This window comes from Xenopus laevis, chromosome 3S, assembly GCF_017654675.1.
Source record: "Xenopus laevis strain J_2021 chromosome 3S, Xenopus_laevis_v10.1, whole genome shotgun sequence".
Lineage (NCBI taxonomy): Eukaryota > Metazoa > Chordata > Amphibia > Anura > Pipidae > Xenopus > Xenopus laevis.
In genome coordinates this window covers 16,520,344-16,592,432 of record NC_054376.1, presented here as the reverse complement: position 1 = coordinate 16,592,432, position 72,089 = coordinate 16,520,344, and the positions used below count along the sequence as shown (strand labels likewise).

Genomic DNA, 72,089 nt, shown 5'->3' with positions numbered 1-72,089 from the left:
AGTACCAAGTAAATGCTGCACCTCAAAACCACCCTCAAACTCGCCCCCAGCCCCCCACAAACCTGCGTTAACCCGACCCACTAACACTGCTAAATGATAATTACGAAAGAAAACAGGAATTCAGCCTATAGAAGGATCGATCCGCCCCAGCCCAGCGTCACTGAAGCAACGTGGAAGTTCCATTAGTAGTGTCAGCAGGTCGGCTGCACACAGGTTTGCAGTGCTGGGACGGCTTTGCTTAATCTTGTAGCAGCTTTAAAGGGCATGTAAAGTCTAAAATAGAATAAGGCTAGAAATGCTGTATTTTGTATACTAAACATAAGCATGAATTTACTGCACCACAAAGCCTAATCAAACAAATGATTTATGCTTTCAAAGTTGGCCACAGGGGGCTGTCATCTTGTAACTTTGTTAAACATCTTTGCCTGACCCTGCACATGCTCAGTGTGGTCTGGGCTGCTTAGGGATCGTCATAAACAAAGCTGCTTGAATTCTGCATGGCTAGTAAGTAAGGCGGGGGCTCCCTCTGCTGTTCATAAGTATGATTGTTTCCCTGCTCAGCAGTTAGGAACCACCTGACTATTCCTATCCACAGCAGTAAATAAAGGGAGAAATTCACTGCATACAGTAAGGTTTCTTATAAAAACGGTACACATTTTTTAATTTAAGTATATTGGAGATAGGTTTCTTTTTCATTAAAGAAAGTAAAAATTGGATTTTATTTTTTTGCCTTTCCTTGTCCTTTAACATGACAAGTAAGAAAAGAAATGTGAACAGCTCTCTGAACGGATTGCCCCAGTAAAAAAAAAACAGTATCTAGTAGAATTAAGTCAAAGGCAACTGGACATTGAGTTTTTCTTGAAATAGTTTCACCACACATCTGGGTGGCTCCTTCAGTTCAACTGAGGTGTGCATGGGTGTCCACAAATAGGGGCAAGGGGGGCACTATTGAATCATAACAATTGAAACAGTGAGGGAACGACTGACAGCAGAACAAAGCTGAGCCCAGAACAAGTTTGTTCCTTACTTGACCTAAGCCATACCACTTATTTCAAGCACAAGGAAGTCTTTTATAGACAAAAACTTGGCTGTGCCATGGGTTCACCTGTATCTCCAACAGCTGCGAACCTTTAATCGGACGGGTTCCGCCCGCAACCTTACAAATGGCTGCTTTCAACTTCCCGGTTGAACTTTTATAGACGTGCACATTCTATAAAAGGAGCCCGGAAGTCAGGCGCGGGTGCGGGTGGAGGGAGGGTGGGCGGTAGCCGGAAAAACCCGACCCATACATCACTCATCTACACTAAGGATGCTATGTATATTTTTTTATATATATATTGCAGAATTTGCATGCAACAAACATATTTATTCTACATTTTTTTTGAAAAAAAAACTCACATTTTACCCCGAGGATGGAAAAAGTCATAATCTGAAAATCCTTCATTTCAGACCTGCTGAGACTGTATATATAAGTCAATGGGAGATGTTCCTATCCTATTTGGAAGTTTCTGTGGTCTGCGCTAGATTTAGCCTGAAAATCCAACTATTTCTAGCTTTTTTAGCAAGAATACAAAAAAATTGGATTTTTCGAGTGAAAGCCCGAAAAAAATCATCCGATTCTAATTTTGCTCAATTGTATCAAGTTTGTCCCTGATCCAACTAGATAGTGCTTTTTTGATAATATATAAGGTCCAAATCGTGGATTCTAGTTTTTTGTTTAAAATTTGGATTTTGATAAATAAAGCCAAAAATTGCAAATGGTATTGTGCAAAACATTTTTCAGTATTTCAATTTGCTTACTGCTAACAAACACAAATAAAAAACATTCCATATGCATACTAGAAGTGGTTATGGTTATATGTTGATCAAGTTAGAATCTGGCCATAACTAAATATGCCCAGGATAGGTGCAAACACTCTGTCTAACAAGTACTTTTCAAATGTTGGTAGGTTTGCTAATATATAACTTAAGATTAAATATAAAATTGTCCTTATAGTAATCATCCGTGTGTTCAGTGCTTCTCAACTAGCCGCAGTCCCCATGCCAGATGGCAAGGATTCCAAGTAAATCAAAAATAGCCGGAGAGCACACCTTTATGTTTAAAAGGTTTTCATTTTTATTTCGCAGACTCTCCTGCACAACATGTTTCGGCTACAACAGCCTTCATCAGGTGCATAAAATACAGTGAAAAAAAACAAGCTATTTACCCTTTCACCCCACCAACAATTCTTGCACCAGCTCCATAGTCTGGCCAGGTGCAAGTAAACATCTGGATTAAATCAGTACTGCCATCTTGTGGCCTACTTAAAGTAAGCACCATTAAAGGAGTAGCAGTGTAAATCAATACAAAATGTAGCATAATAGTAACATATAACAATGTATCCAATAGTAATAAAGTAGTTTACTACCAGTTTATTAACATTTCGTTCAATGCAGAATAAAGTAAAAATTAGTCGGTATGTAATCCATGTATTGTCTGTGATATCAGAGAAACCTCATACAAAGTTTTTTCTAATTACTTTTATAATGATTATCTTTATAGGAAGCATTTGTAGCTCATAGCCTCATTCATTCCCCGAGGTTCAACAGTATCCATCCTGTGTATCCATCGTGCTTCAGTTTGTAAGAGAAGACGTTTACGGTCTGGGGTGCGTGTACCTTCTCTAAAACCAGCCATCTCAGTGTTGCTGCGTTATGCTTATTGGAATAAAAGTGTTCCCCTACTAGTGTATGTGTCTTTTTGTTTTGTGGATCATAATTAGAAATGGAGTATTTATGTTCCCTGATTCTAATTTTTACCTGTCTTGTGGTCTGTCCAATATACATTTTACCACAAGGACATTTAAGGGCATATATAACAAAATCTGAGTTGCAAGTATGATAGTCCTTAATGGGAATCTTATGTCCTTTGTGAGGGTGCGTGATGTTGTCACCTTTGATTATAGAACTACAACTCCCACATTTTAGACAGGGGAAAGTTCCACATTTGGGGGTGCTCAGGAACCTAGTATTGGACTTCATTTCTTGGATATCAGTTTTTACTAGTTTATCGGCAAGATTTTTTCCCCTCTTATAGGAAAATAGTGGCGCAGATCTGCAATATCTCCCTACAATAGAGTCCTTTTGGAGAATGGACAAATGTTGTAGAACAATTTTTTCCAATCTTTTGCTCAACGGTCCAAATTGGCTCACAAATATATAACTTAAACCAATAAAAGATCTGCTTTGTAAAGAATTGAATAAAATTAGGAAACTTACAGGCCAATGGTAAGGGCTCTTAATGATACAAGGGTTCAGCTAGATGCTGCTTCTGGAACTAACATGGACAACTAAGCACCTGGAACATATTCACATTATAACATAATTTGTAAACAGATGAAACATACAAAGGTTAGAGAAAACACACAGGCAGGATTGATTACACATACAATGAGCTAGTGCACTAATATAGGTGCTATATTTGCAAAAGAATTCTTGTTTATGCTTAAATAATTGTTTAGTCACGAGCAGAAATTAGTTCTGCCTATATACTGCCTGGGGAAAATGTGCTTTGCACATCTTTCTTGTTATTCAGCAGCAAAACTTTTGCTGTCTGCAGATTGTGGCTGGGAGTATTGATGTGAGTAACAGCAATTTGATCTGAAAATCAATAGAGGGCAGATTGCCTTCTTTGTCCAAATTAGCAGATGCGGGACTTGATTGGAAGCTAAGAAATCTTGTTGAAACCCAGAGCTTTCTTTATAGACTGGCATTTAATTGATACAGAATAAGACTTGTTCCCATCATGATGGCTTCTTATTCCCTTCTATTTCTGTATCACTGCAACAAAAGGAACAGATGATAACTCATGTGTTACAGGCTTGGCAAGATAAAATTAGCCAGCGTCACTGCACTTAATTGCTCTGTGTGAGTAAATAATTTATTAATGACCCATTATTAGGAAAAGCAAACCAAATGAGTTACTCAAGGTTGTAGAAATGTTATACATGTATGAGACCTGTTATCCAGAATTCTCGGGTCCTGGGGTTTTATGGATAACAGATCCTTCGGTAATTTGGATCTTTATACCTTAAATCCACTAGAAAATCATGTAAATGCTAAATAAACACAATAGACTGGTTTTCTTCCAATAAGGATTAATTATATCTTAGTTTGGATCAAGTACAAGGTAGTGTTTTATTATTACAGAGAAAAAGGAAGTAATTTTTAAGATTTTAATTATAATAGAGTCATGAGAGGTACTCTATCTATTCTGTAATTTGGAGATTTCTGGATAATGGGTTTCTGCATAATGGATACCTGTAGTATAATTCTGTCTTCTCTACTATTTTATAATGAAACCTGCTTATACTGTCTCGGATTCATTTATAAACACTGGGCAAATTTGCTCCTGGGCAGTAACCCATGGCATTCAGTGTTCATCCTGCAGCTGACTGAAAAAAGCTAATCACTGATTGGTTGCTATGGGTTACTGCCCAGGTGCAAATTTGCTCCGTGTTTATAAATGAGCCCAAGTACTGAGATATTAGGGCTCTTACAGACGAGCGTTTTTACCTGCGCTGCGTTCAGCCGCAGGGGAGCGCAGGAATAGACGCATTACATTTTTTCCAATGGGGCTGTACTCACACAGGCACGTGTAGGCGCCGAACGCAGGAAAAATGCAGCATGTTGTGTCTCAACCTGCGTTCGGCGTCTACACGCGCCTGTGTGAGTACAGCCTCATTGGAAAAAATGTAATGCGTCTATTTCTGCGCTCCCCTGCGGCTGAACGCAGAAAAAACAGAACGCAGGGGAGCGCAGGTAAAAACGCTCGTCTGTAAGAGCCCTTAATAAGCCCAAATTAAAATAAGTATATATAACATGTAGGAGAAACACTTGAAGACTCATTAAAAGTGTAAATGCTCTGTTCAGATTCCTGTCCTATGTCACCTAGTTTTTATTTCAGTACTATAGAAAACTTAACAAGGCAAAGGAAAACACCTCTTTAAAAAGCTGGAATGTTCAGAAAACCTGGATATATTTAGAAATGCATAAAAATAAAACTTGCAGCACCCAAAAGTCAGTTTGGGTTGAAAAAATATGGCATCTTCGTGGGTTAGGGTGGGTCGCAGGTCTATGTACAGGCACAAAAAAAAAACTTTTGCCTAATGCAAATATGAGCTTGTAGCAGTGGAACCCATGTTGTTTGCTTTTGGACAGCCCATATAGATGTGCACCAGAAGCTGAGAGTAAGAGATATTTCAAAAATGCATATGATAAAGAGAGCTAGTCCTATAGAGCCAACAGAACAGAACAGTGGGGAAAATAAAAAACAATGGCATAACCATTTAAAGCATCACAGGACACTAACTGCTACTAAAAACATTTGGGACATTTAATAATCTGTCTTTGATGTGTTTGCATGGCAGATGCCCTCTTTCTGATATTGTCAATGTGTGGAGCATATGAACATAAAATGACCCTAAGAATGTCCTCTTATACCGTGTTCCTAAAAATTGAGAAACATTATGATTCAGGGTAGTGAGGAAGGTTTTAACTCTGGGGCTTCAATATGAAATGCATTTTTCTCCATATGTACTGAAATAAAATGTACTCAATGTGAACCGTTAAAATAGACCTCTGATCTATCAGTGCATAACTGAAATCCCAAACATGCACATTGGCTGCCAGAGTGCTGACAGAAGACATAATTGAAAGACATTTTTGGACTGTTTTAGCCCGACTGCTGAAAATTGATGTAGTACAGTCATATCAGTTCAGTACCTGAGATTTAGCTGCTGTGGATAAAGGATTGGCTCTTATATCAATGAAGACATATAAACGTCTGACTCTTGCTGCTTCCTCTTCAGCCTGTTCTCCTATGTCTTATAACGGAAAAGGGAGCAGTAATCTCACAAGAGTTGGCTACTTAGAATTTTAACCATAGGTTTGCACTCCACGCTTAACAGAAAATGTGACTTGAGGAGGCCTATTTATTAAAGGCCGAATTTTAGTGGTTTTAGTGGTTTTTGAAACCACGATTAAACTCTATGGGGGAAATGTAATAAAATTCACGTCACAATGTAATATTCTTCATTAGGTTTTTATATCGCATTGTGAAACTTAATTTCGCATTGCAAACCTTTAACACCTGCTTGAAGGTGGCGTAAACTTTTGGTGCAAACTTGACAGATTTTTTTGCATACGCTGCACACTATTGCAAACTGTAAAATTCAGAATCGATATCCTACTGTCGTGAGGGGCAAAGTGTTCACAAATAATGATGGGCGAATTTGTGCCTTTTCTTTTTCCTGAAAAATTAGCGAATTTGCGTCGTTTCACTTCACGGGAAAATTCTAGAATTTTGCGTGAAATACGCGAAACGGCGAATAATGTACGAAACAGCGCCGGCGTCTCGTTTTTAACGCAGACGCTCGTTTTTGAAAATTTGCCGCCAAAAATTCGCCGGCGTCAAAAAACATTTTTACGCAAATTATTTTTTGCTTTAGTGACCAATATAACATTCCCTCATATTTCTCTAAAACCAAGAATGTCATGAAAACTATTAAATGATCTGAATATAAAAAAGTATGATTGGAAAAAAAACGCTGAATGATGCGCTAAGAATGTTTGAGTTTTTTGGACATTTACTAGTGAAAAAAACCCCCACAAAAGTCTTAATGGTTAAAAAAAAGTATCCAATAGGATCAGCTTAGCTCCCATTAATTTCTATAGGATCTCAACTACTTTTACTTTGTGAAGTTTTGTATTAGAGGTATTTATGGTTTTTACACTTTTTTACACTAAATAAATCATGCTTTTTACAGTTTTAAAGGAGACATAGGATAAATGGGAAAAAAAACATTATGAGTAATATATGCTGTTGGTTTTACATGGTGCTAAAAATGTATATTATCTTTTAAAATAGCCCCTTAATTGGAGCTCCCTGTAGATGTACACTGGTCCCTGTCCCTAGTTCAAATGTGGGGTAGACATGTCCCAAAATCCCTGCCAGAAGCTAGGAGGGGGGACAGTCAATCACAGCCCTGCAGTCACACAAACAAAGACAGGTTTCAGTTCCCTATTAGGTCCTGTTAGCTGCTGAATTTTTACAAAGGTGTGAAAAAAATAGAAATTCAATTTCTAGTAAATAAGCCCCTTGGTGTTACTGGTTTAAGATTAGACAATAATATGTTTAACCCATGAAGATGTATAGGCTTTGTTGATAATGGTTGTGCAAAAGAGTGTGAACGTGATGACACAGCAAAGAAAAGACAAACTCATAAAAGTGACATAACCTCAGTACTGAATAACCCAAGAAACACATGAATGCACTTACTTAATTTACATTGTGTCTAATAAAATGGCAGCTGCCTTGTTCTGAGATTGATGTGTTTTTCTGTGCTGTCAGATTCGTTGATCTAATCCTTAGTATCTATTTGGAAATATTCAACTGGAAGCCTACAATACACTATTACACTTGCAAATAATCTCTTACTTATGGCAATAGTGCATGGAGTACACAGATAGGAGAACACAGAAGTGATATTAGACATGGGAGAATGACGAAACCAGTGGCAAAGCAGTTTCTGACTGAAAGACATCAAGAAAGACAGTTAAGATTTATGGGTATAAAGCAGTGATCCCCAACCAGTGGCTCATGAGCAACATGTTGCTCACCAGCCCCTTGGATGTTGCTCCAAGCAGATGCTTATTTTTGAATTCCTGGTTGGAGGCATGTTTTGGTTGCGTAAAAAAACAGGTGTACTGCCAAACAAAGCCTCCTGTAGGCTGCCTCTGCACAAAAGGGCTACCAAATAGCCAATCACAGCCCATATTTGGCACCCTAAGAACTTTTTTTCATGCTTGTGTTGCTCCCAACTTTTTTGACATATGAATGTGGCTCATGGGTAAAAAAGGTTGGGAACCCCTGGTATAGAGAGAGTCAGAACTCCATGAACAGGGGGTAACTATTACTGAAACAACATGAAATTAAATTGATTTATATCTTAGACACTGGTGTACTTAGGGGATTAAAAATTACTTATTTTAAAGGAAAACTATACCCCCCAAAATGAACACTTAAGCAACAGATAGTTCATATCATATTAAGTGGCATATTAAAGAATCTTACCAAACTGGAATATTTATTTAATATTTAATATTGCCCTTTTACATCTCTTGCCTTGAGCCACCACTTCGTGATGGTCTGTGTGCTGCCTCAGAGATCACCTGACCAGAAATACTACAACTCTAACTGTAACAGGAAGAAGTGTGGAAGCAAAAGACACAACTCTGTCTGTTAATTGGCTCATGTGACCTAACATACAGTACAGTGAATCCTACGATCCCAGGGGGCGGCCCTTATTTTTTAAAATGGCAATTTTCTATTTATGATTACCCAATGGCAAATACTACTAGAAAAGTATATTATTATGAAAATGGTTTATTTACATGAAGCAGGATTTTACATATGAGCTGTTTTATGAAATATCTTTTTATAGAGACCTAGATTGTTTGGGGGGTATAGTTTTCCTTTAAGTAATTGAGAAATATAGAGTTATGGAAGTGTATTATAAGTTATAAAACAGGTTATCCAGAATGCTTGGGACCTAAGGTTTCCTGATAATGAATTCTGTAATTTGGATCTCCATACCTAAAGTCAACTTAAATATCATATTAACATGAATTAAACTCAATAAGATTGTTTTGCCTCCAATAAGGATTAATTACAGTATATCTTGGTTGGGTTTAGGTACAAGACACTATTTTATCACTACAGAGAAAAAGGAAAAACTTATTAAAAATCTGTATTATTTTATTAAAATGGAGTCTATGGGAGCTTTCTGGATAACAGGTTTCTGGAAAAGGGATCCTATCCCTGTACCACATTTATTACACCTCTAATGGTCCATAGATTGCCTGCTATTATGGGGTTCCCACTTCTGTTTTTCTTGTTTTGAACTGAGCAAAGGTACTTTATAAAAAATTAGCCTCAGCCTATCTGTATACTGTATATGATTGAGAAATGTTTTTAGTGTTTGACACAAAGAAATACAAAAGAGAATAAATTCTAGTGCTCAATTAATTCTTTTTTCTGTCTAAGTTGAGAGCAAAAGTGGTTTTAGAATAAGGGGGCTCACCATTCGGTGGATGTTTTCTCTACAAAAGGGTTACAATTTCAATATTTTCTGACATAACTAATATTTGAAAAACATATTAATGTACATGTGCCAACAATAAAAGCCGAACCTTGTCTACATCAGATAAGGTATTTTTCCTATTGTCCCTTGTTTCACACGATTTCTTTTGCAGAGGCGACTGATCTGCATTTAAATCAACCTGGAGGATTCTGTTGAGTTCCTTCTGCTAACAAAAGATCTAACTGCAAACAAAAGCACCATCCACTGAGAACAATGCATGGCTGAAAAATGGCAGCGTTTAACTGAAATCAAAATCTAAATTATGTGCAGTGTATTGGCTATTTTGAGTGCTTCTAGATAATGTGCTGAATACAATTTTTTTTTCCAAGGAGATAGATAAGAAATGGTTTCTAAACTTGCTATGGTATCAGGACACATACTGTACCTAAAACTTTTATTATGTTTGCCCTTTTTATATCTTTTATAATATGTAAGATCTGTAGAAATGATATACGCTGCAAAAGCTTTCTATACGGATAAGTAACCCTTATGGGACTGTCTTTTCACCATGGTCTTCCTATCATTATCTGACTCACTCATATGTTCATTGCCATTATGTACAGAATAACAATGCACAACATGTCAGCTTTCTACAAGATAAACACTATAATAAAAATTAGTGGCCAATACAGAATGGTACAGCCCAATCAACACATTTGTATCCTGATATGGGAACCTCCAAGGTGATTGTGCCCCTCTGTCTGAGAACTGAAGCTTAACTAAAGAAGTAGGATAAAATTGTTGTGCATTATGTTTTGGGAAGTAAAGGTCTGTGTCTTCAAAGATGTCCCAACCCTCCCCATCTTCATTTCTGCTCATTCACTGCAAATGTTCAGTGCTGTTGTCAGTTCCCGAGCTTAGGGACTGACACACAATTTACTGAATATGTAGTATATAAATGTCACAATATAAGGCTGATTAGTAAACAATTATTACTACATGGCAGCTCAGAAAGCAACACAGTCAGCCTCAGAATAGTAACCAGCTTGTAGTTACAGCTTATATGACAGAGAAACCTCATTTTCTGCTTGATAATTTGTGATGGCACCTAAGCTTAGCTTCTCAACAGCTGCTCAGCGCACACTGAGCATGTGCGTGTCGCAGACACTCCTAACAAAAACAACTCCTGAGACAAATTTCAAGGTAATAACCAATTTAGAAGCCTGGGATTGGAGCACATACATATCAGATTCTGCTGGTTGTGAAACTCCAATTAGATATTATAGAAATTGAAGCCTCAGTACATTGTGGGTACACACAGGAAGGTGCATTAGAAATGAGGAAAAACATAGATACCTATTACACATCAAGAGCTGGGGGTCCCCCACGCAAATGATGCATACTGTAATATTGTTAAGATACACATGTGGAAAGAATTAAAAGGACTCTTTTATACATAGAACAGATACCTATTAGCGGTAATGCGCAATGTAATATTTGCCAGTAGATGAAAAAATGAAATTTTAAGTAATGCTTGTGATTTCATTCTCCCATAGAGACTTAAATAAGCAACACAGCAGTACAAGCTGTATATGTTTATAAAAAAAATAACTTAATAGCCATGGGGATGCATGCCAATCAGTTATGTACAACAATAGGCGTGCAAACAGCTTGGGTTATATACATTAAGTTCCCCAAATCTCTCTGTCACTGATTCTGTAGGAGTGATTCTCCCAGAAAACTATGCCTATGAGCCTACATACTGACATACATATCAGATTCTGCTGGTTGCTTAACTCCAATTAGATATTATAGAAATTGAAGCCTCAGTATCTTGTGGGTACACACAGGAAGGTGCATTAGAAATGAGGAAAAACGTAGATACCTATTACACATCAAGAGCTGGGGGTCCCCCACGCAAATGATGCATACTGTAAGATACACATGTGGAAAGAATTAAAAGGACTCTTTTATACTCTTTGTGGAACCTTTGGTGTTTTCCAGGTACTTAGTCTCACCCTATACAAGGACACCAAGGCTAGTTCAATGCCAAGATATTGCACCAGTGTAGAAATGGCCAAAGGCTGTGTAATGCAGAAACGGGCTAAAGAATTTGAAGGTACCCCTGTTAGCCATAGCGTCACATGTTTATAACTATGCAAAGCTGTGTCCTCGTTGCTTTTATCCAGTTCTGTGCAATGTTCTTCCATGCACTTCATTCATGACTACAGATACCATTCTGCCAGACAGGGACGTTTTATATAATCCCTTGCACTGCTGCCTCACTTATTTTGTGGGCCCACATTTAATTAAAATAACATCATACATGAATAAAGTTTTAATCTTGTATTTGCCTTTGCCGAGCTATGACACAATAGTGAAGAACTATTACAAAGACAGCGAATAATAATACACAGTGAAGCGGAATTATTTTCCATACAGTGGACAGGCTAATAATTTTAGAAGTACCGGCTGGAATGTTTAATCAGCTATGCAGCTATTTCGTAAATCCATGAAAGAGAATGGGGGGACTAAATATAAGAATGAAGTCCTCCACTGTGATATCAGCTGCAGTTGATACAGCGGTGTGGCATTCTGCCTATCCATAATTAGTTCAGTTGCCTAACTACGTCCTTGCAGATTTAAACTGCCATTATTATATTTTACACGTTTGCTGGATCTCTGCTTCCATCTAGTGTCTGTATTATTTATTTGTTCACAGCAGGCTAATCTGCTACCGCATTGCTCCCCATACATCAAAAACTTACACATGCCAGTTTATTGAAAAATGAAATCGGAAACATTTTTCTTTCCCCTTTAGAAAAAAAAATGTCCAGTTGATGGCAGCTGCTGAATAAATGACAGATGCTACCAAATATATCCTACAGTGTTTCCCTTGCTAGGAGAGGCAGCTCTTTCTGTTTAATGTCCCAGCGTTATGGGACTTGCCAGTTTTATGTTTTTTTTTTTTTTCCTATTTAAACTACCAGCAGGGTATCCATTATTTCAATAGAAAAGATTCAATATAATAAATAAATTGCTAAATTATGTATATACATATAAAAAAGAATTATTACTAATAGTAATATTATTAACTAAATTAGTATTAGTAACTAGTTTAAACCTCACTTTTGGGACAAGACACCCCTTCTTTGCCAACCAATAGCTCCCAACAATAAATTCATCCACCGCATTTACACAGCCAGAATTGCTTAAGTACGAGACTCAATACTTACAGGAAACGGGTTAAGTATACCTATAAAATATATGACAAACAGACCTATGTACACAAAATGGCCTTTTCCCCCACTTATACCACAGGAGTTAAATATGTTTCATGCAAACCAAAATTGTTTCCCTGTGTGCCAAATTCTATTCTGCAAAACAAACAATTTTTCCAGTGTTTTTATACATCTTCAATGGAAGCACTGCGGTTAAATCAGAAATCACCATGGTTACAGCTGAGTGTGAAACTGCTGATCAAAACTGCAAGTCTCTGGGTAAAAATGAAGAGAGAGATTCTCTTCTACAGGGTTAAATATCATTTTGCTCAGAAGGTTTCTCTTGCAACCTGTTAGCTGACATTTATCTTCATGCAATTGACTGGACAAACACAGCTATTACAAGCATGGAAAGGAAAATGCATCAGAGGAAAGATGCATCAAGAATTACAGTCAGATTTGTATAATCCATACCACAGGAAAGCAATGTTGTTTCTTTTAGAGGATAGGAATTATTTAAAACTCCACAATCGTGGGCATGTCATTATAAATAATGTGTATGTGTAGCTGGAGCCTGCTGCACTAGCCTGCATTCAATTATAAATGAGTCTGTTGTCCTTAAGTTTCCAGTATCACTTTATTCTCTAATAAGAGCCAAGCAACCTCAATGGATTTCATTAGCTTAGCGAATGTAAGTGTTGGAGATCCTTATATGGAAATTATACAAACCACTTCTGTGCGGAGATACTTGGATGGCTTCTGCATTCTTTAAGTATATATTAAATACTTGTATATATTGTATACAGAAAAATAAATACATTTTACAGGTTGTGCAGTTGTGTAACTGTAGCAGTAACCTTCTGCTATTCCAATTTATAGCATGCTTGGCATTTCCATTCAGAACAATATGGAGCTGCCCATAACATGTGGGGTCCCTTGTGGGTTCTCTGTCCGTTCAACCAGTGAGCCAGATATTGGATCACTATATATGTATATACAATCCTGTGGTTGTTTCCACTCCTGTATATATATATATATATATATATATATATATATATATATATATATATATATATATTTTTTTTTTTTTTAAGTGTAATCAAGGATAGTTAGTTAAGAAAATAGGCAGGAGCGGGGCCAGCATTAGGCACAGGGAGAGAATAAGCAGAACCCACGCAGCATGGGACAAGTACTGCTGCAGATAATTTAGCTCAAAAGGGAAGAAATTCTAAGATTTTTTTTTGAAAGTAAACTGAGTTGTTCTCCCAGCTATGTTACATTCAGCAACATTAGCAAGATGAAATCAGAAAGTACCATGGTTAGGGAGAGCGTGTATACATCTGTATGTACCTGTACTGAAATATATGTAATATGGGTTGCTTGATAAACAGCATACATGAATGGTAATACAAAAGAAAGACAAATGGGGGAATTTAATATGTGTAGTTAGCTCAAAAACATTTGCAGACACCTTTGCGAACATTAGCATCATGTTTGCGTCCTTATTGACCAATTACACACCTGAACAACTTCCTCGCAAAGTTTGCGGCCAAATGCCTGTTGCAAACAATTGAAGTCTATGTCATAAAATTGTGCAATCAAAAAGGGTTTTTTACACAAAATATTTATTGAAACTCCAGAGCTGGTGTTAACGCTAACCTTTGCTTAGCGGTAATGTGCAATATAATATTTGCAAGAAGATGTTTTGTCATTGCAAACAGCACTAAACATTTGCAGAAATGCCATTTTAAGTAACGCTTGTGATTTCATTCTCCCACATGAAAGCAACACAGCAGTACAAGCTTTTGTAGACAATAGGGGTGCAAACAGCTGGGGTTGTAAACATTAAGTCCCACAAATCTCTCTGTCACTAATTCCGTAGGAGTGATTCTCCCAGAAACTATACCTATGAGCATCCTAATTTTTCTTCCTACTATTTTGCATCCACTATTCTGTAAACCTGTGTTTCATAAGATTCAGTTGTCCCATCTATGTTGTTAATGGAACTGAGAAGTAAACATATACTTTATTTGTACTGTATATAAAATACAACAAGTCTGACAATGCCATTAAACCACTGGACAAACAAATGAGTCGGCATTTGTAACCATCTCAGACTAGAGTGAGGAGCAAGCTTCAAAGCTACCTATCCTCAAACTGTGGAAGTAAGCAAAATATAAAATTATTTCATGATTCACAGAGCCAGTAAAATGCATCATGGCAGAAGAAAATGTGGCGGAACCTGTTCACTGTGCTGTAAAAGAAATGCAGGAATATTCTTGTGCCTTTGTCATTACCACAGATGCTAGTAACAAGGGCAACTGAAAGTTATTTTACCTTGTATTTCAGTCCAACTGTGAAATTATAGAAAGAAACTGACAAGCCTACTGAATCTGAATCAGTAAGCCAATGCCTAATTTATGTATTAAATAGTCAACAACTACAGGGTTAAATATCATGAATCTTCCTGTGTATGTTCTTGGCATTTATTCAAAAAGTTCCTGCTGTAAATGGTCTAATGTATCCCATGTTCTATTCAATCTAGCTGGACATAGCCTGTTTAATGCAAAATAGGGTTGTTCGCTTGTTCTGATTTTGCTCACAGGACTTAAGGTTCTATGATTTGTTCTAAAGTATTGAACATATTGAACAAATCTGGTAGTGTTAGCATTTAGTAGAGTGCAAAATTTACTTTGTCTACTACTACTGTTTACTACTGGTGGGTAAATGTGCCCCCTGCATTTATAATCACTGCTGATTAACCCAGGAGACAAGGGAGGATCCATTGTAATAGTAAATAAAAATGATTATGTTAGTTTTCAACCCATTATAAGGGTAGTGATTAGCATCTCTACAAGGTTCAGAAGATATTATTTATTATGGAAGGATGAAAGGGAAACGTGGGTGTTCAGGTCAGGAAAACAGAATGAGAGACATAACTGTAAATGTATTATACTGAGTATGAAGTGACCAATGGGCACATACCAGAAGAAGAGACTGGGGGGCAGCCATAATCAAACTGCCACTGTGGCTTTACCAACTCCCAGTACTATACAGACACCAAATATCTGCAAGGCACATGGTAGCAAATGTAAACTCATCACTAAGCAAAATGTTGGGGTGTCTCACTCCATTAAGTCCTCATGAAAACAACTAGATTGTCCTAAACATTTATATATCAGAAATTACCTTTTTATATGGTTGGGGTCACCAATAACCAACAACAACAAACAATCAGTGTTTGCTGTTTCAGGATGATTTAAATTTGCAGATTAATGGCTGACATGGGCTCAGTAAGGCTCTGGCTAATGCTAATATCTTCATGCATGCATTTGCAACATTTGTGATTAAAGTAGAACACCCTACACCAAGCTAGTTTAAAAACACAGGGCAATGTTGCTTAATAAGTGTAATAATGTGTAGATATGGCCTTTATTTAGAATCAGGGAGCTGATTAAAACTTATGAGTGTGAAAAAGACTTGGGGTCAATGTTAGTAAATTGGATGTGGGTCCTGGACAACAATGTGCTGTATACAAGAGTTATGCCCATTAAGTCCATAGAATCTACACAACACCCAGTTTGATAAATGTCCACACACATATGCTTTTTAAAACTGGATTTTGTTTTTTTTTACCCAGCATGACTGGCTGTTTGAGCATTAATTACACTCAGTAATTACTTTTTATTTTATTTCAGTGATTTTATTGCATTTCCAGTTCCGCACTAATTTTCGTGGTCAGAAGATTTCCACTTGTCTGGATCCATTGTAATCATATTACCCATGCAGGCCATGGGAAGACTAAATTTCAAGGTGGTTACATTTTTAGTTCCAAAAGTCTAGCTGTGCATAACATTTTATATTGGACCACTCAATGGCAGTATGAAACAAGCTATAAACAGTGACAGCTAAAGCATATTGAAAAGCTTGATAACGTTTATGAAAGGACCTAAACTATTGCTTAATGTCATGATGGTCTGCACAAATAATTTTTTTAAAAAGTCTTTTAAGCTTCTTTTAAACTTGGAAGATCGTAAGGACTGTCCACATTTTAGACATGCTGGAAGTCAGCGTACCATCATGTTGTATGGGGTCACCACATAGTGTTTTATTATGGGTAGGGGTGACAGCATATGATAGGTGTAACAATGCTGGTAGTCGTACTATGTACTATGTGATAGGGTCACTGTGTTATGACATTCTTGGGGTAATTTATCCTGGTATTCTCCAATCCAGAAAAACCTTTTAAACCCTAATCTGCTAGTTTCTCACCCACATACAACCCAGCCTAACTCGCCAATGTTGACTTGTCATAGATGGGTGGGGTCAGTCATAATAGAGGAGGAGTCAACACTGTTACATCACCAAAATGGAGGGCCACTACCTGAAGTTTTTACCTGCCACCGACCCACATGGTCACCTAGGGGGTTCATCTTCTTAACCAAAGCCCTCAAATCAACCTTCTCATCAATACACCTTACATCTAGTGCTTCCAGCATATGCAGTTAACTACCAAACACTTTTTTGTTTTTAACGCCTGATTCAAACATAATTACTCCCTGTGAGCCTCTATCTTACTGTGTTTTCAAACCTTAAAAATATGAGGTCGCAAAGCAAAACCCTTATGGAGTATTAGAAGCGTTGGTGTTGAGGTTGATAAGAAGAAAATGTGCATTTAAGACATTCGAGTTAGCAAGGACAGCTAAACCTTTTTTTATCACATCAGTGGTAGGAAAGCTTTGGGAAAGGGTAATAGCCGTTCCTTGTCCCTGGGTGTGAATAAGCGGTGAAGTGGGTCTGATATGCTGATGGCTGCGAGACATAAAGCACTGGTGGGTAAATGTGCCCCCTGCATTTATAGTATAATCACTGGTGATTTTAACTTTAGTTTTCCTTTAATTTCTTCTAGGCCTTGCACAAAAAAAGGTATTTAAAGATAAATATGTAACCCATTGTGCAGTGTGTAAATCCAACTCACCACTGCTCTATATGTACATACATAAAAATATTTTGTGTGCATGACAATTCCTTGTGTATGGAGGTTTCACATCTTGAATGGGCACCTTTCTGAAACTGGCTTAAGACCCCCATTGAATTAGATTTCCTGTTTTTAATTTGGTCAGAGCCTCTCTTAATTAAGGCACCTCTAGAATACCTACTTATTTGGACTGGCCGAACAGGGGACTGGCATAAATGCCAATGGACCCCACTCATAGTGGACCGCATGCAACTGGGGCTGAGGTTGGAGAATGAGGGGTGGAGCAATGGAAGGTCCTTGGATGGGGACCCTAACACTGCTGGAAACTCTCCCTAAATTTCATCCTGAATGGCCCCAGCATTTCATGACAGGTGCATTATGTCCTTGAGCACAGAAGATTATATTTTAGTGGATACTTCATATTTAAAGCACCAAGAACACACATAAAGATAAATACACTGCTGGCTTTATATTTAATATGGCAGGATAAATACACTACTGGCTTTATGTTTAATGATATAGATTCTACTAAACTAAATACTAAAGGCGCTAGCAATTATGAAGCCCTCTAAACTACAACACCCTGAATGCTCACAACCACAACCCACTAATATGAATTTGGTTTGAAGGAAAATGATGCTATGGGAATAAAGATGGGCTGAACAAGACAAAGGGACATAAATGGCCCTGCTTTTAGAAGATAAAAGAGCACTGCAAACTTGGGGAAAGCAACATATTTGTGATTGTGTTAAGGAAGGGAAGCAAAAGCTCAACACTCATAACTATTCTTATTGTACTGTGCTGAGATTGTTATATGGTAATGTGCAGGGCAGCCATCAGGGGGGGGACAGGGGGGAGAGTTGTAGGGGGCCAGAGGGTAAGGGGGGCCCCGCCACTCTGCACTTTCTTGATTAGCCGGGCCCCCTGCTTTCTGAGAGCTGCTGACTTCGGGAAGGCAGGGTGGAAGCACAAGGGGAGGTATCTTCTGTCCATTACTTCCCCTTATTGGTCACTGAGTTTAAGTCCCGGTTGAGCTGCTCAGCGATTGGATAGCTGAGGTTTGAACTTCTCCTCCAGCTCATTCAATCACCATGCAGCTTTCCCAGAACTTGAAATTCTGTTACCAATAAGGGAAGAAAATGCTGTTACTGGAAGAAGATGCAGCCACCTGTGCTCCCCTCCTCCCTTCTGTAGTTGGCATCTCACTGACAGCAGGTGGACCCCACTAATGAAGTAAGTGTAACATGGCAGGGCCCCCCTAAAGGTAACCCTTTGTGCTCCCTGTTGTGGTGGGGCCCTGGGCACCAATTTTTTTTAAACTTCTGGGAGGGCAATTCTTTTTACATGGATGTTTAAGGGGGGCCCTGGCCACCAATTTTCCTATAACTTGGGGGTTCCCTGGCCACCATTTTTTCCCCATGTGGTGTCTTAGCCACCAATATTTTTTAATGGGAGGCACTGACCACAAATGTTTTTTTAAATGGGGGGCCCTGACCACAAATGTTTTTTTTCAATGGGGGGGTCACTGACCACCAATATTTTTTTATTAACATGTGGGAGCCATAGCCACCAATGCTTTTTTTTTTCAGTGAGGTGTGTGCTGGACCTGTGGGGTGGGGAGGGCGGACCTGTAGGTGGGGCTTGTGGTGGGCGCAGCCCAGGGGGCCCAGGAAATATTTTCGTATGGGGCCCTGTGATTTTTGATGACGGCCCTGGTAATGTGTCATCATGTATATTAGCAATGCTGCTTTTCCTTACAGTTTTATAAATCCTGTAATCAGGGCAGCCATCAGAGGGGGACAGGGGGGAGAGTTGTAGGGGGCCCCGAGGGTAAGGGGGGCCCCGGCCACGCCACACTTACTTGATTAGCCGGGCCCCCCCATCTTTCTGAGAGCTGCTGACCACCGATTTTCTTATAATGTGGGGGGGGGGGCCTGGCCACCAATTTTTTTTTCTTATGTGGGGTCCTAGCCACCAATATTTTTTAATGGGGAGGCCCTGGCCACAAATGTTTTTTTTATGGGGGGCCCTGACCACCAATATCTTTTTATTTTTTATTAACATGTGGGAACCCTACCTACCAATATTTTTTTTGTTTTTTTACTCTGTGGTGGGGAGCTGACCTGTGGGGTTGGAAGGGCGGACCTGTAGGTGGGACGTCGGGAGGGGGGGCCCAGGAAATGTTGTCGTATGGGGCCCTGTGATTTCTGATGGCGGCCCTGCCTGTAATATGTCAGTGGGGATGTATTGAATTAACGGCCTGTTGTAATGTAGGTGGGCTGTGGCCTGTGATGTACCTCAAAATGGCAGTGTTCTCCTTACTGGTTTACAGGTATGTTTATACTCGTGTTAAAATTTCTCTGTTATGTAAAATCCAGTATACGATCACTGTTCTGTTACTTAGTGCTTTAGCTCCAGAGAAGAGGTGGGCTGGTGGCCTGTGATATACCTGAAAGTGGCAGTGTTCTTACTGTTTTACAGGTTCCCAGACAGGTACACATCAATAAAACATTTTAAAGTTATGGTATCTCTGCCTGTGTTCAAGTCCTTATACCTGCTGCAGTGACTGTCCCTACACTAGTGGAGTGTGTGGACCAGAGGGTCACGAGGGTCGGTGTGACAAAAACAGAGTGTTACATAAAGTAAAAATAAGGCCAAAGGACTAGAGTATAATATAGACACTGCCTGTATTAAAAGCTTTGTGATAGTTGATATATCACATATATAAGTTTTGTCTATGATATTTCTTTTTGTTTTACTCTTTTCTACCTTTCATTTTCGTTGTCTAGTTCTAAAGTAACTGTTTTACCTCATATAGGACAGTCTGCATTTTTTGTAAGTTCCAAAAATTCAATAAAGATTTCAGTGTGCCCCAGAGAACATTTCATTTCCACTGACAGCAAAGGAGCCTTCCTTGTCCCTGGGTTCAGTGAGGTATGGAGTGGCTCATATTTGACAATGGCTTTGAAGTAAACTGAGGATAAAGCATCGGCAGGTAAATATTTCCTCATAGCAAAACCAAAAAAAAAAAAAACCTTGGAAACAGGGGCGTACCTATAGAGGAAGCAGACCCTGCGGCTCCAGTGGGGGGCCAGAGGAGGTATAGGGGCCCCATGATGCCCTAATTAATGGGTTTTATTGCAAACCTCCCAACTGTCCCTTTTTCGGAGGGACAGTCCCTCTTTTGACAGCTCAACCCACAGTCCCTCATTTGTACTGGAAAGTCCCTCTTTTCTCTGCACTGAACAGCCAGAAAAAGAAACAAAGTTTCTCACTTAATTGGCTTTTAGCAGAGAGCCCAGAACAGCTAACAGGTGCAAATAAGATACTTTGTAACAATTTTGAGACACAAAAACACAGTTTAGATAATGAGAAATATTTTCAAACTTTCATAACCTGCCAAATTTTGTAAAACAAACATGGTAATTAGAGGGTGTGGCCACAGAAAGGGGTGTGGTCCAAAAAATTGCTGCGCTACGTGCGGAAAAAAATTTTTTGTCCCTCTTTTTACTTCCAAAATGTTGGGAGGTATGTTATTGGTAAAACAGGACAACCTCTGCATATTTGGTGGGCCCTAAAATTGATTTGTTGTAGGGCTCAAAAACATCTAGTTATGCCACTGCTTGGAAATCACTGCCAGTCATAAAACTACAAATACAAATAAGGTTGCAGCTCTCTGCCTCACACACTGGGAAGAGGTGAACTGAACCCAAAAAGTGGTGAGGAGCAAATAAACAAGCAAGCAGTTTTCTTTAATGCAAAACAGAAGGTTTCCTATGCAGCCAGACACCACACTTTGTGAAAGTCTGCAGGCACACACAGCCACGGATTCTGTGAATAGAGGGATACACTGTTGCCTGACACACTTCCACTTCTGTACTAAAACTAATCTCTCATGTCTCCTACCCTCTGTTTTCTTCCCGCCCCTCCCTCACTTGTTTCCCTCTCAGCCTGTTCTGCCACGAAATAACACCGCGCCCAATCCCTGGTTTATCTGTAGCCCCGCCCCTTCCAACACTGCACTTGTCACATGACTTGGAGATCCAAACGCCGGCTGGCCCGTAGAGGGAGCATAGACCCAGACAGGAAGGTGACATGGCTGAGCTGTACGTGAAGCCGGGTAAGCTATGCTGGAAATAAGGGAAGTTGATTTATTTCCGCAGCGAGAAAACACAGGACGTGGCCAGGAGAATGAGGCTTATTCTGAAATAGAGTAGTAAGGCGTGACTGTTGTCATGTGATTATTGAACTACAATTCCCAGCATTATTACTATTGTTTTGGGGGAAAGTTGGTGGTACAACTCTGTGGTTCCCACTACATGAAGTTAAAGGGTATACACGGATGTCCTTCATGTAGCAGTTCAGCTGTTATTGACTTTATGTATTTACATGTTGAAAAAAATGCTGTATTGTGTTACCATAGTTTTCTTAATTTGTGGGGCGGGGGGAAAACACTTTGGGTAGTTTACCAAAGGCTAGGTGAAAGTGCTGGAGTGCTATGGGAAGTGCAGTGTGGCCCTTAAAGCTGGACACTCGGCTCACTGGCCCTCATAGCCCTATACTCAGCTCACTGGCCCTGTGTGGCCCTTACAGTCCCATACTCGGCTCAGTGCCCCTTACAGTCCTATACTCGGCTCAGTGCCCCTTACAGTCCCATACTCGGCTCGGTGCCCCTTACAGCCCTACACTCAGCTCACTGGCCCTTACAGCCCTATACTCCGCTCACTGGCCCTGTGTGGCCCTTACAGCCCTATACTCAACTCACTGGCCCTGTGTGGCCCTTACAGCCCTATACTCCGCTCACTGGCCCTGTGTGGCCCTTACAGCCCTATACTCAGCTCACTGAGTCTGTGTGGCCCTTTCAGCCCTATACTCAGCTAATTGGCCCTGTGTGTCCCTTACAGCCCTCTACTCAGATAACTGGCCCTGTGTGGCCTTACAGTCCCATACTCGGCTCAGTGGCCCTTACAGCCCTATACTCAGCTCACTGGCCCATTGTGGGCTTTACAGCCCTATACTCAGCTTGATGGCCGTATGTGGCCCTTACAGCCCTGTACTGAGCTCACTGGCCCTGTGTGGCCCTTACAGCCCTATACTGAGCTCACTGGCCCTGTGTGACCCTTACAGTCCTATACTCGGCTCACTGGCCCTGTGTGGCCTTACAGCCCCATTCTCGGCTCACTGGCCCTGTGTGGCCTTACATCCCCATTCTCGGCTCACTGGCCCTGTGTGACCCTTACAGCCCTGTACTCCTCTCACTGGCCCTGTGTGACTCTTACAGCCCTATACTCCGCTCACTGGCCCTGTGTGGCCTTACAGTCCCATATGCTCACTGGCCCTTTTTTTTGTAGTGCCTTAAAGCGTTTATTTGTTGCATACTCCCCCCCCCCCACCCCCCAATTTAGCAGCTATATTGTTTGTGCATTTAGAGGTTGTGCTATCTGTTATTTACGAAAAAAAAGGCTGTACTCTGAATATGAGCTTGTAATGCTCTGCCAAGCTACATTTATATGCCAGTCTTTCAATCTCTAATGCCACAAGTAACCATTAAATACCATGCAGGGGAAGTACAGTAAAAAAAAGTGAATGCATGGTGTCTTTAGGCCAGGAGAAGAAATTTGATGAATAGTGAGGGGGGTGGCATAGAGAATGATAACTGCGGTAGAAATACATAGAATATAATGGATGTGCTACTGGACCTGATCAGACTTACTACATAAGCAAAATTATTTGTCCACATTCTTTCACCCAGTGTTTTTTTTAGTTATAAAATACATAGCGAGTGCACAAATGTTCACTAATAGATGAAGTTGTGATTTATTTCTATTTTTGTTTGCAGGCAACCAAGAGAGGGGATGGAACGACCCACCACAGCTTTCATATGGGCTGCAAACCCAGTCTGGAGCTGGCAAACGCACTCTGCTTAATAAGAGGGTACCTGCCCAGTTACAAGGCCCTCTACCAGGTAAGTGCCATTGTGCATGGTACAAGCTCAATATCAAGCTGACAACTTCATACCGAGACTTCTAGCAGGAGCTAGTGGTGGTCTGATGAAGTACTTTGTTTTACTGTTGTCTATGTGAAATAAATGTACCAATGAAACAATGTGGTGCTTCCTGGTCATATCTATAAATGTAGATAAACAATGACAGAACTGGGGCCCACCGTGTACTCGACTAAAGTGTTCACCACCCAACCACAGCCGACAGGCCTGCACTGGTATTCTTTGAATTCTGGCAAATGCCGGAGGGGATGCTTTAAGATGCCTTAGGCAGTCACTGTTTATTGGGTTGGTGGAGGCTGTTTGGGCCTCTGTATACTTGAAATGCCAGGGTCTACTTTGAATCCCAGTCCAGGCCTAACCGCCACTCCTGTACCTTCCTGATCCTTCTTCTGCTGCGCTATTTACTTTGCTGTTAAAAATTTGATCTCCATAAAACTATACATATCTGGTACTGGCACATTTGAGACACTTGAGATTTTCCAAATCAGTTTAATTTTTGTGCATAAAATATTTTTTTTTCTCCGATATCCTGAAAAATTAGAATTTGTAAATGTTTTTGGTATTTAGAGCTCTAAATTTTGTTTCAGAAGTGGCAATAGACAAAAACTCAGGTTCTACCAGAAAAAAAGCAATGTATAGTTTTCCTAGGTAAACTAAAAATCCCCCAGAGAAAATGTCCCTAAAATGAGAGCACAAAATGTTCAAAAAAATTCTGGCACTAAGTGGAAATAATTCTGCTGGTGCTTAAAGTGTGTAAGGAAAGCAAAACCCATGTGCATAAGTTGGCACATTTTACTTAACAACACTATTCGTGCCCCCCCCCCCCCCCCAAACGTCATTTGCCATATATATTCCAAAAAGCAGAATAGGGCAGCAGGGTTAGTTCATGATTTACCTGCCATATAAACTTCTCTTGAAAGAGATCAGTGACAGCATACATAGGTAAAGCCACCCAGACCTGACTTTAACTAAGCATGCTCAACTTTGGCATTTGCTTCCAAGAGACTAAGCAGCATTACATGGCACCCACAAATGCCACTGCACTACGCTGGTATTTGAGAACAGATACAGAGAATGGGGCTGTTTTAGAGCAGAGCAATGGAGGGGCCACTACAGGGGTTGTAAATTAAGTACATGGGTTTCCTTCCCTTTTAAATCTGATTAAAATTTGGAATCTATAGAAATGCTTCATTCAAATGTTGATGTAGTTGCATTGGTGGCAGTTCAGATTCTTGCACTTACTAGGGCCTGAATTTTTTCTTTTGACTATAGCAAAACAGGACCAAACGCCTGTGAAAATTACATACACAGTTGCAGACTGGGCTTAAGTATATAGAAGCACTATATATTAAAATTTTACTAAATGTACATGAATAACTTCTGACTGATTACTCTAATTATCTTGTCTCTTTACATAAATTACTGAGATATTAAAATACTTTCTCTCTTTTGCTTTGTTTTAGTTCCCATTTCACAGTCTCTTCCATCTTCCACACCACCAAATATGTCGCCAGCCTGTCCTCCAAGCACAATAATTGGAGCTCCTCCCTTAGGAATTGGCATTCTACCTCCTAGCTCTGACAGAATAAAAAAGAATAACACAGAACCAGAGTGTGATATTGACATAAAGGATGTTTTATTCCCTCTCCACCAAACCTTGGAAGTCTGCAGGGATTCAGTAACGGTAACTGCTACAAAGCTGATGCTACAGGCAAATCAGTCAGCTGTCACATGCTATAGAAAATACCTTTTATCGATGGTGACATGCTAAGATACCAGGGACATTAGTCACCCAACGACAAATCTCCTCTTCTTTGGGCGATTAATCTCCCCGAAATGCCTTCCCACCGGCTAGAATGTAAATCGCCAGCGGGATGACACTCAAAAGGCTTTTTTTTCTGAAGTTTCCTCGTGAGGCAGCTTCGAGCAACTTCGGAAAACAAAGCGATCCTAGTGCCATCCCGCTGACGATTTACATTCTAGCTGGCGGGAAGGATTTTCAGGGAGATTAGTTGTCTGAAGAAGAGGAGATTTATCACTGCTCGACTCCCCGGAATCTTAACATGTGTCTCCACCCTATTTCTACTGCTATTAGAGATTCCATATGTTGTCCAGTGAGACAATAGGGTTAGGTGGCCTTTGAGGAAAAACCTCATGAAAAGTGCTTCTGTATGAGACCGTTGTACAGATTTTATATACACAGAGACTCTAAAATATCTCTGAGCACTTGGCCACTTTTCACAAAATAGAAATAGATGCGTTAAAATAGAAGCCAAAAGGAGTGTGGTTTCGCTACCATAAGAATATGGTCTGACTTCTTAAAATTCATGATGGAGCTCTCTATAACAGGATCTAAACCTTAAATTAATGGATTTGCTGTACAGAGATGCATCCGAAAAATATACAAACATGTTCTCCTGTACAGAGAAAAATGAACAACTGAGGGTATTATGACATGCTAGTGGTATCTATAGGAAGATTAAAACTGAAAATTAGAAGAGTAGTAGCAGCCTGTGTTGTGGCTCCACTGATAACCGAGCTAATATACAAAAATATTAAATTTCCTTTATTTTTGTTCCACAGAAACAAGTTTTCAATGATATCAGTAGGCGTCTGACTATGCTTGAAGACATGTGGAACAGTGGTAAACTATCAGCATCTGTGCGTAAGAGAATGAGTGTACTAGTAAAAGGTAAATACAAGAGAGCCTTAAAGAGGAAATAGTCACTTATTTGAAAAAACAAAAACATTGAACTGTATTGGATGTTTAGTAAATCTGTTCCACAAATAGTCTGTATTCGTTATTTCTTGCAGTTTATTTATTAAGCAATTTATTTGTGACTTCTTCCTCCCAGATGTTGATCGGCCAGGTTTAATAAATCCCGTTGGATCGAAGACTGCATAGGTCTGTTGATGCGGCCCACAATCCGACTGCCTGAATTTCCTGCATTGTCATCTGATTGTTGGGCCCTAGCTCCCACAATCGGATCAGCCCCGAAATCTCCCACCTCTGCATGTATGGCCAGTTTTACTGGCTGATTCCAGCACATAATCTTGCTGTTTTGTAGTAGTGCATTGCAGTAGGAAAAATAATGTTAGGTTGAGATAGAAGACTTTAAACCTCAAAAATAATAAGCAAAATGAGTTCATTTACTTCAATAATTGTTTGGAAGCAGATCCCCACACACACGAGATTATGCAGTCGGGGGGTTGACCCATTTTATTGTGCCACCAGAAATTCAAGGTTAGGGTGGGGGGAAACCCTCCCTCCTGATGAAGGCAGGGTTTCTCCCCTAAAATCATAAATTTTGGTGGCACAATAAAAAGGGTCAACCCCCCTCCCCCGACTGCATAATTTGGTGTGTGTGTGTGTGTGCATGTGCTTCCAAATAATTGCTGTTGTTAAGGGACCTGGCAGGGCCAACAGAGGACCAGTACCACCATTGCAGTGAACTACAGGTGTGCGGCGGAATAATTACATTTCATTCATTTACTTCAATGCCAGACAAAAGTGCAAAATTGTGCCCTTTAGCTCTTCTTTTGAGAGCACACGTCCATCAAGTTCAAACTTTTAACTCTATTTTAACCTGCCTAACTGCTAGTTGACCCAGAGGAAAGCATAAAACCCCAGCCTCTCCAATTTGCCTCAGAGGGGGAAAAATACCTTCCTGATTCCAAAATGGCAATCGGACCCCTGGATCAATTTGTACTATCTTCCATAACCCTGTATTCCCTTCCTTGCTAAAAAAAAGAAGCCATCCAATCCCTTCTTAAAGCTATTTAATGTATCAGACAGTACGACTGGACGGGGTGTCATTTCCATTAAAGGGCTGTATTCATGGGCTGAACACGGGTCTCTGTTCTTGAGTACTAAACAATTTCTGTCAAGTATACTCTGACATGCATAAAGGTTTAAAAATTACAGCTTTTATATATCACTTCGATCAGACTTAAAAAATGGGAAAGACAGACTTTCTGGAAACCTCCGTATATCAGGTTTATTTTGCTTTTGCATCAACAAAACAATAAAACTAATTCCCTATCAAAAAATGACAGCTTATATATTCTATATTGTTTTAGAACTTCAAAGACAAAGCTGGGATTCTGCAGATGAAATCCACAGGTCCCTGATGGTCGATCATGTTAATGAAGTCAGCCAGTGGATGGTTGGAGTGAAACGCTTGATAGCTGAAGCAAGAAACTTACCTGAGGCAGCATTGTGTAGAACAAATCAAGCATCTGGAGATAGTATGGACTGCACTCTTAAGCAGAACAATTAGAAAAGTTGCTTTTCAAAACAGTATTATACATATAAGAACTTTCCAGCATGAACACCAGTGTCATTTTCCAGTATATTTTCAAGTTCTTTATTCTTTAATATATTCACTTTTTTGTTCTACTTGGATTTTATTAAAATGTTCAGTTTTAAGTAATGCAAAATGTTTTCCTTAAGTTACATGATTAGTAGGCTGTGATGTTTTGTTTGTTTGTTTTTTTTAGAGTAATCTCATTACTGCAGGGAATGGCAACCATATTTTGCACAAATACAACTTCCAACATTCTTGTGACAACAGATCTGGTAAAATTTCTCCAACTCCAACATCTGAATTTCCCAGATTTGTGTTTAGCATAAGGGAAAAGGCTTGGGGTGATCAAAAGATGTGTAGGAAGACACTGGATTTGCATTATACCTTCCTTTATCCTTTGCACCTTTCTGCAACGAAGATTAACTTCATTATGCCAATTTTTAGTTATTATTTTATGGGTAACTTCTAAATCTGAATCTAGCTCAGGCTGACTGCAGCATTTTTTTTGCTTTTTTTCTTAATTTTTGGTTGTTCTCATCCATTTTAATGCCGGGGGAAAATCTTGGTGCTAAGAGATGAAAAATATCTGGATTCCCACATTGCTTTTAACTCTGGGCCATGTTCACATGGAAAAGCAGTTTGTTGGAGCAAGAGCTAACTGTATAACAACCAAACATCCAACCTCTGTTCTCAAAGCTAGTGTTTAAAGGCAATGTTTTGACATTACCCTAAGAGAGAACTTGAATAGAAAGATAATTATAAAAGCCTAGATTAGATAATAATTATATTTGTAAACATATTCACTGTCCATTTAAAACAAAAACTGAAAATGAATAGCAAACGCGTCCAGTTATTATATACCAATGGTATAAAATGGTGTTTCCTAGAACATTTATAAACACTAAAACACTATATTAGTACATGCTTTCTAACAGAAAAATAGTTTCTGTAGAAAAAAGGAAAAACCCAAATTCCAATTAGAGTTGGAGTGGTTATTTTAGAGTAACTCTGTCTGTGCACACCTGCTTTTTGACTCGGTAGAAAGTCCTTTAGTACTTTTTTCCCAAGCAGATTGTTCAGTTTGCTGTGGGTTTGGAGAAACACAATGTGTGATTTAAAACAATGGCAACAATAAGTTTCAATTAACAATCATTATTTTCCAGCCATTTTTAGTAAAATTGCATTACAATCTTCCAAAAAAAAAAAAAAACAACCCAGAATTGCCATGTCTATGAATATTCTCACTTATTCAGGTCATGATATACAGTATCTAGTAGAATTAATTCAAAGGCAACTGGACATTTAGAGGGTTGATTTTGTTCTTGAAAACCTTTCACCACTCCTCCGAGTGGCATCTTCGTGGGGGAGACAAAACAACCGCTTTGTAAGTGAATGTCCCAACATAGAAGGGCTAACTCCTCAGAACTAGACTCGGCAGTCTACAACTCAAGGAAAAGGAACACTCCTTTGAGGACAACAATTTGCACATTTTGGATAACTAGTTGGTCTCCATTGCTGAAGACACTTTTTGAATTTAGTTGGTCTCCATAGCTGAAGACACTTTTTGAGTCTAGTTGGTCTCCAACTAGAGAGGACAGATGGTTTGAAAGAGGTGTGAAAGATGTAATTTATGCCAAAGTGGAAAAACCATCCCTGAACAGAGGAGGGGGCCTGCCACACCATTTGTCATCAACATACAATGTTATTTTGACATTCTTACCTTGGCTTCACAACAATTCACACTTCCAATCATGTACATTGAAAGAACACCTGCCTCAATGAAAATCATGGTACCATTTTGTGACTGGATCACACATCTGTGAGTTTCAGCCAACACCTTACTGAAGTTCAATGGAACCATTGTGATTGGATATCGGTGACTTTACTACCTTTAAGGGTTTAAATGCCGGGGAATTCCCTACCACTTCAGTTGAACTGAAAAAGCCACTCCGATGAGTGGTTAAACATTTTCTAGAAAAAAAAACTCCATGTCCAGTTGCCTTTGAATTAATTCAACAGGTGCAGAATTGCCATGGCCTAGCAGCCCCAGCATACAATGGCTAGCTAAACAAAGAAATACCATAAAACTAAGACAGCATATGTAATTTATTGTATTGAGCATAAGACTATGAGAATATGGGAAGATATAATAGGCATTTACTATACACAACCTTGTTCCTCTCTTTATTAAAATTTCTTCAGTTTGCAGGAATATGTGCAGGATGATATCTGAGGTCTTGAACAAATAGTAGTTCTGACAGACAAGGCATCTTCTCCGCTGCTTTCATCTTTACTCTTTCGATCATCAACGTATTCTTGATTTGGGTAAATGAGGAAACTATTAAATACACCAGGGGTGCCCAAAAGGTAGATCGGGATCTACCAGTGTACCTTTAGCTGGTGATCAGTAGATCTCAAGTGACTGCAAAAAAACAGCTTGTCTAATATACCCTCCTATTTCATGCTTTTCATTCAGATATTTATTAGGTTAAGATTACATAAGGAATAGTTGTTTGTTAAAGGGATCCTGTCATCGGAAAACATGTTCTTTTCAAAATGCATCAGTTAATAGTGCTACTCCAGCAGAATTATGCACTGAAATCCATTTCTCAAAAGAGCAAACTGATTTTTTTATATTCAATTTTGAAATCTGACATGGGGCTAGACATTTTGTCAATTTCCCAGCTGCCCCTGGTCATGTGACTTGTGCCTGCACTTTAGGAGAGAAATGCTTTCTGGCAGGTTGCTGTTTTTCCTTCTCAATGTAAAGGTGGCCATACACGGGCCGATAAAAGCTGCCGACAGACCGTGTCGGCAGCTTATTGGCCCGTGTATGGGGGCCCCCGACGGGCTTCCCCGATCGAGATCTGGCCGAAAGTCGGCCAGATCTCGATCGGATGGGATTAAAAATCCCGTCGGATCGCGGCCGCATCTGTTCGTTGATGCGGTCCCGCGATCCGACCGCCCGTTTGGCGAACGCTAGGATCCGATCGTTGGGCCCTAGGGCCCACGATCGGATCAGCCCGATATTGCCCACCTCAAGGTGGGCATATCGGAGGGAGATCCGCTCGTTTGGCGACATCGCCAAACGAGCGGATCTATCCGTGTATGGCCACCTTAACTTAAGGAGTCTCAGTGGGACATGGGTGTTTACTATTGACTGTTGTTCTTAGATCTACCAGGCAGCTGTTATCTTGTGTTAAGGAACTATTATCTGGTTTCCTTCCCGTTGTTCGTTTGTTTGGCTGCTGGGGGGGCGAAAGGGAGGGGGTGATATCACTCCAACTTGCAGTACAGCAGTAAAGAGTGATTGAAGTTTATCAGAGCACAAGTCACATGACTTGGGACAGCTGGGAAATTGACAGTATGTCTAGCCCAATGTCAGATTTCAAAATTGAATATAAAAAAACTCCGTTTGCTCTTTTGAGAAATGAATTTCAGTGCAGAATTCTGCTGTAGCAGCACTATTAACTGATTCATTTTGAAAAAAAAATGTTTTTTCCCATGACAGTATTCCTTTAAATATAGCAATAACAATGCTTTTATGGATGTAGATCAAAATGTACTAAAAAGTAGATACTGCATTATTAAAGTATGGGCACTCCTGAAATAGACTATCTGTCCAGTACGGGTCATAAAAAAGAGTCCATTCTGTTCTGAGTAGAATATCTGCAGCCATACTTTATCTCCACATTTCAGTGAAAGAATTGTGGTTCCTGATGCAATATCATGGTTTCCTGTATTTGCATCAAAAGTTCATTGTGCACCAGTCCAAAGTGTTTGTTGGCCAAAGTGATATAAGTGAAGTAATAAATTCCAGTTATTTTACAGACATATTTTATAACATTATAGTTTCCACCTTTATTCATAAGATCGTTGTCAAATTTAATAGGCAATCTTTTATTTGGGTAACTTTTTGCAACAGAGAAGGCTGACTTGGCTTTTTTTGAGCCAGACCTACTGTATCTTCTTTCTTTCCCTCAAATCCTTGTGTTCCAGATTCCCCAGCCTTTCCTTGAACTCCACAAATTCCCTTTGGCCCTTTAGGGCCAGCTCTTCCAATGGCTCCTTGTTTTGCCTTAATTCCTGGATTCCCAGTTCTACCATGTGCAGCTGTGGGAAAAAAGTGATGTAAGTACAAACCATTCACTGCAAAAACAATATACACAAAAGGATATAAAAAAAAAAACTACAAATATATACAACTGTAGATCTTTATTGTTCATTGTAGTCTTTGGTTATACAACAATAACACAATACAAAAACCTATCTGTAGGATACAACCAAAGGGCAATCACAATAATACAACTATATATACTTGCTTTACCTTCATCTCCATCTTTTCTGTCCTTCCCTGGAAACCCCATTCTTCCAATAATTCCAGGAGTTTCGAAAGGCCCTGGACTCCAGGGGGGCCTTGTAAACTGCAGAACAGTTGGGAACTGTCCGTCTCCTTTAGCAGGACTAAGGAGATTAACAGCAAAACCACGTACAGTCCAAAGAAGCAGAATTAAGTTGATCATAATGGTATCCTCTATAAATAAACAGAAAAATATATACATTCAGTTCAAGCAGTGCCTAAAAACCAAAGCAAAACAACACGAACAGATCCCAAAACTAAACTAGTTACAAACAGGTTCACCTTGTGTTATGTTGTATTATCTCGCATCATATCACTGCAGTATCGGGGAGAACAGCATTCTTAGGGTGGTGGCACACATGCCATCAGCCTTAGGGTAAGGACACACTGGGCAATTAGGGTAGATGTAGTCGCCTGGCGACTTTGGAAAACGAATTGCCGCGTGTGATTAGCGCCGGCGATTTTTCATTTTAGCCAGCACAGAGTGAGGGAAGGCGTTCGGTGAGATTGGTTGACGCAAAGTCGAGACGATCAGTCGCCAGGAGACTAAATCTCCCCGGTTCGCCCAGTGTGCCCTTACCGTTAGATTGTAATTTTGTTTTCAGACAGCAGGTGCACCTGGAAAGTAATGGAAATGTGAACAGTAGGGGGTCAGCTGTTGGTCAGTTTGACAGTTTTCCTGCCTTATCTCTCTGCTTTTTTTTCTGGAATGTGGAAAGTGCTAAGCGTGATTTAGATGACTCCTTGATAATAGCAAATAGAACACTACTCTCTGCTGTAGGCTTATTACACATTGGAAAGACCAAAAACTGTAAAGGTCCCCATAGACGCAAAGATTTTTCTTTGGTGAACGACTGATTTTAGTGCAATCCAACCAATCTGGCAAATTATCGTGCGGTTAGTGGAAATCGAACGATCGTGCATCTAACAATTTTTCGTCTGACATCTGTCAGAAAATTGATCGGCCAGGTTAAAAAAAATTCATTAGTCACAGTGAAATCTATCTATGTTTGCAAGGCCAATCAGGCAGCTACCCTCAGTTTTTCTGGCTTCAACCAGACAATATCGCTTGAAATGTTCTTTTTAGTTGATGGACAAATCGTACATTTAAATGATCGTTTCAAAATAATCTTGGTCACGATAACGAAAAGATCTTTTAAAAATCTTTACATCTATGGCCAGCTTAAGGGTCAGCTAAAAAGCTAGGGCAAATAAGAATATAGCATAGAGAAATCTTATAATGTAGTAGTTTTTTGAGTGTTGTAGTTCAACACCTCCACCAATTCACGCACTTCGTATTGCTGTGTGCAGTTTTCATTAATAAAGGTTTTACACTATTATTGTGCTCCACATTTGTTTACAGCAAGTCCATTTGGAAGCCACGTTGGAAGCCTACCATCAGCACGTGGTGTTTAATTTTAAATGTAAAATAGGAACACAGTGATACATAGTTTGTGAATAACTACACAATAAGATTTTTCTATGCTATATTCTTATTTTCCCTAGCTTTTTAGTGCTGACCATTACCGTTTTTGGTCTTTTGGGTGAACATTGTGCTTGAGGACAATAAGGGGCCGATTCACTAAGCTCGAGTGAAGGATTCGAATGAAAAATACTTCGAATTTCGAAGTATTTTTTGGGTACTTCGGCCATCGAATGGGCTACTTCGACCTTCGACTACGACCTTCGACTTCGATTCGAACGATTCGAACGAAAAATCGTTCGACTATTCGACCATTCGATAGTCGAAGTACTTTCCCTTTAAAAAAAACTTCGACCCCCTACTTCGGCAGATAAAACCTACCGAAGTCAATGTTAGCCTATGGGGAAGGTCCCCATAGGTTTGCTAACCTTTTTTTGATCGAAGGATTTTCCTTCGATCGTTGGATTAAAATCCTTCGAATCATTCGATTCGAAGGATTTAATTGTTCGATCGAATGAAAAATCCTTCGATCGATCGATCGCAGGATTAGCGCTAAATCCTTCGACTTCGATATTCGAAGTCGAAGGATTTCAATTCGAGGGTCGAATTTCGAAGTATTTTTAACTTCGAAATTCGACCCTTAATGAATCTGCCCCTAAGTCTTATTTCCAGTTTGGATCAAAAGGGGAATTCCAGAAACATTTGGAAAATTTAGCATTTAGCATATTTTTAGTTTATTACACACTGGGCTATTTCTCAGCCTCTCATTAGAAGCCCCCCTTGCTCGCATATGTGCAATTGTTCCTCCTCAGTCATGCAAATTGCCTACAAAAGATTTAAAACCTGCTCGCCCATTACCCAATGTTCCAGTTGGGTGGCACATCACCCCTAAAAATCTAGGCCTTTGTGGCTTTCCCACAAATCTGGGTCTGGCGCTGATGCAAGCATAGGAGCTGTTTCTTACCCTGCGCTTATATGCAAGCTGAGAATTAGCCCAGTGTGAAAATCGAATTGGGATGGCTTGGAGAGAATACTGAAAATAAATATTTTCTTGAGTAATAGAACGGCATGAGCACAATTCGTTTGTTTGTAACTTTTTTCGGATTTGTACTACATCATAATAATTTTTTATTTGATGATAAATGTTACCTCCAAAGCTAGGGAACAGTCAAGGTAATGGCACGTGTTCCTACATACAGTATGCAAATATGCTCCTAGGGTTTTGGGAGAAGACAATTGCATCTGTCTAGCAAGAATATCACACTTTTTTTTTCCTCGTTTTCTCCATACATTCAGGGTTGGACTGGGCCAGTGGGACACCGGGAAAAAACCTGGTGGGCCTTGGCTCTCATGCCCCCGGCCGAGACCCAGTCCCCGATCAGCTGACCCCACAAAAAATTAAATGCTGGTAATCGTGGTAGCATGAGCATCGTGCATGCCGCGGGGGCCCTGGAAGTTTGAAATCCAGTGGGCCCCCAATGGTCCAGTCTGACCCTGCGCACAAGCAATTTTATATTCCTCAGTAGTTTAAATAACAGTGCTTCTAAACATCTGCAAGTAATTAAATATATTTTAGTTGGAATAAAATAAGGCACTGTTTTATTATGACAAAGAAAGAACAAATGATGTTGAAAATTTTGAATTGTTTGCTTAAACTGACTCTCTTTCTGTAATTTGGATCTTCATACCTTAAACCTGGTAGGTACAAGGTCAAGTAATTTAACTACATGCCAAAGAATATCAAGGCCAGTAAAATGATGTTCTGCCCCTATGCCATTTAAATTTATGTTGAAGTTTGGCTTTTAGAAGTTTCTAGGAGATAAACATTTATCCCAAATCTCAATCCCAGATCTAAATTGCCCCCTATCACTCATTTATGCTGATATGGTAGTGATATATATATATATATATATATATATATATATATATATATATATATATATATATATATATATATATATATATATAACGAAAAGGAACCGCACTCACAGGGCTTTATGAAGGTGCAAAATCAAAAATTTATGTTTATTTCGACGTTTCAGCTATTCACTTAAGCCGTCATCAGGAAGTCCTGATGACGGCTTAAGTGAATAGCCGAAACGTCGAAATAAACATCAATTTTTGATTTTGCACCTTCATAAAGCCCTGTGAGTGCGGTTCCTTTTCGTTATACATGTTTTGCTATAACCAGCACCTAGGCATTAACGTTTGTTTTGAGTGCACCAGTATTTGGACTGTATATATATATATATATATATATATATATATATATATATATATATATATATATATATATTGTGGGGGGGATCGCTCTTTAGGTAGAAGCAGTAGCAACTCCTTTCACACAGATAGTAGACAGTACAGACAGTACACAGGTTTCCAGCTGATCTTACATGTGCATTTATTTAACACAGCAGCTTAAACACCAACATAACAGGTCATACCGTTTGGGATGGCAGTAAACAAAAATACTCCAGCTGTACTGATAAATGAAAATGTCCTTTTCCCAAAGGTCCCACAGTCTCCCACTTGGGCAATATAAGTCCAGTAAACAAAATTAACTGTTAACTCACAGTCCTTTGTAGATTCCTTGTGCTTTTCTCCTTGAAGCAGCCTGCCCCCCAAACACTTATGGCAGTAGCTGGTAGCCAGTCCATGTTACTAGATAACTTGTCTCCTTCTGGAAACTTGTGCCCAGCAATAAAAGTCCTTATGCTTTAAACACAGGTAACATGCAGTTACTATGAGAACTTTATTAATACAGGCCTCCAGTAGCTCTCTCTCTCTCTCTCTCTCTCTCTCTCTCTCTCTCTCTCTCTCTCTCTCTCTCTCTTTTTTTTTTTTTTTTAACTCCAGGTAAAGCTAATCACCTCACCTCTATGATTTTCCCAACCATGCTACAATATATAAAATAAAAGGAGTGTGGAGCAACACCTCAAAGCTTCTCCCTAGAGACCTCCTTGAGTGGAGGGAAGAAGTAGTGCTGGTGAGCACCTGGGAAACTGTGTGATTCCTGTGAGTTGAAGAGAGCCCTTGCCAAGAGACAAGAGTGTCTCAAGTGTGTCCCAGAAAGGATTCTAGGATTTGTGTCTGCTAAAAGCCAGTGAGGGCTAAAGGAAAGCATGAGTAAAGTGAACACCAGTGAGGGTGTGAATTGTGACTGTCCATGCTTATGTTAAGTGAATGTTATCCCCTATGTGAAGCTAGTGGGCTGAAGATGTTGTTTTGTCCAAATAAAAGTCAGATTTAAATGTGAAAGGCTGTGTCAGTCTCCATTCTGTGCTGTGGCCTTGGGTTTCACTACTGGAAGCACTATATATATATATATATATATATATATATATATATATATATATATATATATATATATATATATATATATATATATATATATATATATATATATAGTGGATAATGTACCCCCTACTGTAATTTATAAAGATATTATGTTACCGAGGAGTTATGTGACCATATAAAAGCACGAGGCCGAAGGCCGAGTGCTTTTATACAGGTCACATAACTCCGAGGTGACTTCTAATATCTTTATAAATTATAGCAGGGGGTACATTATGCATTATAATCTACAATTTCTAGGTGCAGTGTCGTGATTCCTAAAGATGTCTGGCTTTGCTTTATGAACTACAAAATTAGTCTGTTTTGCTTCTGTCCCACTTGCTGTTCGACAGTACCTGTAGCTGAATTCCTAGTTTTTTCTCCCCTTGCCTTCTTGCCTGCCATGGGTAACATCATAGGAGTAGGGCCAGGGTTAGGAGGGAGATTGAAGGTGGGAGGGGGAACAAGGGTTGGGAGAAAGAGAAGTTTTGCAAAAACTGGGAGGGTCGGTGGAAAAGAGGGGAGGCAAGAACAGAGAGAGACCATGTGAGGGGAAGGGAGATCGAAGAGGGGGCCTAGATAGAGTGAAAATGGAAAGTCAGGTAGTGAAACTTGAGACGGGGTGCGAGAGAGATAATGGGAAGAGGAAAGGGAGAGCAGACATGGATGTGCTGGGGGGGGGGGAGTGAGACATGACTGAGACCGAAGCAATGAGGGCCAGTATCTGAGGAGTGACAAAGGTTCCATTCCTAGGGGGATAGAGGGCTGAGTTTTGTTCACTTCCATCTATTCTGCGAGATCCCCTCAATCCCAGCCTATCACAAATGTGCCCAGGAACAACCTCTGCGCTGATCATTCCCCCAATTATTTTCTTTTGGAGCACAAGCCTTTCTGCTGCTGCTCTTAGAGAGCCTGCCCTGCCTGCATTGCCTTTGCATTAGAAGCAGCAGCAGGGCTACTTGGCAGCCCGAGCACTGTGTCAGGCTGCAGCAGTCACTCAGCACTAACAGGAGGGGGAGGGAATCGGCGCCATATAAGGTCAAAACTCCGCCTCCTTAGACGTCACGTCTGACAGTGCAGCTCCCCGTGGCTTAGAGTTTTGTCTCCCAGGAAAGGAGGAGTGTTCCATGCTGCGTGTGCTGCTTGTGCTGCGTAAGGTACATTTAATAATTTAATCCTGGCAGTCAGATGGGCGGGGGGCAAGAGCGGATGTAAAGCTGCAGGGAGACGGAAGTACTGAGCAGCGTGGCGGAAGTGCTGACTCAAATAAACGGCGCGTTCTGACGTCAGAACGCGCTGTTTATAGGGATATAATTTACAGTCTGGTCCCATAGGGAAATGACCAGACTGTAGATTATATATATATATATAACGGTGTGTATGAGCCACACACCCTGAATATATTCGAGACCTGGGTGCTCATGCATAAGAAGTAATACAAAGTGCAAAATGATGGCACTCACGGGATTTTAAGCAAAAAAACAGACAAAAGGTGTCAAAAAAAGAAAAAAGGTAAAAAGAAGAAAAGGTTTATTGGATGAATAAACATTTTTTGACAACTTTTGTCTGTTTTTTGCTTAAAATCTGTGTTTTGCACTTTGCATATATATAAAAAATATGTATATTTACATTTTTAAAAGTGCAAATATAGCGTGTCACCAGTAGGTGTCCCCATCAAATCATGAAACATCTATTCATAAAAATCTGTGTGTGTTTTATCCTGCAAGATACAAAAAAAAAAAAAAATACAATATTACAATTAAATATGTAAATACATAATGTATGTAGTGTTTCAATTTACAAACATCCTTTTCCGTTTTCTGTTACATATGTTACTTTACTACTTTAACTGGATGACCTATTAAAAATACACATTTCCTCAATTTTTAGTTGTTTAAGTTAAGAAGAACACTATCAGGTAATTTTGGCGCCTTTTTGTACTGTTAAGACTATTTAAACTTTTCTTGTAACATAGTAAGACAGTAAGTTTGGTTAAAAAAAGAAACACATCCATCAAGTTCAACTTATTTACTTTTTTTCACCTGCCTGCCAGTTGATCCAGAGGAAGGCAAAAAAAAAAACAACTGAAGCCTCTCCAATTTGCTTCAGAGGGGGAAAAATTCCTTAATGACTCCCACATCTGCCCTTAATGCCGCAACCCCCTTTGTCAGAGGTCGCAGCAAAAAAAAAAAAGTTTGTGCAGACGCTGTGCGCGCTCATGTGTCCACATCGACATGCATGCGTACAAACGCAGCGGCGCGCACATGCACACACATGGCGCACACCGGCGCGGCATGGATGGGGCCAGAGGGGGGCCTTGGGCCAGTAGCCCCGGTGTGCCCCGGGCCCCCCAGTCCAACCATGTTGACCGTGCACTCCGGAGTTGCCCAGGATGAATGCGGATGCTTAAAAAATATTGATCTTTTTTTATATATTTTTTATAGTTTTTTATATATTGGACCTGTTATTCAGAATGCTTGGGACCTGGGATTTTCCGCATAAGGGATCTTTCCATTATTTGGATCTTCACATATTAAAGGACAAGGAAAGGCAAAAAAATAAAATGCCATTTTTACTTTCTTTAATGAAAAAGAAACCTATCTCCAATATACTTTAATTAAAAAATGTGTACCGTTTTTATAAGAAACCTGACTGTATGCAGTGAAATTCTCCCTTCATTTACTGCTGTGGATAGGAATTGTCAGATGGTCCCTAACTGCTGAGCAGGGAAACAATCATACTTATGAACAGCAGGGGGAGCCCCCGCCTTACTTACCAGTCATGCAGAAATCAAGCAGCTTTATTTATGACGATCCCTAAGCAGCCCAGACCACACTGAGCATGTGCAGGGTCAGGGTCAGGCAAAGATGTTTAACAAAGTTACAAGATGACAGCCCCCTGTGGCCAACTTTGAAAGCATAAATCATTCTTTTGATTAGGCTTTGTGGTGCAGTAAGTTCATGTTTATGTTTAGTATACAAAATACAGCATTTCTAGCCTTATTCTATTTTGGACTTTCCTTGTCCTTTAAGTCTACCAGAAAATCATATAAACATTAAAACCAATAGGTTGCTTCTGCTTCCAATAAGGATGAATTATATCTTAGTTGGGATCAAGTAGAAGTTACTGTTTTATTATTACAGAGAAAAAGGAAATCCTTTTGAAAAATTTGGATTATTTGATTATAATGGAGTCTATGGGAAACAGTCTTTCCATAATGTGGAGCTTTCTGGATAATGGGTTTCCGGATAATGGGTGGTATTCTATGGGAGGCCATTTATGCAGCATGACATTTCCTCTGTGCCATTCAGCTATTAACCTGGGGGTATTTATACATGAAATATCCTCTGTGCCATTCAGCTATTAGCCTGGGGGTATTTATACATGGAATTTCCTCTGTGCCATTCAGATATTAGTCTGGGGATATATTATACAGGACATTTCCTCTGTGACATTCAGCTATTAGTCTGGGGTATTTATACATGAAATTTCCTCTGTGCCATTCTGCTATTAGTCTGGGGTATTTATACAATGAATTTCCTCTGTGCCATTCTGCTATTACTCTGGGGTATTTATACATGAAGTTTCCTCAAATGAGTATAATTACAGGAGTTGCTTGTAATAGAGTGGTGTATAAAGCAGTATACAGATGAGTAGAATTACCAGGATTTAAGCAGTAATTGGTAAGAGTAATTCTCAAATATTAAGCATTAGAATGAAGACCAACATGTAGAAAAATGTGTACAGTAATTGTAATGAACAAGCAGACAGTGATAAAATGGGCCATGCGCCATAAGACCGACTCGTTTGGCGACATCGCCAAATGAGTGAATTTTTCCCTGATATGCCCACCAACGCAGGGCTATATTCCGAACGTTCGGCCCTAGGGCCAAACAATCGCATTACAACGAGGAGCAATGGGCTCTGATGGGTCGATCGCCTGAAAAATGAAACCTTCCCTATCGATATCATGGCCAGATATCGAACGGGAAGACTGTTAGAGACCATCCCTGAAATACAGAAGAGCAGCCATCTTTCTATTGCTGAGGGATTTATATTCCTAATGATTCTGTTTTTGTATCATGCAGGCCACTGAGATTATAAAGCAATTTGAGGAAAAACTCAACATGTTCGATTTTCCTAAAAAAAAATCAGAAGCTGCTAATGAAACTATGGGGGTTATGTAATAAAAGGCACAAAGTTTCCCTGGAGCAGTAACCCATAGCAACCAATCAGCAGGTAGCATTTACTGGTCACTTTTTTAAAAGCAAAAATCTTATTGGTTGCTATGAGTTACTGCTACTGGGCGAACTTAGTGCCTTTTATTACATATAGGGGAATGTATGTAACTACAGCATGTTGTACCCACGCCCAAACACATCAGCACTTTTTAAATTGTTATTGTGCACAATCGGTTAAGATTTCCCAAACTCTCCAACTAAATATGTTTCAAAACAGCACCTATGTTGACTTTCAAATATGAAAGAATACTGAAATTAGCAATAAAATAAGTATTATGCTGCAGTTACATTAGACTTCATTGAAAGGACAAGAGAGTTTTTGAATAGCAAATGGATCAAAGATTTTGCACTGATAAAGTACATTCAAAAAATAAGAGACTCAAATGCCTGGGTTTAATGCAAGCTCTCCTCCAAGTGGATAAACTGCCCTTTCTGTAGCTCAGGTGCTCATTCTTAGGGGATGGGTGATGTTCTCAAACAAGATGCAGAACAGAACGCAAACCATTTATAAATTAGTTTATTTTATATACGGTATAAAAAATAAACGTGTTGTGGCTTTACTCACCCCGAGGTGACTTCACTCTACCCGGATATTTTATATTAATGGGTACAATATTCTTTATAAAGCACGTTTCAGTGAGCCAAATAATTCTATGCACCAATTAAAAATTATGAAATAACAATCAAATCTTCTTGTATATGCACCTCTTACTGTTTAGCTGTTTAACAGAAGAAAGCTGTGTGTTTAGAAATGCTGCTCCTGACACCCTGCTGTAAAACTACCACCATACACTGCACAAAAAAATACTGAATTGGCAGGTTCGACCAAACATCTAGAAATAGAACTTAAATTTCTAATATCCTTGATGATTTTTTCTTCCAAATTTAAAACAAATCTTTATGAAAGTTACTGATTGTATATTAGAATTCAGCATATTAAAACACAGCTGCTGTTTAAGAAGTAGTATCTCTTGCTTTTCAGCAGTAGTTCAACAAATAGGGCTTGTGATGAACATTTTCAGGACAAAATCGGAAATTGAAAGTAAAGTCACTTTCAACTTTCTCAGTCTCTGAGAAGCCCACAGTATAAACAATATCCTCCATTTGTGCAGCCTTTTAGACTGCAATTAGGATCAGTTTATTATACAGAGGGCTGCTGATTTGTTTTGACCGTGCTTGTACGTACAGAAGTAGAATGCAACTTTTTTTGAGAAAAATTCTGTTTAGTGCAAAAAGTAACAAAACTTTTTTTTTATTAATTCAATAGGAAAAAGGTATGTTTAGCATAAGTCATTTTCATTGAACTAATGCATGTACTATGCCCTTTTGATGTACCCACTCTCCAAAAGCCTAGGGGAAGTTCAATGGCAGGACATTCCTCGTATTAGTTCAATGTATTGATCCAGCGGGTTTTTACATTAAAGTGATATCATCCTGCAGTTTCTCTTTTATAAACATTCCTATTTTCATTTAGCATTCTTCTCACTAACACTGGGCAGTTTTGTACTCTTTACAATGTCTGGTTTTCCTTTTGTTACGCTACAATTCCTAATCATAATTTTTTATTTGGGTAAGCATCCCAGAAGTGATACAAAAAGAGAGTCTCAGACAGAACCTGGACCACTGTGCTATGAATGGTCTTTTACAAAGATACGTAGCGTTTCAGCCATAAAACAGAGCTGCTGCTTTATTGGAGAAAGTATGGAGAATTATAAATGAACTAATTATATTAAGGTGTCCCTGGGCAAGCACAAAAGTTACTGAAACGTTTCCAAAATGATCAACTGCAAATACAGACTTTTTGTTTGGATGCTGGAGTTTGTGAATTAACATCATCAAGTCAGATCTGTAGAAAACATCCAGATGGTTGGTTAAAAGAAGCAGAGTTCAATGTTTGGCAAGAAATCAGTTACAGGAGTCGGATGAGTGCTCTGTCACAGAAATCTTGTTTTATTTCCTAATTTCCCATAATAATCATTTCTAAGCTGTTTCCTGATGGTGCGTTTTCAGCTGCTTCTAATAAGATTTTTAATGATAAATATAAACTCACAATTTGCTACTAACCTTTGGTGACTTAGAGGCAGGGTCGATCCTGGCCCCTCCGGCGCCTGAGCTGCTGCTGCCCCCCTCCCCTGGAAATGCGCTCTTAAAGTACCAGGAGCAGCATTTTTGTTGCCCCCTGACACCTAGTGGGGCGCTGCCGCCTGAGGCGACAGCCTCAACTCGCCTCATTGGTGAAGCACCCCTGCTTAGAGGAATCAAAAAAATCCCTAGTTCTTTATCTACATCTGCTGGGTCAGATTAGGATAACAGAGATCGGCACAGAGAGCCACCTGGGTCGCCATATTGACAAAATGCACAGGGGGCCAATGGCGTAAAGAAGCCAAAAGGTCTTACATGATCCCGAGGGCTCTCCCCGTGAATGATGTACTTGGATCCACAAACCACCTGTCATTGGAATAGAAGGTAAAAATCTAATGTTCTAAAGTAAATAAAGCAAAATAAGTTTAACCAAAAGCTAGTAGCTTAAAGTAGTAGGATTTAAGTAGCTTAAATATCCTATGACATAGTGCCCTCTAGAGGCATAATTTTGATGGCAAAGGGGACAATAAAGATAATAATGCTACTGACAATAATGTTAGTGCTAACCTGTACCTTTGTGTCACTTGCGTCCCACAGGATCCCACAAAGTGTCAGTTTCTGTAGCTCTGCTGTGCTGGTTAAGCTGGTCCAGTTTGAGAGACCCTTCCTGAAGTAGCCTCACTAGAGAACTTCCATTTTCTGTAAAAAGTTACACAACCAGATCAGTGGATACTATCCTTTTCTGGAGGCAATCAAGCACGAAGCTAGCAGTTATCAAAAAAAAATACTGTCAGATCGTGGCTGCATCTGTTTGTTGATGTGGTCCCGTGATCCGACGCCCATATTGCCTCCATTCTGATCTGATCGTTGGGCCCACCTCCTTGGTGGGCATATCTGGGAGAGATCTGCTCATTTGGTGACATCACCAAACAAGTGGATCTCCCTGTGTATGGTCACCTTAACCCTGTCTCTGAGCAATCAGCTCTTAATCTGTTTCTCTTACATTCCTTGCACCCCTCCCCAAACCCTTCTCTCTCTCTTTCCACCAGATTGACAACTGCAGTTATTAAGTGGCTGTACAGGGTCAGCTGTGTACATGTCATGTGTGTGATAGTTTCCCTTTAAATATTCTCTGTATTTGAGGGACATAAATAAAATAAACTTCATGAGGTCATTTAAAGAGTTGGTTAGCATTTATTATGTTATAGAATGGCCAATTTTAAGCAAATAGTTTTTTTTTTAATTTGCCTTCTGACTTTTTCAGCTTTTAAATAGGGTCACTGATCCATCTAAAATACAAAAGCACTGTAAAGGTACAAATGTAATGTTATTGCTACTTTTTATTAGGCATCTTTCTGTTCAGGTACTCTCCTCTAGAAATTCCAATCTCTTATTAAAATAACAGAACTGTTGCTAGGGTAATTTTGACTTTGGCAACCATATTGCTTAAAGGAGAAACCCTGTAGAACGGACTTCAAGGGATCCATCTTCCGGTCCTCGGTAAGCTGACTGGGAAATTGGTATGTTGGCGCATGCGCAGTTGGAGCAATTTGCCGGTTTTCGACAACTGTGCATGCGCCAAAATTGACGGAGATTGCTGATCTCCCAGTCAGCTTACCGAGCAACTGTAAGATGGATGCCTTGAAGTCAGCTACCAAAAACTTTGACGAGGGGTAAGTATAAAGTAAGGGCATTTCTGGAGGGGGGCAGTTAGCCTGGGGGGAGGGGTCTACGTGGGGTGGGGTGGCCATGGAAAATAAGGTAAGCAATAGCAATGTCGGATGGTGTCGCAGCGTTCATCCAACACAACTGTCGGATTAAAAATATACCACTGAATCAGTGTACTGCGGCTGACGGTAAACAAAATTCAAGAGGGGTGCAGTGGTACTGAGGTACAATGCACAGGACAGTAATCTCAGGAACATCTGCCCAGGGGAATCAGGACAGGTTAAAATAGTTAGGGTTTCGAAATAATATGTAATTTTATGTTAAAAATGGCATATCTGTTATATTATATTATGTTATATTATTATTGATTATTGAGGTTGAATGTTTGAGCATAAAAGTTAATAAATATAATTTGATAATTTGATAGTTTTGATAATTTATGATGATCCCTAAGCAACCCAGACCACACTGAGCATGTGCATGGTCTTGGTCTTGCAAACATGTTTAACAAAGTTACAAAATGGTGACCCCATGTAAAAGCATAAATCATTTGTTTTATTAGGCTTGTGGTGCAGTAAGTTCATGTTTATGTTTAGTATACAAAATACAGCATTTCTAGCCTTATTCTATTTTAGGCTTTATTTCCATTGTAAATGGCAAGTCACCAGTATATGGTATGCCTTAAAGGCACAAAGTGTTGGTTCTTTCTTTGCAATAAAAAGTATTGTTGGCTACCTATGGCCTACTTTGGCTACCAAGCACTTGTATGTGCTAATGCCTGCTATCTCCTCCTCCACCTCCAGCCTGTGCTACTTAAATAGCAAGTCACAGGTATATGGTGTACCTTAAAGGCACAAAGCGTTGGTACTTACTTTGCACCAACAAGTATTGTTGGCTACTTATGGCCTACTTTGGCTACCAAGCACTCATAATATGTGCTAATGCCTACTACAGTACCTCCAACTCCAGCTTGTGCTACTTAAATAGCAAGTCACAGGTGTATGGTATTTGCCTTCTTCTTCTGATTCTTTACAGCTTTCAAATGGAGACTGACCCTCATTTGAAAAATGGAAAGAATCAGAAGAAGAAGGCAAATTATTAAAAATTTATAAAAAATAAATAACGAAACCAGTTGAAAAGTTTGGCCGTTCTATAACATAATACAAGTTAACATAAAGGTGAACCATCCATTAAACGCATACCCAGTGAGTCAGATTATGCAATTTATATAGACCAGTACTAAGCTGAATGGAAAGGAATAAAGGTGCATATATCCTGCAGCAGATCTTCAAATGCCCCAGCAGTGAAAATATGTTCCAATGCTCCACAGGCTGGACATAAAACATAGAAGCCAGTATATGGTGTAGCAAGTTTTAATAGATGAATCCTGTCCCTGAGAAAGCGTGCCATTTAACTACGTGAAACGCGTTGGACTGAATTGTATTCCTCTGTTTTTCTATGTGCTGTATTGGATGGTAGGCAATGAATAAAACACAAAAAATTGGCTACTTACAAGTCATCCAATATTGGTACAGTATGTAGAGAAATAGATTAATACAATTCAGTACAACGCCAAGCTACCTCGTGAATGGGACCGTCGCTAGCGTCTCATTTTATCACCAGGCGACTTTTTGCTCTGGTGAACGATCGTTAATTCGCAAATTCACTAAAGAGCGGACTTCTTCACCTCAAACAAGACGAAGTGCTTAAAAGGAGCTTACATCATATCCTGAGTACCGAAAATGCATTAAAGTTCAAAAAACTATGGCGTCTTTTCCTATTTTTTATGTGGGATTGCCTGCAAAAGTCCTAACAAACTTTTTTTGGGCAACCGGGTTTCTCAAGACATTTCCTAACATATGGAACATTGATTTACAGTGGGCTCATGTGTAGGGCTTTATATAAATTCTCTTCCCTGGACATTTGTAATAAAAAGGGGTAACTTCAAGCATTTGCACCAATATTTATAATAAAGATGTCCATACAACTTTAAATTACCCGCCAAATGCAAATTTTCGTGATTCGCCGCCAGCGAATAAATCCGCAAACGACCGCAAAAATTTGCCCGTAAAAAAACGGGTGCCGGCGTCAAAAAACGGGCGTTTCGCAAATTTTTCGCGGGAAATTTGCGAATTTTCCGGCGAAACGAAACGGCGCAAATTCGCCCATCACTACAGATCACTAGCGAATTTTCGCTAGGCACAAACGAATGCCAGCACATCTTCGCTATGAAATGCTTGCACTGTCGAAGTAACGCTAGTGAAAAGTCGCCAGTGTTCGGCACCCAGAGTGCAACTTCCCATATTAGTGAATTATCATAGTGGTATCGAATTTCTGCCTGGCGAAGTGGTGTGACGTGTGCGAAGCAGACGCTGGAGACAATTCGCCCTTTAGTGAATCTGCCCCCTACTACTCAGAGAGCATAAGGGCAGATCTAAAACTGAGCCTGTCACACTTAATACCTGACAAATCTGCATCAGGTCAATTTAATCTTTCCAAGGGCCCAAATGCTCCTATACGATCCTCAAGGAAACATGGTTTACCATAGGGCCCCCTGACGTACACCTTTAACCGTGCTGTACAAATCAATTGAGTAGTATTATGAGAAAATCAAAAGCTGTAAGAAGAAGAACTTTGGTGATATTTATAAAAACAGGTTAAATAATGTTCAGTACAGGCACATTTCTAAAACAAACTTTTCAAGTATAAGCAGAATTTCAGATAAGCAGCTGCTAATTATACCAAGGATTTAGAAACATCACACTTAATGATATTTGCTAAAGATCTAGTCAATTACACCGATTCAGAATTCCACTGATTACAATTATTTTTAGACACCAGACGGTCCGGTACTTCATGGTATCAGCTGCAAAATCAAGGCTTTGAGGAAAAATACCACATGGAGCTGAGGGGGGGTCATAGCAAAAAGCTACGAATTACTGGAAGGCCATCTCCCACAGATCTTTTAAAAATGTTTTTTTTTCTCTGGAATGATAGAACTGTACCTTGTTCTTGGTCACGGAAAAGATATAAATAAGCATTATTTGAGGCAAGACAATCCTATTGGGTTTAATTCATGTTTAAAGGGGATACTAACCCATAGGTCCAATACAAATCTTGTGGAAGCATGAGCAGTAGAAGCTAATTAATGACATAGATGCTCCTCCAAAATTCCTGTTGCTGGTCTCACACTCTAAGATCTTCTCGTATGTCGAGGTCACCAAACGAGTGGATGTTTCCCCAGATATATGCCCACCAAATTTTTCTGGCTAATACATTCAGCTACAATCAGTTATTCAGCCCTAGGGCCAAACGATCAGATTAAAATGACAGGAATAGGCATAAATGCCAAAAATCGTTTAAAACTCAATCTGAAGATCTGATTTTCCTGCCTAATTGAGGGCCACATTGGCTAGTTCATGCAGTCCTCATCGGGCAGGAAAAGCAAATCTGCAAATAGAGATTTGACCGATTTTTGGCCGGATATGGATCGGGGAGGCCCGTTGGAGTTCCCTTTACACTGGCAGACAATCAGAGTAAAGAACCATAATTGGCAGCTTAAATCTGCCACTTTAGCAATCAGAGACAGAGAAAATGGCGAGTTTGAACTCTGGGGCTAGGGTTCAGTTCACATTTTAATAATTTTTTTAGTAGACTTATGGTATGAAGATCCACATCATGGAAAGATCCCTTACCCAGAAAATCCCAGGTCCTGAGCATTCTGGGTAACAGGTCCCATGCCTGTATATTATATTTAGGGAAGCTCCAGCCTGAGATATCTTTAAATCTATCACACATTCAACATTTTTCACCCCCATGCAAACACCAGTGCAAATGTTGCTGTTTAATGTGGGGTTACAATGCTTTTGATCGAAAATGGTGCTATTTTTTCTACATTCAAACCCATCACTGCATCCTAGAGCTCCTGCAGAAGCGTCTGTCTATTGCAATTGGGGAAATATAGTATCCAAGCATATGACATTGTCACATAATTTGTAATTAATTGATCATCTTTATGATTCCTTATGACACCAATAAATCAGGCACACTGGAGAAGACTAATGTCTTGGTTCTCATATTCTCAGTCATGTTGACCATTAAATCTTCCTCCAAGACTGCATGACGTTAAGACACTGGGAAGAGTCTCAACTTTGGCAAGTATACAATCTCTCTGCTGTAGTATGTCTGACTCTTACAACATATGGGGAAAATGCAAGTGAAAATACCAACCAGAGGGTACATTTTGACTTAAATGAGACCACAGCATGATATCACACAATCATTATCTGCCGGCAGTGAAAATAAATGCTATTTCTAAATGTCTTACTGTGACCTCAAAAGCTTTTCCTGTTAATTGCATCCCACAACAAATATCACTATTATCATTTCCTCCATTTCTGCTATGCAAACTGTGATTCTTGGTTACAGATATATTATAATTAGTATGATGACATTGTTACATCACCCAGCTAATATGTTTTTATTTTTATGGAGGTTAATTACATAGTTACATAGTTATATAGTTGCATAGTTAAATCTGGTTGAAAAAAGACAAAATCCATCAGGTTCAACCCCTTCAAATGAAAACCCAGCATCCATACACACTCCCCTCCATACTTTCACATAAATTATATATATACCCATATCTATACTAACTAAAGAGTTTAGTATCACAATACTCTTTGATATTATGTCTGTCCAAGAAATCATCCAAGCCACTCAAAGGCATTAACAGAATCAGCCATCACAACATCACCCTGGCAGTGCATTCCACAACCTCACTGTCCTAACTGTGAGGAACCACCTATGCTGCTTCAAATGAAAGTTATTTTCTTCAAGTCTGAAGGGGTGGCCTCTGGTACTGTGATCCACTTTATGAGTAAAAAGGTCCCCTGCTTTTTGTCTATAATGTCCATTAATGTACTTGTAAAGTGTAATCATGTCCCATTTGCAAGCACCTTTTTTCCAAAACAACCCCAACCATGACAGTCTACCCTCATAATTTAAGTCTTCCATCCCCTTAACCAGTTTAGTTAAACGTCACTCTGCACTCTCTCCAGCTCATTTATATCCCTCTTAAGGACTGGAGTCCAAAACTGCACTGCATACTCCAGATATAGCCTTACCAGGGACCTATAAAGAGGCAAAATTATGTTTCATCCCTTGAGTTAATGCCCTTTTATATGCAAGACAGAACTTTATTTGCTTTAGTGGGCACAGAATAACACTGCCCAGAATTAGACAACTTGTTATCTACAAAAACCCATAGATCCTTCTCATTTAAGGAAACTCCCAACACACTGCCATTTAGTGTATAACTTGCATTTATCAACATTGAACCTCATTTTCCAGTTTTTCGTTTCCCAACTTAGACAAATCACTCTGTAAAGTGGCAGCATCCTGCATGGAACCTATAGTTCTGCACAATTTAGTATCATCTGCAAAAATAGAAATAGTACTTTCAATTCCAACCTCCAGGTCATTAATAAAAAAGTTGAAAAGCAAGGGACCTAGTTCAGAGCCCTGTGGTACTCCACTAACAACATTGGTCCAATTAGAACATGTTCCATTTACCACCACTCTTTGTAGTCTATATTTTAGCCAGTTCTCTATCCAGGTACAAATACTATGTTCCATGCCAATGGACGGTCCTTAATTTAACCAGTAACCTTCTGTGTTGCACTGTATCAAATGCTTTAGCAAAGTCTAAGTAAATCACATCCACTGCCATCCCAGAATCAAGGTCCCTACTTACCTTTTCATAAAAAGAAATTAAGTTAGTCTGGCAAGATCTATTATACATAAAACCAAGCTGGCACAAACTCATAGTATTATAATTTGCTATGAAGTCCAGTATCTTATTCTTAATTTACCATTTACCACTGACGTCAGACTAACTGGCCTATAATTTTGAGGCTGAGAACGGGATCCCTTTTTGAATAGCAGCACCACATTAGCATAAATAAATTAGCATAGTAAAACCATGATGGCACAAACTCATAGTATTATGATTTGCTATGAAGTCCAGTATCTTATCTTTTATTAACCCTTTCGAAAATCTTTCCTACAACTGACGTCAGATTAACTGGACTTCCTACAGTTTTGAGGCTGAGAACGGGATCCCTTTTTGAATAGCAGCACCACATTAGCAATTCGCCGGTCTCTCAGCACCATGCCAGACCTCAATGAATCCTGAGAAATTAAGTAAAGAGGTTTGGCAATCACAGAGCTAAGCTCGCTAAGTACCCTGGGATGAATACCATCTGACCTTTGTTTATCTTAACATGTTCTAGTCGCTTTTGAATTTAATTAGCACAGATAGATACTGTAACCTTTTTCTTAGTTCTTAGGTGTATTAAAAGAGTAAAACCCTAAATATGGTCAGTCCCAAGTCCTAGTTCCAAGTGTACCCTGTGTGGCTGCAAAAGTCAAACACCAGGACAGCCAACTCAGAGAAACAGCAAGATAAACAATCAATAAATGCAAGATGCATGTAATCATGTATGAAGCACTTCTACCTAGTGAAGAATACAGCAAAACATGTAAAGCTCAGTGTTGGAAGGTGATGGACAGTGTTGCCGAGTGTAGCTATCACTGTATAGATAGATCGGGGACCCCTTAAGTCCATCACGCAGGAGTTGCAGGAAATATCAAGGATAAATAATACATTGCTTATTAATAATGCTCAACTGGTTTGTATGTATAAATTACTGCTGTTCTGCTACAAATGGCCTATGAGACTTTGTGGGACATTCACTAAGATTCGTAGTTGCGCTGGCATCCGCTTCGCCCCGATTTGCCGCACTTCGCCAGGCGTATTTTCGCTAGCGCTCCACAAATTCACTAAAATCCGAAGTTGCGCTCAGGGGTAGCGTAAGGTTGCGAAGTTACGCTAGCGTTAATTCACCAAGTGAAGCGAAGTTACGCTAGCGATGGTTAATTTTCATACGGCGCCAAATTCAGTTTCCAATGGAAGTGTTCGTAGCAGAACTACACAAGCCTGGGAAACCTTCAAAACAGCAAATAAAATTTTTATTTTGCCCTACACATGTGCCCACTGTGTAGTTAAGTTGCCATGAGTTAGGAAATGTAGGGGGGAAGGAGGGGAGCCCAAAAAAATTTTTGATCTTTTTCAGCCTATCACCCATAATAAAGAAAAAACGCCAGCGTTTTTTGGGACTTAGAAAGCATTTTTACTTTTTTTGAAGCAATCCCTATCTACTCTATTGCGCTTCGCCTGGTCTGAGGTGGCGAAGGAAGTCTAGCGTATAAGGTAGCGTTCAGAACAATGCGCGCGTTAGTGAATTTGCGTAGTTACATCCATTGCGCAAATTCGCCAGGCGTAAGGGTGCGAAGTAACACTAACGAAGTTACGCCAGAGTCAACTCCTGCACTACAACTCCTGGGCACGATTTGGTGCCATATTTAATTTCCCATAGGGACTGATGAAATTCCTTACATCCTGAAGAAACAAGGTTAGGTGATAAATTAATTATTAATACAAAGATTATTTTAAAAATTGTACACATTGGAAGTGCAATGATATTTTGGTCGGTAGACTCAGAATGTGGAACATTAGCTACTAATTGAATCCAAACCATCTTTTTCCAGCTTTGCACGTTCTAGCTAATGACACTCAGGACTCAGGACTCAACTCTCAGTTATCTTTTTGTTATTCTCAGACTGAGTGACATAACTGCACTTAGTTCATTGCAGCAGCGTGAACCAAAGCATTGGCACTTAGAACTAGGTATAAGGCACACAAACAGGCACATTGAATAGCATTGAAGTAGACTTTTAGCACTTTGCATTAGTGCAAACACTAAAACCTATGCTAATAAAAGCATTCACATATTCACTTGTGCATCTCTAATGGCAATGGCCTGATAGTGAGTGACGTGCCACCTGCAATTTCTAGCTTGACAGGCAGTTGGGCAAAACACTCACAATTACTCCTCCATAGGCTTTTATTCTAACCATCCTGACCCTGTTAGTGGTCTTGTGGGTCAGGGGATTATTGCTTGTGACACTGTGTGACATTTTCAAGTGATTGCGATAAATGTGTGTCCTGGCTTTGGGCTCAGATGACATTTTCTACCTGCTGTTCACTTGCCCTATTTACTGCGACTTTGTTCCTGGGAAACACATACATGGGTTTCTTTGCTGCATCTCATTGTTCAGCACAGTTTTTGTATTTCTTTTTCATTACGGGTGGTTTGGCAGACAGAAAGCTTCCTTCCATCTTCTCTGAGACTGCAGTGAACTCTGTCCCATTGAAAGACGCTTCCATTCTGCAGAAAACAAACGCATCCTAATTATAATAAATCTAAAAGTTACAATTAAGGTTCATGGCAAAAGGGGCACTTTTTAGCCACTGTATTGCAGATGGCTAAAAACAATCCCTGTAAACACTTTCTGTGGCTCTAACATGAAAGGAAACTCGTGGAAGCAAAAATGTGAGTGCTTTTTGGCCACACATTCCCCATTCATATCAGGTATAGCCATGGGAGGTGTTAACCATTATGTGAGAAGTGCCATTAACCCTTAAAGTGATACTGACACTAAAAAACTACTTTTTAAAATATAAATGTACATTAAAAATTCATGTTGATCGTGTTTGGCCGAGGGGTTTGTTTTTGTAAGCAATTGTTAGTTGAAGTTTCTAAACCTGATGGTTTGGCCAACCTGACTGTCTCATCTCAGCCTGTCAGTTAGAGATTCTAATGCTAACGGACTCCTGCTGCACAAATATGGCAACCCCCTCATACAGGAACATGGGGCATCAGACAAGTAATATAAAAGCATTGTGCAAATACTTATGGCAAAGTTATAAGTTGCTTTCAAAGGCAATAATATGATAGATGTAAAAAAAAGTTTAATTTCTCATGTTAGTATCTCTTTAAACTCACCATGCATGGACAAATTATAATTTGCCAATGAGGGTGGCCATAAACGGGCCACTATAAACTGTTGGCAGCTTATTGGGCAGTGTACAGAGCCCTCTGACGGGTAAAGCAAATTATCATCCCCGCAGTGATTTAGGGTCTCACTCTTTTTTAAATGAGGGCTATGTATTTACTCCTTAATAGACCCACAGATATAGCTAAATATTTCTTATTTTTCCTCTTTCCAAACAACTACAGGTATGGCACCTAGCGTTCCAATAACGGATCTTCCTGAAATTTGGATCTCTAAACCTTACATCTGTTTTATATTACAGAGAAAAAAAAGGAAATACTTTTTAAAGGGGTTGTTCATCTTTGATTAACTTTTAGTATGATGTAGAGAGTGATATTCTAATACAATTTGCAATTGGTTTTCATGTTTTATAATTTGTGGGTTTTGAGTTATTTAGCTTTTTATTCAGCTGCTCTCCAGTTTCCAATTTCAGATTGCTAGGGTCCAAATTACCCTAGCAACAATACATTGATTTGAATAAAAGACGAATATGAATAGGACAGGCCTGAATAGACAGATAAGCAATAAATAGTAGCAATAACAATAAATAGGTGGCTTTACAGAGTATTTGTTTTCAAATAAGGTCTTCTGTAAAGAAGAAAAGGGCAAATAATTAAAAAAAACTATAAAAAAAATAATGAATATCAATTTAAAAGTTTCTTAGAATTGGCCACTCTATAACATACTAAAGGTTAACTTATAGGTGAACTACCCTTTTAAAAATGTAAATATTTGATTATAATGGAGTCTATGGGAAATGGCCATCCCATAATTCAGAGCTTCCTGGATAACAGGTTTCCGGATAACGCATCCCATACCTGTACCAGTAACTAATTTTAGGAAAGAAAATGTACTTCCTAGTGGCTATTGCCTTCAGTGAAAAAAAAAAGAATATTATTTCAGGAAAATAATCAGGGTATATCTGATTCTCTCTCTCTCTCTGATGTGTGTTGTGCATTACTAGTCATTACTGCTAATGTTGCAAATTACCATAAACACAAAAGCTACTGTCATTTATCTTCCAATTTCATATAAATGATATTAAAATAGGATGCATGATTATAGTAATAACACAGGGTAAATTACCAAGCGGTTCACTGGTTTGAGATAGGTTTCTTAATATGCTTCGTAAACTGTGTTCTATTGCTGCTCTTTCCTGATCTGTCACAAAATTATTTCTTTCCTTGTGTGAACTTTTTGGTGTTACCGTTCTCTATGGAATGGATAGCTAATTAAAGGGGAAGTAAAGTCTAAAATAGAATAAGGCTAGAAATGCTATATTTTGTATACTAAACATAAACATGAACTTACTACACCACAAGCCTAATCAAAAAAAATATTTATGCTTTCAAAGTTGACCACAGGGGGTCACCACCTTGTAACTTTGTTAAACATCTTTGCAAGACCAAGACTGTGCACATGCTCAGTGTGGTCTGGGCTGCTTAGGGATCGTCATAAATTATCAAAACAGCACAAGAAGCCGATACAGTAAGATTGATTAATAATCAGAATAGGCAGACTGCACTGGGCCCTGTGGCCCCTCATGTAATCTAATGTGGATGTTATAATTTTTGTATTGTTAAATACAAACTTTCTCCAACTCTGCAGAACCAGTGGCTGCAGCAAAATAATCCTCCAAATAGAATCCCAGTTTATCTGTTTAAATCTGGCTTTGCCACTGGAGGGACATAATGTCGCCGGCTGCTCTACAGGGAAACAAACAAAGCTGCTTGAGATCTGCAAGGCGTTCCCCTGCTGTTCATAAGTACGATTGTTTCCCTGCAGAGCAGTTAGGGACCGTCTGACAATTCCTATGCACAGCAGTAAATGAAGGGAGAATTTCACTGCAAACAGTCAGGTTTTTTTATAAAAACGGTACACATTTTTTAAAATTAAAGTATATTGGAGATAGGTTTCTTTTCCATTGAAGAAAGTAAAAATGGGATTTTACTTTACATGCCCTTTAATAGAAGAACGTAATATTAGGACAAGGTGCATCATTAAGCTCATTCAGTCAGAGTTGCTGGTGTCCCATTTGTTTTATATACAGTAAAACCTTTTTTTTGGTCCCTTGAAAAAGCTTAAAATGGGGGGCAATGGCTTTTGTTCAACAGCTAAGAGCTGATCCCTAGTGATGGGCGCACCTGATCAATATCGATTCACCGAAAACTCGCAAAGCAGCAAAAATTCACCAAAATTTTTTCTGATGCACGAGGCGGTACTACAATTTTTTTGACACACAGCAATTTTTTTCACCCATAGGAGTCTTTGAGAGTCATTTTTGCAACGAAATTTCACTCATCACTACTGACCCCAAACCTAGTCTGCTGTCCATGGTTTGCAATGGAAATGGTTCTGGATAGCAATGTTATTAATCAGCAATATTAAAAACATAGCATTATATTTTTCTTTCCTTGTTACCTTACATCCTATAATCTTATTACAAAAAAGCTAGTGGACCAGGGCACAAGCTGGGCATCTTTACAGTGGTATAATGTGAATAGGGACATGACCATAAAAAAAAAAAAAAACAGGCTAAGACAGAATTAGCTTTTAAATTGAATTGCCCTTGGCCTAGGAGAAATGTCATAATTTCTTGTCAGTCGAAATGATGTCTAAGCCAATTATCTAATACAATTATTGGATCCGTTATTCAGAAATCTGTTATTCAGAAAGCTCCAAGTTACAGGAAGTCCACCTCCCACAGACTCGATTTTAAGCAAATAATCCGAATTTTTAAAAAATGATTTCCTTTTTTCCTCTGTAATATTAAAACAGTACCTTGTAATTGATTCCAACTAAAATATAAATAATCCTTATTGGAGGCAAAACAAGATAAAAAGAGAGTGTTTTTAAATTTATGAATATTTTATAAAGATGGAGTCTATAGGGAATGCCCTTCACATAATTCATAGCTTTCTGAATAATGGATCCCATACCTGTACAATACAAGCCAATGTACTTGCCAGCTAATTTGTAATACCCACTTGGTCCACCCCAAATCCTGCTCAATCTTTTTTCAATCCCGATTGTCCAGAAAACACCCTAGAACCTGCCTTTTTAAATCATAGCCCCAAGCTTTATACATCACGGGAACCCCCAGCACATCACACCTGGAGGTCTTCAAAAGGAAATATGGCAGCCCTATTGACAGGATGATGCAAATGATGAGATTGAATCCAGGTGAGCAGGGAAGAATGGTCATACAGTATATTAGCCTTTGTACTACAGGTATGGAACCCGTTATCCAGAAAGCTCAGGACCTGGGGTTTTCCTAAATAAGGGATATTTCTGTAATTTGGATCTTAATACCTTAAAGGGGGAATGTAATTAAAGTTGCAAAGAGAAAAACATTCGCATGAATAAGAATAAAAATCCACATCTCGCAATGTAATATTGTTCCTTAAACTATTATTGCATTGCAAATTTTAATTCTGCATTGGGAATTTTAATTGTGCACTCTTAAGAAGCGCTTGAAGGTGTCGTAATCTTTTGGAGCAAACATAACGGCTTTTTCAGTAAGAGGTTTTATTACATTTACTGCGCATTTTGCAAACTATAAAATTCGCAAACGGTCTCCCACTGTCGGAAGTGGTCGCTAAACAGTTTCCAGCTTCGCAAAAGCCATATTAAATTCATGCAAAGCAAAATTTGTTCGCGCAAAGGCATAACTTTTTGCATTGTGAATAGTTTTTCCATTACCGACTTTTATTATATTCCCCTATAACGCTACTAGAATATCATTCAAACATTAAATAAACCCAATAGGCTTGTTTGGCTATGCCTTCGATAAGGATTAATTATATCTTCATTGGGATCAAATACAACATACTGTCTTATGATTACAGAGAAAAAGGTAATAAATGGAGTTTTCTGGATAACAGGTTTTCGGATTCCTGCACAGTTTTCTTTCCACTACAATAAACATCTATCTCCTTAGGACTAGTTTCATTTTCACTATAGAGGGCAATTCTTCTTTCACTGTAGTAATATGCTTTCTCTTTCCCCATGACCACACATTTCACTAAAGTTAAGTGCATTTTCTTTCACTTAAAGGAAATATTTTAGAGGAAAGTGTTTTTTTTCTTTGCCGAAGGGAAATATTACTCTTTCATCGGAGGAATTGCTTTTTCTTTCACTGGAAGGGGTGTAAATTTTTTGGCGTAACGAAAATTGAGTAAAAGTAGGCAAACTTTCAAAGCTCGTCTCCATCCAAAACTCTACTTCACACTGTACACTATATGCTATGTTCCGATAACAAAACTAGTTGCATTCTGTCTAGTACAGTGGTTTTCAGGACTCATTCAGTTCAGGCTCTCCAAAGAGGCCCATTTTCCAAGGGCACTTTTTGCTCATAAAACATTTATAGACCTATGAAAACACTGCTGTCAGCCCTCTAGAATAATATACATATATCAGACCTGTTATCCGGTATGCTTGGGACCTGGGGTTTTCCAGATAAGAGATCTTTACACCAATAGGATTGTATTGCCTCCAATAAGGAGGGGATCAAGTACAAGGTACTGTTTTATTATTACAGAGAAAAATGAAATAAAAATGAAATAAAATCTTTTTTTAAAATATTAATTTGATTAAAATGTAATCTGTTGGAGATGGCCTTCCCAAATTCAGAGCTTTGTGGTTTCCAGATCCTATACCTGTATAGGACATCCTTTAAGTATTTACCCAAAGATTTGCCCTAACTTACATTTTAGTTGAGCTACCATCAGTTTCTCATGTGACCCACACTTCTTTTGGGTTCGCAATTTAAGACTGTCCCCTGCAAAATAGGGCCTAGGGAAATTAAAAGATTAAGTAGCAATATGGAATAATAATGATGCTTCTTAAAGGAACAGTAACACCAAAAATTGAAAGTCTTTTAAAATAATGAAATCATAATGTACTGCTGTGCTGCACTGGTAAAACTGGTGTGTTTACTTCAGAAACACTACTATAGTTTATATTAACAAACTGCTGTGTAGCCATGGGGCAGCCAAAAAAGGCAGTTTTACATAGCAGATAAGCCCTGTGGGGCTATGGGATGCTACAAAAATTTTCTGTAATCTTGCTGTGTATCCTGTGCGTTTTCTTCCTTTATCAGACTTATGGCTGCTCCCATGGCTACACAACAGCTTGTTTATATAAACTATAGCAGTCTGTCTGAACCAAACACACCGATTTTACCAGTGCAGTACATTACATCAAAACACTTTCCCTTTTTGGCATTACTGTTCCTTTAAATGAAAATTTTAATGCATTAGAAGACTCAAGTCATGAAAAGACATGGAACAGGAACTCCATTTATGTATAGGACAAAGTATCATAAGGCTCTGCTTGTCTATTTTCAGAAAAGAAAACAGTGAATTATTTATTCACAGGAATCGTGTAGCTCACTATGGGGGGAAATGAAAAGCTGGAAGTTTATATTAATAGTGAAGCCATACAGAAAGCCTATGCATCACCCACTAGGGGGGTTATTTAATAAACTCCGAAAATTTGTGATTTTTTTTTTATAAAACCCGACTTTTAAAAAATCACAAATTTTAACTAAACCACCGAGGATGGAAAAGTCAGAATATGAAAATCCGGCATCTCAGACCTGTCAAGGTTGAATATAAGTCAATGGGAGAAGTCCCAATGATTTTTTGATGTGCGCTGGGTTTCAGGCAGCCCCCCGAAGTTTTCAGAGTTTTCGGGTGAAAATTACGAAAAAAACGTGAAAATCTGATTTTTTTTTTCCCGCAAAGGAAATCGTAAAAAAGCTGAGCGGATTTGATCGGAGTTTGTAGCAGAAAATATTGATATAAATTCAGACTTTGATAAATAACCCCCTATACACTTCTTTTTGTATCTGTGCTAGGGTTTCCACCTGTCCAGATTTACTCGGACAGCCCGGTTTTTCATCATCCGTCCCTGGCGTCCCAAACCCCCAACGTCATCCACCCGCCCCCAGCCTGGTTTCCCCCCACTGGAAAAGGTAGCAACTAGTGATGGGCAAATAAAATCAAAAGACACAAATTATCTGCAAATTTCCACTTTTCGCCACAAGCAAATTAATTCACAAAACAGTGGCGACAATTCGCAGGCAAAAAATATGATGCGTCTAAAAAAAAATTGGTGTGCGCATAAAAATTGTCATGTGTCTAAACTATTCAGATGCCCATTGACTATAATGCATTTGGACCAAATAATCTCGGGTATAAAAATGGTTGCTCGCATCAAAATTGACGTGTGTAAAAATTATTTTGATGCCCATTGACTTCAATGCGTTTCGTAAATTGTTCGGCACAGATTCGCCCATCACTAGTTGCAACCCTAATCTGTGCCATGTTGTGTGATGAATGGCAACACAGAATGTAATAGCAAAGAAAGGGGGAAAGGGTTCAAAGAGCTAAATGCAACCTGCAAGGGGACCTATGATGCGAACAGAGTGCAAATATGTTTTGCTACATAAATATTTTAATATAAAGATATTGTTTTTAATAAAAATAAATTCTCGGTTTCACTCGTGTTTATAATTATATATGGGTATTTTGCAGTATGGACAGGTTTTTAAAGAGGGATGCACAGCATTATAGAAGTAGCTGGACACAGCAATGAGGTAGATCAACTTTAAATTAACATTTAGTATAATGTAGACAATTCAATTCTAAGGAGAGTTGCAATTGGTCTCAATTTTATTTTCTTGTGGCTTTTGAATTATTCATGAGCTTTCCATCTTAGAATTTAAGCAGCGACCTGGTTGCCAGCGTCTAATTTACTCTAGCAACAGGCAGTGATTTGAAAGAAAGCAATATGTATATAAGATGGCCTGAATAAGAACAATAACAACATTATAGCCTCATAGAGCAATAGTTTTTGTTTGCTGCTGGGTCTGTGACCCATAGTTTAAAGGGGTTAAATCTTAAGTATGATGTAGAGAGTGATATTTTGTGACAATTTGCCATTGGTTTTCTTTTCCTTTTTTTATTATTATTTGTGTTTTTTTTTTAGTTATTTAGCTTTTTATTCAGCAGCTGTCCAGTTTGTCATTTGCAACAGGAAAAGGAAATACTGTATGAACAGGAGAGGTCCTGAATAGAAAGAGGGCTGATAAAAAGTAGCAATAACATAACAGCTGTAGCGTTACAGAGCAGTTGTTTTTTAGATGGGGTCAGTGACCCCCATTTGAAAGCTGGAAAGGGTCAGAAGAAAAAGGCATTTTAAAAATAATAATAAAGACCAATTGAAAAGTTGTTTAGAATTGGCCATTTATAACATACTAAAAGGCAACTTAAAGGGCTGGATCCCTTTTAAAGGGATACTGTCATGGGAAAAAAAATTTTTCAAAATGAATCAGTTAATAGTGCTGCTCCAGCAAAATTCTGCACTGAAATCCATTTCTGAAAAGAGCAAACAGATTTTTTTATATTCAATTTTGAAATCTGACATGGGGCTAGACATATTGTCAATTTCCCAGCTACCCCAAGCCATGTGACTTGTGCTCTGATAAACTTCAATCACTCTTTACTGCTGTACTGCAAGTTGGAGTGATATCACCCCCTCCCTTTTCCCCCAGCAGCCAAACAAAAGAACAATGGGAAGGTAACCAGATAACACAAGATAACAGCAGTCTGGTAGATACAAGAACAACACTCAATAGTAAAAACCCATGTCCCACTGAGACACATTCAGTTACATTGAGAAGGAAAAACAGCAGCCTGCCAAAAAGCATTTCTCTCCTAAAGTGAAGGCACAAGTGTCAAGTCACATGACCAGGGGCAGCTGGGAAATTGACAAAATGTCTAGCCCCATGTGAGATTTCAAAATTGAATATAAAAAAATCTGTTTGCTCTTTTGAGAAATGGATTTCAGTGCAGAATTCTGCTGGAGCAGCACTATTAACTGATTCATTTTGAAAAAAGCATTTTTTCCCATGACAGTATCCCTTTAAGTTAACTTTAGTATGTTATAGAATGGCCAATTCTAAGCAACTTTTCAATTGGTCTTCATTGTTTAGTTTTTATAGTTTTTTAGTTATTTGCCTTTTTCTTCTGACTCTTTCCAGCTTTCAAATGGAGATCACTGACTCCATCTAAAAACAAATGCTATCTAAAGCTACAATTTTGTTGTTATTGGTACTTTTTATTAGCCATCTTTCTATTCAGGTTGTCTCCTATTCATATTCCAGTCTCTTCAAATCAATGTAAGTTTGCTAAGGAAATTTGGACCCTAGCAACCAGATTGTTGCTGAGAGCTGATGAATAAAAAGCTAAATAGCTAAAAAAACACAAATAATAAAAAACAATTGCAAATTGTCTCAGAATATCACTTTCTACATCATATTAAGGGGCAGATGTATCAAGGGTCGAATATCGAGGGTTAATTAACCCTCGATATTTGACTGCCGAATTAAAATCCTTCGACTTCGAATATCGAAGTCGAAGGATTTTGCGCAATTCGTTCGATCGAACTATCGAAGGATTTTCCTTCGATCGTAAAATTGTTAGCAAGCCTATGGGGACCTTCCCCATTGGCTAACATTGGCCTCGGTAGGTTTTTGGTGGCGAACATGGGGGTCGAAGAAATTTTTAAAGAGGCAGTACTTTGATTATCGAATGTCGAATATTCAAACGATTTGTTGTTCGAAACGTTCGATTCGAAGTCGAAGGTCGACGTAGCCAATTCGATGGTCAAAGTAGCCAAAAAAAAACATTTCGAAACAATTTTTCCTCTATTCCTTCACTCAAACTTAGTGAATGGGCCCCCAAAAGTTAACTCAAAGGTAAACAACCCCTTTAAAAGTGAACCACCCTTTTAGTCCGTGCTATGCTCCATATGTTTACTTGCAACACGTGGTTGGGCATAGATCAAAACACCAAACATTCCTACCAACCGAAAAGTTGATAAAATTAGGACATTCTACAACATAACTTAAAGGTGTTCTACCCCTTTAAACTTTGGGGTTGGTCCTTTTTGGAAAGCTTAGAACTGTGGCTGAGGAGCAGCAATAAAGTTATTTAAATATTTTTGCTTTGCTGAAGGGAGCATGTTTTCACCCAGACCTGATTGGTACCTCCAGGTGTGATATATATATATAATAAATATGCACAACATTCACCTGCTAAATTAAGCATTGGAAATTCATTTAATTAGGTATAAACATTGCTGTGGTTAAAGACATTTAGAAACTGTCCGCATGAAAGATCCCCTTAAAAGCAGCACCATCTACACGGCTTACTATGTGGTTATCAATGATTTTCAACAAAATACAATGGCTAAAAACAACCCAATTAAGTGTATTTAATGTTTACATTTTTGAACATACTTAGGGGCCCATTTACTTAGCTCGAGTGAAGGAATAGAGGGAAAAAAACTTCGACCATCGAATGGGCCACTTCGACCTTTGACTACGACTTCAAATCGAACGATTTGAACTAAAAATCGTTCGACCATTTGATAGTCGAAGTACTATCTCTTTAAAAAAAAACTTCGACCCCTTAGTTCGCCACCTAAAGCATACCGAAGTCAATGTTAGCCTATGGGGAAGGTCCCTATAGGCTTTGCTATGTTTTTTTGGGCGAACAAAAATTGTTCGATCAATGGATTAAAATCCTTCGAATCGAACTATTCCAAGGATTTAATTGCGGTAAATCCTTCGACTTCGATATTCGAAGTCGAAGGATTTCAATTCGACAGTCGAATATCGAGGGTTAATTAACCCTCGATATTCGACCCTAAGTAAATTTGCCCCTTAAGGTATAGAGATTCAAATTATGAAAAGATTCGTTATCCAGAAAACTCCAGGTCCCAAGCATTCTGGATAACAGGTCCCATTTCTGTACTGTATACATGTTCTATTGGCCCTGTCCTCTGAAAATGTCAGTGTGTATGCGTGCAGCAACCCATTAGTTCGCTAGTGCGCACACACTAAATTTTGATTTTACCACGGCCCCCAACAAAGAGTGGTCACACCACTGAGGAGCAGATCTGGCCCACAAGAGCCTGGGGCCCACCGGGTTTTTTCCCGTTGTCCCACCAGCCCAGTCCGACACTGGTGGAGTCTACATTCCGCACACATTAAAGGGATCCTGTCATCGGAACACTTTTTTTTCAAAACGCATAAGTTAATAGTGCTACTCCAGCAGAATTCTGCACTGAAATCCATTTCTCAAAAGAGCAAACAGATTTTTTTATATTCAATTTTGAAATCTGACATGAGGCTAGACATTTTGTCAATTTCCCAGCTGCCCCTGGTCATGTGACTTGTGCCTACACTTTAGGAGAGAAATGCTTTTTGGTGAGGCTGCTGTTTTTCCATCTCAATGTAACTGAATGTGTCTCAGTGGGACATGGGTTTTTACTATTGAGTGTTGTTCTTAGATCTACCAGGCAGCTGTTATCTTGTGTTAAGCTGGCCATAGACGCAAAGATCTGATCGTACGAATCGAGGATTCGTACGATTTTCAAACCTTGTGTGGAGAGTCCCGACATTTTTCGTCCGGCGGAGATCGGTCGTTTGGTCGATCGGACAGGTTAGAAAATTTCTGTCGGCTGCCGATAATATCTCTGCGTGTATTGCCGATCGTACGATTTTCAGTGGGAGACTGTCACTAGCTTTGGTTGGACATAGATATCGTACGATTGCTGTCAGGGGCAAAACATTGCTGATCTGTTCTTTAACTAATGTGACTGGTAAGACTTTGATCTGAATGGTTAGTGGCGGGTCGGGAGATGGGAAAGTCCGATCGTACGATGATTCGTATGATCGGATCTTTGCATCTATGGCCAGCTTTAGGGAGCTGTTATCTGGTTAACTTCCCATTGTTCTTTTGTTTGGCTGATGGGGGGGGGGAAAGGGAGGGAGGTGATATCCCTCCAACAGTGCAACAGTAAAGAGTGACTGAAGTTTATCAGAGCACAAGTCACATGACTTGGGGCAGCTGGGAAATTGACAATATGTCTAGCCCCATGTCAGATTTAAAAATTAAATATAAAAAAACCTGTTTGCTCTTTTGAGAAATGGATTTCAGTTCAGAATTCTGCTGGAGCAGCACTATTAACTGATTCATTTGAAAAAAAAAAAATTTTCCCATGACAGTAACTCTTTAAAGGGGTTTCACCTTTAAGTTTACTTTTAAGCTGGCCATAGACGCAACGATCCGATCGTTGCAAATCGAGGATTTGTACGATTTTCGGACCGTGTGTGCAGAGTCCCGTCATTATTCGTCCCACAGAGACCGGTCGTTTGATCGATCGGCCAGGTTAAAAGATTTCTGTCGGCTGCCGATAATTTCTCTGCATGTATTGCTGATCGTACGATTTTCAGTGTGAGACCAGTTTTGTCAGACATAACTTTCGTGCGATTGCTGTCAGGGACAGAACATCGGCTGATCTGTTCTTTTACTACTTTATTTGATCTGAATGGTTAGTGGCAGGTTGGGAGGTGGGGAAGTTCGATCGTTTGATCATTCGAGGATTCGAATGATCGGATCTTTGCATCTATGGCCAGCTTTAGTTTGTTATAGAATAGCCAATTCTAAGCAACTATTCAATTTGTCTTTATTATTTATACATAATTTTCAATTATTTGCCTTCTTCTGACTCTCTGCAGCTTCCAAATAGGGGTCACTGACCCCATCTAAGCTCTATAAAGCTACACATTTATTTAGGGATGCAACAAATCCAGGATTCGGTTCGGGATTCAGCCAGGATTCGGCCTTTTTCAGCAGGATTCGGATTCGGGCAATCCTTCTGCCCTGCCAAACCGAATCCGAAAACTAATTTGCATAGGCAAATTAGGGGAGGGGAGGGAAATCGCATGACTTTTTGTCACAAAACAAGGAAGTAAAAAATGTTTTCCCCTTCCCACCCCTAATTTGCATATGTAAATTAGGATTCAGATTTTGTTCAGTATTCGGCTGAATCCTTTCTTTTTTGCGATGCATCCCTACATTTATTATTAGTGCTACTTCAATTACTCATCTTTCAGTTCAGGCCCTCTCCTATTCATATTTCAGTCTCTCATTCAAATCAATGCATAGTTGCTAGGTTAATTTGGATCCTAGCATCCAGACAGCTGAAATTGCAAACTGGAGAGCTGCTAAATAATCACAAAATTAAAATCAATTGCAAATTGTCTTAGACTATCCCTCTCTACACCATAATAAAAATTAACTCAAAGGTGAACAACCCCTTTAAAGACAAACCTAGAAACATAGACTTGGCATGTAAAGAGTTAAATTATACAGATGTGTGTTTTAATGCGTTTATTCTTTATCTTTATCTCCTTTGTTTTATTTGCCCTTTAAATTAACATTTACAAAGTCTTGCAGTCTTGCTGCCAAGGTTTAAGTTCTTTGGTACATCAGGGTCTGCAGACACACTCTCATGTACCCCACAATGACCCATTTATCGCCTTTGGGCATTATATATAGAGTGATGGGATGGATACGGAGACATACTGTATATACAGGTAAGTTGACTGATAAGGGAACTGACAAAACTTCGGGAGGAATGGCCAACCCGGCAGCGCAAATTGACAATGAGGGTAATCATTATAAGTGAAAGAATTTGTATGCGGAAAATGGCATCAGACCGTATAATTATAGCAGCATGATTGTCGCTGTTCTGTGAGGCAGATGTACAATAATTTCTCATAATTGTATAGCAAGCTGCAGTTATACATTTTTCATGAGGAGGTATAGTTGAAATGTTCTATTGAGTGGCCATGAATATTTTTTCATTCTCCATTTTAGTTCTATGACAAAAGAAACAAGCAAATGAAAGAGATACTGGGGGTCATTTATCAACACTTGGCAGCATGAGTCCAAAGAAAGACTAGATGCTAATCTTTAACTAGTTAAAGGAACAATAACACCAAATACAAAAGTGCTTTGAAGTAATTAAAATATAATCTACAGTTGTTCTATAGTGGTATAACTGGTGTGTTACTATAGTTTATATAAACAAGCTGCTGTGTAGCCATGGGGGCAGCCATTCAAGGCACAGATAAGAGATGCATTCTGTGGAACACCATTGTATTCCATTACGGAGCTTATCTGTTATCTGCTAAGTAACCTGTGCCTTTTCTCCTTTTTCAGCTTGAATGGCTGCCCCCATGTCTACATAAAACTGTAGTTTTTCTAAAGCAAACACATAACTTTTACCAATGCAGAGCAACAGTACATTGAATATGAATTACTTTAAAATTCAAAGTTAGTTGTAATAACTAAAAAAACACACATAATAATAATAAAAAAATTAAAACCTGCATAAAAAATGCAAAATTGAATAAAAAAAATCTACACTCAAAGTTAGCACAAAGGAGAACAATCCCATTAAAGGAACAGTGACATCAAAATAGGAGTGTAGTTTAAATATATAAACTATAATATAATGTAGTGTTGCCTTGCACCGGTAACACGTGTGTTTGCTTTATATAAACATGCAGCTGTGTAGCCATAGTAGTGAAAGCTGAAAAAGGAGCAAAGGCACAGGATACCCAGCAGATAACAGATAAGCGCTGTAGTATATAATGGGATTCTTCAGCACTTATCCGTCATCTACTGTGTATCATGTGCTTGAATGGCTGCCTGATGGCTACACAGCAGTCTGTCTATATAACCTACTAGAGATTCTGAAGCAAACACACCAGTTTTACCAGTGCATAGACTTGAAAGAAACAACCCTAGGAAGATTCCTTTTAAAATGAAAAATAAAGGTGATCTCACTGGTGGCCAATAAAAGGGCAACCAAGTTTGATGTGTGAGTTTACAAATTAACACATGGGGGCACATTTACTAAGGGTCAAAGTGAATTTGAAGTGAATTTTCGAATTTTTGGATACTTCGACCATCAAATAGGCCAAATTCGACTTCGATTCGAATTGGAAAAACTTTGAATATTCGACCATTCAAAAATCGAAGTACTGTCTCTTTAAAAAACCTTCTGCTGAACCTGCTGAATTGCTATGTTAGCCTATGGGGACCACCTGGAACCTATAGCCAACATTTGGCAAAATTTTTAGAAGTCAAAGTTTTTTTTTTTTTTGAAAATAGTTCGACCAATCGATTAAATCGTTCGAATCATTCGATTCAAATCATTTCTACAATCGATGGAACGATTTTAATTTGATCGAAAACTGCTAAATTTAATTTAAGAAAAAACGATCTAATTTTTTTAATTCGATGGTCGAATTTTGAAGTTTTAGCACTTCGAAATTCGACCCTTAGTAAATGTGCCCCCATGGTGTCAGAAGTGCACTTGTAAACAAGCTACAGCTCCAGTCATTACAGTATCAGCATGGATCTTCTGAAACAGCCTCCTGAACTGAGCATGCAAGGAAACTTAGAGCAGAAATGATCCAGATTTAAACAAAGATTTCTGATATCAGAGAGCAATTAAGGCACATGAAGAAGAGGGTGTACAGAAAATTGTTTCTTACAGTAGCTGGGCATGAAGCCATTGATGTATATAATACTTTTCAGTTTGCAGAGGCAAAGAAGGATAATTTTAATGCAGTGCTTAAAAAATTTGAGAACTACTGTGTTCCAAGAAAAAACATCAAACAATTGATGAATATGTGACAGACGTCAGGTTAAAGAGTCATTCCTGTGAATTTGGTGCACTGACTGAATTTCAGATTAAAGATCAATTAGTTGTGGGTATACATAGCATAAAAGTGAAAGAAAAATTGCTCACAAAGACAGGTCACACTTCAGACCATGCTATACAAATCTGTAAAGCCTTTGAAATCACAAAAGCGCAGCTCAAGCAAGTAGAACAGCCTAGAGAAAGCTACTTTGTTATGGAGGTGGCATCCAAGCAGCCCCCACTGAAAGGCCACTACAAAGGCAGGGTGCAGAAAACCTCTAACTTTTCTGGCTTTAAGGGTTAGTCCACACGAGGAGATTCGGGGAGATTTTGTTGCCTAGCGACTAATCGCCTTGTCTTCTGAGCGACAATCTTCCCTAACTGCCTCACCATGTTTTCCCATAGGCTACTAAGAAAAGTCGCCTGAGCTAAAGCACACGCATCAATGCGTTTTCAATAGTCGCCAAAAGTTGCCTCATGGAGGAAACTTTGGGCGACTATTGAAAACGCATCGCCGTGTGTGCTTTAGCGCAGGCGACTTTTCATTGTAGCCTATAGGAAAACACGCGGAGGCAGTTCTGTGAGATTGTCGCTCAGAAGACGAGGCGATTAGTCGCCAGGCAACAAAATCTCCCCGAATCTCCTCGTGTGGCCTTACCCTAAAAACAAGAAAGCTCATGCATTTTCAAGCTCCAATTGTCAGCGTTGTGGACAGTCACATGCATACATGCTATGCCCTGCATATGGAAAAACAGTTGTGGCAGAGCAAATCACTTTCAGAAAATGTGTAGATCAACCACAGGTAAAGTTGCTGTACTGTGTTAGCCAGTAAAAATGTTACAGGGCCTTTTGAAATAAAAAAATAACAAAAGTGTATAAAGGTGATACCTTTATTGGCTAACTAATATAATTATAGCAAGCTTTTAGAACATTTTAGTAATCAGCTTGAAAAAGGAACTAAAATGTTCTGAAAGCTTGCTATGATTATATTAGTTAGCCAATAAAGGTATCACCTTTATACCACTTTTGTTATTTTTTTATTGCATAATGGTAGATCAACCACAAAAATTCATGCAGTACAAACTGGCACAGACAGTGATGAAGACTTCAACATAGGCAGCATACATGCAACGAATGCACGCAGAAAAGAATGGTACATTACATAGCCAGCCAAGACTCCCTGCATGCAGCATAAGGAGAGTGCTGAAGGACGGGGGTCAGACGCAACACAGCAGTGAAATCCTAAATTACGAGCGGAAGGTTGCCATGGTAACCCGTGTAAAGACGGAAAGCCGACAGAGGCTAAGCACAGCCAGTCACAAGGATCGGGTGTCCCACGCTCGGTGTTGCACCGTATCTGCAGAGGGGGGCGAAAAGGGCATGCAGAACAAAGAAGCCACAGGTACTTTCCGCAAAGGGTGCTAAAAATTGTGAGATGTCAAAGGGTAACAATGGATTAACTGTTGGTGGTGTTTGAATGTTTTCACGGGACACAAAACTGCACATGTAGGTACGTGAGGAACATTGGACATACGATGGGACCTCATGACTAGTCACTTGAGAATAAGTTTTTTATTGTAATATTTGGCTTGTCGCTACATTAGGTTAAAGGGAATGAACGCTGCACACTTCACACTTGTTCACGTCACTGATTACATCAGACGCCTAGACAGAACGTCATTGCTGGACGTTGTTTGGCGCCAATTGTAAATGTTTAAATGTGGGGTCTGGGATATAGGGATTTACACTTCCTGAGGACGGCCCAAGTACGGGGCTGAAACGTTGAATAAAAGCACTTTTTTTTCATAAAAGTCCTGTTGGTGCGGCTGTATTTTTTGGATATAATCATCATGGACATTTGACCAGCAAACAGGCGTTTCTCTCTTTATCGCTGTGCACCAGATTTGTTTCTTTTGTGTATATATATATATATATATATATATATATATAATCCGTTTGTGGAGCGCACACCATAAAGTAAATAATAGCCTGGGTGCCAGCCTGAAAGAAAATAATAGAGTCAATGCAGAAAAGACGGCACTCACAGGCAAAAAATCAAACGATCAAATAAGGTGAAACCAAGCGGTTTATTGTGATCCCAATCACAATAAACCGCTTGGTTTCACCTTATTTGATCGTTTGATTTTTTGCCTGTGAGTGCCGTCTTTTCTGCATTGACTATATATATATATATATATATATATATATATATATATATAAGTATCTTGTAAAACTTATGTATTTAGCTGCATTGAAATTCCTTTAAAAAAAATCTAACATACATTTTAATGCAGGTTTTTCTAGTACTCACTATATCTGCAATGCTGGATGTCACAGAAACTATGGACAGCTCCAGATTGTTTGTCACTGGCCCATAGAGCTAATTATCAAGAGGAGAATACTCATGAAGCAGAAGTCATATCATTTCCCACTGCTAACAACTCAAAACAAAGGAGCTTACATTTGTGTGCAAGAGCTTAATTTTACTGATTACCAACTTGTTCATCATATCTAGGAGACTGTAACTATGTGTATTATTGCTTCCCATCAACACCTGCTTAATTACAATCTCCAGAACTGACATGAGTTTCAAAAAGTTTTTTGGCTTTTTAAATCCCCCTTATATGGTTCCAGTGCAACATACAGACATACAGCAGCTTAGTATTGTACCCTGTGTTTAACTTGGTTACTTTTCTCTAGCACCTATGTCTTCAAGTTATCCAGATAGGCGACCAAAATTAGGAACAAAGACACACTTAATTAAATGACAAGTTTTTCCTTTTATTTAAAGTGAGATCTCAGAAAACGTTTCAGGGCAAAGATCCTTCATCATAAGAAGCTTATTCAAGCTCCATGTATCTTTTTTTGATATGAAAGATTTTTATTGAGTTTAACAATTATTCCAATAGACATAGAATCATAGAATTTCTTACAGTTAAGCAGCGACAAAATCGTCTGTAAAACAATATGAAGAACCATGTCCATGGAAAGGAAAGAATGATAGAGAGACACAGAGAGAGCAGAAAAGGAAAGTAGAAGGAGAAGAAGAGGGGGTGGGAGGGATGTAGCAAACAGCTAGGTAAGGCATCACCTATATAGGCGAGGGATGGAGAGGGGGGTATTAATGGTTGGAGGCACAAATAATTTCCTTTCTCTCTTTTGTCCATCATATAGTGTCAGAGGAACTATAGTCCTGTCGAGGCCGGAGTGCCCTGCGTGATTTGCTGATTAAGAGGTAAGTAATAATTCACTTTCCATTTCTCCCACAGGTGTTTGGAATGCGTGCAATTTCTATTTAATTGATGTGGTCCCAACGACAGTTGTTCATACATAAGGTTAGAGTCTATAAGTGTGACCAATTCTTGCTTGTGAGGGACTGTCGTTTTCTTCCAGTATTTTGGTATTAAAAGTCTGGCAGCTGTTAGAACGTGGAATATAAGGTGTCGAAGTGGTTTAGGGAAGGTATCCAGGTTATGGTTTAGCAAGGCTAATGGCAGAGTCAATGTCAAAGTTAAGTGAGTTGCTTGTCTTAGTAAGTGGAGATCCGCGGGCAATACCACCAAATGTGGGTTAAAGTTCCAATGCCGTTACATGCTCTCCAGCATGCGGTGGATGCACCCGGGTAGTATTTGTGTAATAAGTGTGGAGTTTTGTACCATCTATAGAAGAGTTTTCTCGCATTTTCAATATGATTAATGCATTTCGAATATTTAAATGCCATATTAGCCATTTTAGTCCATTGGTCTAAGTCCAGATCCATGTTAATCTCCTGTTCCCATTTCTGTATGTGAACCGGTTTCTCAATTGTAGGCGATTCA

At 39.1% G+C, this 72,089-nt stretch overlaps 1 protein-coding gene and 1 pseudogene across 4 annotated transcripts; one reads left to right on the top strand and one right to left on the bottom strand.

Moving 5' to 3' along the window:
* The first annotated feature begins 21,307 nt into the window (after positions 1-21,307).
* On the top strand, positions 21,308-27,893 carry sra1.S (steroid receptor RNA activator 1 S homeolog). Of its 4 annotated transcripts, XM_041587439.1 has the most exons (6): positions 21,308-21,427; positions 23,161-23,286; positions 24,789-25,009; positions 25,909-26,017; positions 26,181-26,230; positions 27,406-27,542. In XM_041587439.1, the coding sequence occupies exons 1-5, from the start codon at positions 21,352-21,354 to the stop codon at positions 26,228-26,230; spliced, it is 582 nt and encodes a 193-aa protein (XP_041443373.1). In that variant the 5' UTR covers positions 21,308-21,351; the 3' UTR covers positions 27,406-27,542. The 4 variants fall into 4 exon arrangements, with proteins under 4 accessions (XP_041443373.1, XP_041443372.1, XP_041443371.1 ...); XM_041587438.1 differs by lacking the exon at positions 27,406-27,542 and having other exon boundaries at positions 26,181-27,031; XM_041587437.1 differs by lacking the exon at positions 26,181-26,230 and having other exon boundaries at positions 21,312-21,427; positions 27,406-27,758.
* A 1,835-nt stretch (positions 27,894-29,728) lies between these two features.
* LOC108712454 lies at positions 29,729-37,887 on the bottom strand (annotated as a pseudogene).
* Between the last annotated feature and the right edge of the window lie 34,202 nt (positions 37,888-72,089).

Bases quoted from the DNA above. Each gene is read 5' to 3' on its own strand.
- sra1.S (XM_041587437.1), top strand. From the start codon at position 21,352: ATGACTTGGAGATCCAAACGCCGGCTGGCCCGTAGAGGGAGCATAGAC. The intron at 25,010-25,908 runs GTAACTGCTACA...TTTGTTCCACAG, and splicing joins TCTGCAGGGATTCAGTAACG to AAACAAGTTTTCAATGATAT. The intron at 26,018-27,405 runs GTAAATACAAGA...ATATTGTTTTAG, and splicing joins AATGAGTGTACTAGTAAAAG to AACTTCAAAGACAAAGCTGG.